This window comes from Lissotriton helveticus, chromosome 11 (genome assembly GCF_964261635.1).
Source record: "Lissotriton helveticus chromosome 11, aLisHel1.1, whole genome shotgun sequence".
Classification (NCBI taxonomy): Eukaryota; Metazoa; Chordata; class Amphibia; order Caudata; family Salamandridae; genus Lissotriton; species Lissotriton helveticus.
This window is the reverse complement of record NC_136072.1, coordinates 883,440,132-883,512,220: the sequence shown is the minus strand read 5'-3', so window position 1 is coordinate 883,512,220 and position 72,089 is coordinate 883,440,132.

Sequence of the window (72,089 nt, the reverse complement as noted above, 5' to 3'; positions counted from 1 at the left end):
GGCACCGCCGTCCTCCGTATTATATTGGCTGCGCGATGGAAAGATCCCGCTGCACCCACGTTTCAGATGTGGCTTAGTCGATTTCTTGCCACATATAAACAGGAGTTAGCTATTTATAGGACAAGAGGTAGAAGATCTAGAGCTCTTGGTATTCAGATTTGGGCCCCAATTTCTGAGTGGTATTCCAATGCAAGACTCCCTTCCTGATATGAGTTGTACTGACATGATGTTATGAATATATATGCTGTTTTCCTTTTCTCCTTCTTTATTTTTTTCTTTTATTTTTTTCTGTATTTGTCATTGGTAAATATATATATATTTACTATCGAATTATTCGATGTATTATTATTATATTGTGTTGATATTTTTTTTTTGTAATGAAAGTTCTAAATTACTATTGATTATGCTCAATAAAAAAAATTAAAAAAAATGAAAATTCCCTGATTTATTTAATATTTTGTTCACATATGTGACGATTCAAAAGAATGAAGTTAGGGTGAATGATTCCTTATGGTTGGAAATCTGGCATTGTTTAGTTGTGTTGAGAAGCCTAGGTTCTCCCTCAAAAGTTTTGATGTTGGTGCAAGTGAGTTGGTTGCTCGAAATTTGGAAAAGTGAAGTAGAAGAGGGGAAGGAGATAGAGCTAGTGGCGGGGTGAAGATTCAGTTAGGAGGAACGACCTTGATTTGGAACTGCTGGGTTATTGTTAGTCAACAAATTTCCGATCATCATAAAGAGTTTATCAAACTGTTCTAGATTGCGATCTGATGCTTGAATAAGAATGTTCCTGTTGTTGACTAGGGAAATGGTCAAATCAGCTTAGAGGGTTGGAGATGGAATGATGGATAAGTAAAAACCGCAAGGTGTTTTCTTTAATGGTTTGAATCCAAATATGGACGTAAAGGCTCTTTTCCATTGGCATCTCCTGTTAGTGAAGAAAGTATGGCCGTTAACAGCTACACCTTTAAATGTACAAAGTAGGCATCTAAATCAAGCATGTTTAGGTTCCGTTTGAGAAGATTATTTTTTAAATTCTTAGTAGCGTTTTTAGATAGGTTAGGAGGGTACACAATCGTATAAGCGAAATTCCCCACCCGTGACAGCAGGTCCTCGTTGGGGCTCTTCAAGTTTGGAGCCATGGTATTGAGAGAAGCAATAGAGTAAGAGGAGGAGAATGTCAAGCTGGGAACGGTTAATGTAGAGAAGCTGCCTCAAAAGTGTGCAGAGAAAAATTGATATTCAATTATTCATAAGATGAAACTGGTTCTTGGGCAATCTCACGTCATGTGTCAAGGGTGAGTTTTTTTCTGACAAAGAGTAGTCAAGGTTGGCAAGGGCCTTGGCAGAGACCAAAAGGCATCTGTAAGAATGTGGAAGGTTCAAGGAAGAATACAGGTCAATGTTTGGTAGATCAGAGGTACTGTTACAAGATAGCTGCTCCAAAGACAAAGCTGTTGATTATTCCTACCTTCTTTCATGCCTAGTCAACATGCCTAGGGTCCTCCATTATTTTGTTACTGAGTAATGAAGATTTTCTTATACCTATTTCAAGCGACTTGTATGAGCCACCACCTTGTACCCAGGGATACCAGGTTGGGGCTGTACAAAGCTAATCCCAAAATGGAGAGCCTGATTCCTACCTGGACACAATAATTACCCAACAGTAAAAAGCAGTCAGCAATAATCAGATGGTTTAAGGAGCATGGTCATGATCCAACTCTCAGTGCTGGAATCATTTTTACCCTCTCATAAATACGGGCTCCTACAGCAAATAGCTGGCACTTCACTCATAAAATGGAAAGGGGAAGCAAGTTTGATAGGATCCCCTTAACAACATTTACACGTAATAAGCACAGCGGGAGGAGACACCAGAAGTTTTTTCTTGTCCTAGCACTCCCCAGTCGTCGCAATTGCCATACTGGAACCTCCCGGCAGTCCCCGCCAAATGCGCACACATATGCCGGCAATCAGGACTTCCCATGTGGCGGGCTCAAAGTAACAGAACAGAGCTGTCTTTATGCAGATGTCGGAGCCAGTCAGTGCACAGTTCATGTGATCGGATGTCAGCTCCAAGATGGTGGGGCTCCTACCCCCTGACCCCAGCAGTTCAACGCCTCCTTCCAGAGAATAGCCTTGGCCTGGCTTGACCCGCAAGAAGCAGAACAGCCTTTCGGAGAGATGGGGGCCCAAGCTCCCAGGCTGTATCCTCTACAGATGGGCAGGAGTCTCATGGTTGATCGGGCACCCGCATCGTAATCCACCTTGTAAAAAGCTTTCCCGGTCATGACTCCACCGATAACAAACAGAGGATCTGGTCAATCGAACACTGCCAGAGTCACCACGGAGCTCACCGTCAGTCACCGTACTATGGTTAGGAGTCAGCTGGCTTCCCCAGAGCAGGTCATTCCCCACGCATCCCACCAGGTTGTAGTTCATGACAACAGAGAGGGCCACTATCATGTGGCCCTTGTTCCTTTTGAGTAGGGGAGTTTCAAGTCTTCTAAAGTTGTAGTGAGCCCTGCCATGCCTGAAACTGTTGTTAGGCAATGACCTGGAGTACACTACCTGGAAAAAAGTGGAGCTCAAGGCTCATATCAAGATGTTAGCGTTACCTGAGCGAATCTGTGCTACAACAAGGTCGATGGCTGCACAAAAAGGGAATCAAAAAGGGCTGGTGCCTGGAACAATGACCTAGCCAGCTGTAAGAAGGTGAAAGGCAGAGTGTGTTCTAAACCCTGGAGTCCAATAAGGAGGACATTGCTTCCCTTAGTAACCTGCCTGGGCTTGCTGGATGGCATGTGTAAGGAGGACCCAGCAAGGAGAAGGTCTGCAGGGATCAAAGGGAGCGCCCACTTCTTTGGGCATGAGGCAACAGGCTGAGGCCAAAGCAGCATATATGCATCTGGTAGTCACCACATTTACTGGGAGGACAGCCTCCTGTGCAGTGAACCTAAGGCTCCTGGGCATGGAACATCAAGGGCCCTGGTAGCCCACCAGTGTTAGAGGGCCTTCCTACTGGCAGGAGACCTAGGCTGAGACAAGACCCACTTCTTTTGGCCTAGGATCCAGAATTCCTCATATGCATTCTGCAAGACTAGTGTGTCCTGCCATACCAGCACGAAGACAGGACAGAGGCTTAAAGACCCCGTCAATCCCTTGTCTGTTGTGAGCACCCCCTTTGAGAGGGTGGGCATCAACATTGTAGGGCCCATGGATCCCCACTCAGCATTAGGCAACAGGTTAATTCTGGTTCTGGTGGATCATGCCACTACACACCCTTCTGAGGACTACGACTGCACCTGCAGTGGCAAAGGGCCTGATGGAGATTTTTACCCAAGTAATTTTCCCCAAGGATGATGTGTCTGTCAGGGGCACAAACTTCATGCTTGCTTATATGCAGTCAATGTGGAAGGAGTGTGGGGTAACAGACAGGTTCCCCATCCCTTGCCATACATCATGGACTTGTTGAGATGTTCAAAATGACCCTGAAAGGCATGATCAGAGGCCTGTTGTCAGCTAGAGTTTAAGAGTTACTTCACAATTGTGATGAGGAGGCATTGTCCTACGTAGATGATAGTTATCTGACAGACAATGAATTATTGGAATGCTTGAGCAGGGTGAACAGCATAATTTTGAGTTTCGCCAATGTGGGCTACAAATTTAACTTAAAAAATGGAAAATTGCCCCCCTCAATGTCCTATTTTTGAGATATGATGCATCAAGTGAAGGGAAAAGCCTGGCAGCTATTTTTGTGGGAAAATGTGCGCTGCACTAACCTTCAAAGACTCAGAAAAGATTTCAATCTATTTTAGGATTTTTAAATTTAGGCAGAACATACATTTTGGATTACCCAGAAAGGGTTGAACCTGTCTACAACCTAATCAGTCCATCACTGAACACAGGAACACACAGAAATTCTCTGTTCCGTACAAGCTGACATGATAGCTTCCAAACACTTACACACATTTCTTATACCACTAATTTGGGGCTAGATGTAGGTAATTCTATTTTACCGACTCATAAATACCGAATTTTACCGTTTCGGTATTTATGAATCGGTAAAATAGAAGGAGGGAGATGTAGGTAAATTCTGCATTTGAATTACCGATTCTGTATTGCCCATTGATTCCTATGGGCCTTGAAGCCCATAGGAATCAATGGGCAATACCGAATCGGTATTTACCGATTCGGTAAATACCGAATCCTGCAAGGGTGCAGGGAGTGTAACTTTGACACCCTCTAGCAACGCGAATACAGGCACGTGTAACATGTGGCACACATACATGCCCTAAGGGCATGTCTGTGTGTCACATTGCACAGTGGGCATGCACAGATGTGCATGCACACCTGGATTCGGTATTTTACCACACAATAGGATTGTGTGGTAAAATACCGACTCTAAAGGGCCTGTGGCACTCTCTGGAGTGTCACCTACATTTGGATTGACCTAATCGGTAAAAATACCGATTCGGTATTTTACAGAATCGGTAAATTTACCGAATCGGTAAATATACCGATTCTGTAAAATAATGGCCCCTACATCTGAAAACCCAAATACCGGTCGGTACGGCCGAATTCGGCCGTTACCGACCGGTATTTGGGCTACTACATCTGGCCCTTGGTGATCTGTGTAGTCGTGGATCAATCAGGGTACAGTTACCTCACCTTTAATGAAGACGAAACAGTACCCACAGCATACAAATCACATTTCTACACAAACTGAAATGCAACTTTGCATCTACAGAAAACAGACGGACAGCAGTACAAACTGCTGTAGAGAGAGAAGGACATGGCTTTTGTAGTTCGGACTGGACTGTTCCCATGGGGCACAGGTTCAGCGCTGATTTGCATATCGCCATTGTCTAACCCAGGGTGGTGTGGAGTGGAAAAACGATGGATTTGGGCCCAGATCTTTGGACTGGGGTGAATGTGTGACATTGATCCACATTCTGTCCATCACTGTTGTGTTTGCAATTACCGCTCTAAGTGTACTGGGGATGCTCAGACGTGAGTCCCAGGCACTCCACACCACTGGAATCAAGCTAGCCGGGCTGATGAGAGGTGTTACCTCGAAACCGGGCCGGTCCTCGGATGCTTGTTTCCGTTCTGGGAAGGACATGGCTTTTGTAGTTCGGACTGGACTGTTCCCATGGGGCACAGGGTCAGCGCTGATTTGCATATCGCCATTGTCTAACCCAGGGTGGTGTGGAGTGGAAAAACGATGGATTTGGGCCCAGATCTTTGGACTGGGGTGAATGTGTGACATTGATCCACATTCTGTCCATCACTGTTGTGTTTGCAATTACCGCTCTAAGTGTACTGGGGATGCTCAGACGTGAGTCCCAGGCACTCCACACCACTGGAATCAAGCTAGCCGGGCTGATGAGAGGTGTTACCTCGAAACCGGGCCGGTCCTCGGATGCTTGTTTCCGTTCTGGGAAGGACATGGCTTTTGTAGTTCAGACTGGACTGTTCCCATGGGGCACAGGGTCAGCGCTGATTTGCATATCGCCATTGTCTAACCCAGGGTGGTGTGGAGTGGAAAAACGATGGATTTGGGCCCAGATCTTTGGACTGGGGTGAATGTGTGACATTGATCCACATTCTGTCCATCACTGTTGTGTTTGCAATTACCGCTCTAAGTGTACTGGGGATGCTCAGACGTGAGTCCCAGGCACTCCACACCACTGGAATCAAGCTAGCCGGGCTGATGAGAGGTGTTACCTCGAAACCGGGCCGGTCCTCGGATGCTTGTTTCCGTTCTGGGAAGGACATGGCTTTTGTAGTTCGGACTGGACTGTTCCCATGGGGCACAGGGTCAGCGCTGATTTGCATATCGCCATTGTCTAACCCAGGGTGGTGTGGAGTGGAAAAACGATGGATTTGGGTCCAGATCTTTGGACTGGGGTGAATGTGTGACATTGATCCACATTCTGTCCATCACTGTTGTGTTTGCAATTACCGCTCTAAGTGTACTGGGGATGCTCAGACGTGAGTCCCAGGCACTCCACACCACTGGAATCAAGCTAGCCGGGCTGATGAGAGGTGTTACCTCGAAACCGGGCCGGTCCTCGGATGCTGGTTTCCGTTCTGGGAAGGACATGGCTTTTGTAGTTCGGACTGGACTGTTCCCATGGGGCACAGGGTCAGCGCTAATTTGCATATCGCCATTGTCTAACCCAGGGTGGTGTGGAGTGGAAAAACGATGGATTTGGGCCCAGATCTTTGGACTGGGGTGAATTTGTGACATTGATCCACATTCTGTCCATCACTGTTGTGTTTGCAATTACCGCTCTAAGTGTACTGGGGATGCTCAGACGTGAGTCCCAGGCACTCCACACCACTGGAATCAAGCTAGCCGGGCTGATGAGAGGTGTTACCTCGAAACCGGGCCGGTCCTCGGATGCTTGTTTCCGTTCTGGGAAGGACATGGCTTTTGTAGTTCGGACTGACTGTTCCCATGGGGCACAGGGTCAGCGCTGATTTGCATATCGCCATTGTCTAACCCAGGGTGGTGTGGAGTGGAAAAACGATGGATTTGGGCCCAGATCTTTGGACTGGGGTGAATGTGTGACATTGATCCACATTCTGTCCATCACTGTTGTGTTTGCAATTACCGCCCTAAGTGTACTGGGGATGCTCAGACGTGAGTCTCAGGCACTCCACACCACTGGAATCAAGCTAGCCGGGCTGATGAGAGGTGTTACCTCGAAACCGGGCCGGTCCTCGGATGCTTGTTTCCGTTCTGGGAAGGACATGGCTTTTGTAGTTCGGACTGGACTGTTCCCATGGGGCACAGGGTCAGCGCTGATTTGCATATCGCCATTGTCTAACCCAGGGTGGTGTGGAGTGGAAAAACGATGGATTTGGGCCCAGATCTTTGGACTGGGGTGAATGTGTGACATTGATCCACATTCTGTCCATCACTGTTGTGTTTGCAATTACCGCTCTAAGTGTACTGGGGATGCTCAGACGTGAGTCCCAGGCACTCCACACCACTGGAATCAAGCTAGCCGGGCTGATGAGAGGTGTTACCTCGAAACCGGGCCGGTCCTCGGATGCTTGTTTCCGTTCTGGGAAGGACATGGCTTTTGTAGTTCGGACTGGACTGTTCCCATGGGGCACAGGGTCAGCGCTGATTTGCATATCGCCATTGTCTAACCCAGGGTGGTGTGGAGTGGAAAAACGATGGATTTGGGCCCAGATCTTTGGACTGGGGTGAATGTGTGACATTGATCCACATTCTGTCCATCACTGTTGTGTTTGCAATTACCGTAGAGAGAGAACGAGCACTAGCACTAGGGAAACGAATAATTGTTGTGACTCCAGTACCAACATTAGAGGCTGTTACCAAAGAAATCGTTCCAAATGCAAAAGCACTGCATACAATGGGCTAATTCTCTGACTGCAACAGATGTAGACTACAAATTCGATTCAACATTAAAAACTCAAGTATTAATGCAGTACGAACAAGATTATCCTCTCCCGCATGAAATAATTCCCCTAGATCATTATGAAAATATCATTTACCCTGATGGATCTGCCTAGCCGTCCATAGGAATTAAACGATAATAAAGCGCAGCATGTGCATTTGTGAAGGGACATATGTGGGATGGCAAGTTCCTGTCACGTGGCCCATAGGGACATTTTTGTCTTCACTAACTTAGCATGAGTACGCTGCAGCTTGACTTCTGCTTTTGCCCACGTTTCTAAACGTCTTTATTTTTTAAATAATTGCAATGACTGCTTTCACATGAGAACTCATTTCTGTGTTCATTCTCTGCATGTTCCTGGGATTTTAATTGAACATTATGTGCAAGGTCGAGCAACAATGAACCTTGTTATTTTGTTCTGGCCAGGCCTTGGCCCATGGAAAAAACATAACAATGCAGCTGTTGTTTGGACAACATACTTTGGTCTTATTGGAATACACACATAGGTAGCACATACTTGGAGAGGGACTTTTCCAGGGAGAAGAGAGAGACAACACCTATGATGTAGATCTACCATCTATAGGCTATGGTATGGGGTCTGCTGACAAAGCGAAGAGATCTTCTATTATATAATAATACTTCTGCTTAGCAAGGGGAGGGACGTTAGGCTAGTATTTTCTCCATTGTTTTTCTATGATGAGATCTCCCTTTATGATATATGGATTAGCTGCTATGCTGACTGTATCTGTACCATGCATTTTCCTGCTTGTTGTGGCACGTATACTTTATGTTAGGGCACGTTAGTTAAATTAAATATTTTAAACTGTTTCGTGTCTCTGTCAGATCTTATTGTAGACAAGTGCAAGAGTGCAGACGAAAGGGTGGATCTTGTTTCCGCGATTCCTGAGAGATTTGGGAGTGTTGTGTTCTGGGGTTTCTAATCATTTGCTGCTCTGTAACTGAGTAGGAGAGAAAGTGAGACACTATAGAAATTCAGTCCTGTGCTTGTGGGTACTAAGGTGGAAGGAAGGCCCAGTCCCTATACATCAAGGTCTTATAATCCTGTGCATAGTTCTGTGTTTGTGCAGAATCCCTGCAACATGGCACCACCAATGTTTGGTCTGGTTCTTGTTCACGAGACCCCTGAGTAGTGCTTATGCTTGTCCATAATACTTTCTCACTGGTTTCCAAAGACGTCTGTGGTATGAAGGCTTAGCCTCCTATATTTATGTATTATAGGTTTTTCAAGTTTGAAGTTTAAAAGGTTTTGCTTCTCTTTATTACCCCAGTATTATGCTACAGTTCCTTTTGTTTATCTTGTGCTATTGTTATTATGGCAGTTGCTATTCCAGGACCTAACCGCACGACGGTTACGGCATTCTTGACTCAACGTGGAGTCCCCGTAGCAGGGGCTAATAATATTTTTGTTGTCGAGGCGGACACAGGTTACTGCTTCAAGGTCTTTTACTCTTGGGTTACATTCCTGGCAGGGGATGGAAATTATCATTTGTTTCATGGATATATAGCAGCCGTATTGTCGCTGGTTTATCGCGCTTATGCATTACTTGAAGTTCCATTTACAGCCTTGGAGCATACAATCTGGTTTAACGGCGCCCTTCCTCACCCTGTTTCTGTGGTGCGTTTAGGCCCTTTATCAGTCGATGAGGCCACTTGGCCCATTTTGGCGGGTTTTACATTGCATCCTAATTATATGAATGTTACACTTGCAGAGCTATGTCAGTTACACACAACGCTGATTCACAGACACAAAAGTTTCAGACAATTCATGTCATGTGCGATTCAAGTGGCTGGTGGTCATCTTTTTGTTAGTCCCGTCATGATTAATTCAGTGATGGCCAAATATCCTCAAAAACCCTGATGACTTGACATTTTGACTTGCACAAAAATGTTAACAACTTTAAGCTGTTTTTCCATATGCTACTCCTGTAGAAAAACACAGGATCCTTACAATGAGTTTTCCGAGTGGTTTGATTAACGCTTTCGGTGACTGTTCTACCGGGCATTCGGAAAAAGGTACAAGATAAACACGGGCCAGAAAGCCCTGGATTTGGGGATGAAATAAGTGGGAATGTTCCCAATTGTCTCTGATATGATTCTGGCCAACAGCAAAGGTGAGGCAGTTTGATTACAAGTACGTCAAGGCCTAGCGTTACTGGACCCTGTCGAAGCTGGCCAAGATAAGAGGAAATGGGAAATCCAAATGTACGTGGTGGTGTGGAGTTAGAGAGACAGACAATGTCCATATGTTCGCCAGCTGCCCTGCTCTGGTAGGATTCTTGTTGGATGTGGGTAAGACGATCTCTGACATCTTGGGACTGGAAGTGGAAGTGGAAGTGGAGGTAAGACCTACCTTGATTATGTTTGCTATGCTGCAGAGAGGATCTGGGGGCCCTCGAAATTACAAATGACAAAGCTTGTAAATATTGTATCTGGTCCTCTGGCAAGGAGGAAGATATATGCAAAGTGTGGTATCAACCCTTACCCCCAACCTAGCGGAATTTGGGAACTCAGTGTGATATTTCAGGGGCCTGGATAATAGGATTAATCAAAGTAATAGCAAGGCAGAATGCAGGACATTTTGGAACCTGTTGGAAATTGAAGGAAGATCATGATGTCCGAAGATTATACCTCTTGATCAGCCTCTGACACATGGTGCAGGGTGACACCTTGGGTCATGTATTGAGAGGAAATGAACCCTGAAATAAGCATGAGGAGCAGACAGCATTGTGAGGGTGCTTATCTGAGTTGATATGAGGACCAAGAAAGAAAAAAAGGAAAAAATAAATAAATTCCTAGTCAAGCTAAATTTAGTTCAGCATTTTCAATGTGCACTGCACATACATGACTGTAGATCCACGTATACCTTCAAAATAACTGCAAATTAAATAATTAGTTAAAGGCTACATATGCAATATGCTTCAAATAAATTCAATAAGACTTGCGACATAAGTATAAATGTAAATGAGAGCTACATGTTTTCATGATTAATCTTACCATTAATTTACACACGTTTATGAGTCTCTAGTTTTCTACAGCGAATATACTTCAGCAGTACACTTTGAATTTTTCACTTCATGTTAATAAAGTTAGACACACAGAGTATATGGTTAAGTATTTGAAAAAATAACGTTTCTGTGACATGTAAGGGTGGAGCAAAATTACACAACTCCATCTGTTTTGCAGAGGAAAATCGCCATACAATTCACATCCCCCACACCTGCCCCTCCTACCCCCCATGACACGTAGGAGCTGCGGACAGTAGAAACATGCCATCCGCTGGAGCCGTCGAATGACACAGCTAGCCCTGCCGTAAATTGGCAATTGCCTCCCACTCTGTGTTGGCTCTCCCACCACTGGGATTTATATTCCTTAATGTAACCACTGATGGCTGTGAGTGAACATTTGATTTTTATTTTACATCTCAGAAAACCCACTTCAGATCAAGACCTTGACCTCAAATGTCATTTCAGGGGAATGGAAACTGGTGGCGTAATAATTTATGTTCATTTTTAGCATGAGATTGAAATGGCCTCTAATAAATCATGCGCATATCATCTTAGTGGTTACATTTGAAGAGAATTGTGTTCTTTTTCATGCTGCATTTAAAAAGATCTGTATAGAACCTAAACATGCTCAGAGCACTTTTCTTGTAACCGTATGCAAATCTGCATTCACACAAAATGTCAAATAGTAGGTGTGGTAGCTAAGGTCTATCACACATTCCCCCATCATCTGGAAAAATAAAGCTCCCTGAAACAGTATTGTAAAATTTACAACTTAATTCTCGGTATTAATGGGGAATGAAGCTAGCAAGAGAATACCTTCAATAATTTCATTTTTGTTTTATTTTGGATCAGTTGTGCTAGAACAGTTTATGTTTTGGGTTCCTGTTTATTGGTTTTACTGGACCAAACGTATAGTGGCTAGAAAAATCCTGGTGGATATGTGGCAAGCAGCTCAAACATTATCTGCTTGAGAATGGGTTCAGGGAGGGGTGCATCTCTCAAGGCTATTTTCAGAATGATGGTATCAAGGAGTGCATTTCTCAAATATTTGTATTTAATTTGGGAGGGTATGACTATATATAGTCTTGCACCCAGCCAAATCACCTGGAAAGGCCAATGCTAACCTGGGTGAACTGTGAGGGAAGACAGGGTTCCTAAGGACTTGTTAGACAATATAATTACTGTGAGCTGATGGAAAAGTCTCAATTGTCAATTTCATTGCAATCTCTGCTACTGTGCTTTAAGTATTTCTGAAAACAAATGTGAAAGTATCGCAAAAAGGGGCTGGTAAATATGATGTGTTACTGTAAAATATACAGTGGCAACCTCATGGAAGTGGCAAAAATAGTGTGCAGCAACGTAGTGATCCCTGTGCAATAGCGAATGGGTGTAAAACTAGATCAAAGCCAAATATTTAATGGTAAAAGTCACAGTTGTATGCATAATTTCTTTAGAAAACCTTATTGAACTAATAATCGTTAACTGCAGTGTTTATGGCATTTCTATCCCAATGCAGCCATAAGTAGGCTCTTTCTTAGGGCACTACAGGTTTGAAATATTGTTCATTGTTCATTATACCTTTTGGTTATTTCGAGGAAGGATGAAAAATCACCCTTCTACAGGACTGATAATTATTGGTGTAAACTGCCAAATCTATTCCAAATATATATGAGACATCTGCCTTTTTCATCGTCCGTTGTCTCATGTACATTGGTAGTAGCGTTGATGTGTGCACAGTGGACAATTTTATACCATGCTTTAAACTGATTCCTGATTATCATTTGACTGATTCAGAGGGTGGCATAATGCAGTCATGCAGTAACATATATTAAATTATTATTTATGTCAAGCCCATTCTTAAGATTGATATTAAGAGGTTCCACCTTTCAGTAAGGATGTGGACCTATGGCATAGTCAAGTTTGATATTGCAAAGTCCAAGGGCCTGATTACGAGTTTTGTGGTCCATAGGACCACCAAACCTGTGTTGGCAGTCTGCCCACTGTCGCACCGCGGGTCCACCCACAGTATTACAACTGCAGAGGTCAGACTGACACAGGACCACTGCCCCCACTAGGGATCCAGGATCCTACGGCAATATGCAGGTTGTGCCGCAGCCGCACAGCAGAGCATATTTAGAGTTACCGCCTCACCACCATTTTCATGGTAGTGAGCCCACCATAAAAAGGGTGGTGGTGTGACAACTTAGAGGGTGTAATAGGGACCCCGGCCACCTCAGGACACAGGAGATGCATGTGTGGGGACACATATAGTGCTCCCCTCGAGTTGCACCCCCTTCCCTGCACTGTGTGCAATTTATGCTAAACCGTGCAGGAAGGTGCAGGCTGTGTTCTGAGAGTGGCAGTCTGCATGGTAGATTCTTCTATGAGCCTACCAGACCATCGCTGCCAGACTGCCGCAGGACCTCACGCCAGACCAGGAATAAGCTCCTGATCTGATGGGTCAGGGTGGATAGTCAGGTAGCAGGAAAATGAAGTATGCAACTGCCAAGTGGTGAGTATTTTGTTTTCCCTCTGCCATTGAGGGCTACTGTAGGGTTAAATGACAGTGAGGAAATAAAATGGTGTGAGTCTTGAAGTATTATTCATTTTGATTGGAATAACCAGCTCCAGGGAATGGAATTAGTGATTTAAAACGTTGTATTTGGCAAAGTCTGGAAACATTGCCGATTTTCTTGAAGGGTCAAGTTTCCCAACTTCACCAGACTTTACAGGCACATGGTTTCACTTCACTCTCACCTGCTGAGAATTGGGCTGTTAACTAGTTTGGCTTGTTTTAAAGAAAAGGACTATGTGCAACTGCAAGGGCTTTGTTATGATTGTTTACATATAATTATGTTAAATAATCACCAAAATGAACGATGGCTACATGCCTCATTTGTAATTCTCGTGATGGCAGTATATGCATGATCCAAATAATGGTAGCAAGACAATGTCCTTTTGTATATTTTAGACATTTCCTTCTGCAGTCTATTGGACCGCTGCAACAAGGTCACTTGGTTCATTTCACCATATGCCATTGCTTTGCGGGAAGAAATACAAATAAATCTTCTTGTTTTTAACAGAAATTTAGCAGTTTGTATCTTTCGAGTCATTAGACAGGTTATGTTAACATACTGGAAATACTAAAAAGGAAACCCCCAATCGATCTGGCATTGGCTGCCACCCTTAGGACCCGTACCCTCCAGTTCTGCCCCCGCAACCCTCAACCTGATACCAACATGCAGTACCCCACATCTTTTATTTTAATAACCAAGAGATTTTGGTGGGGTAAAAAAGGCCATGTTTAATTCTCCACATTTGAATAAACATGACAAGCATACACAATGCATATTGATATTCATAAATTCATTTTTCAACAACACCTGTACTTTTCCTGTTCCCCCCAGCCCTAAGGGAGGAGCACCATCTGGTTCGCATCTCGTGCCGGGGTATCCTACGCCAGGTGCCGTGCACCTGCCCCTTGGAGTGGTAGGCCCGTCGTTCCTTGTCCGTCCTTACCAGGGCCCACCTCTCTACCACCCGGCTGCCCTGGGACGCCCGGGAGGCTCGAAATCTGTCGCCCTAGCCTCCCCAGCCGGTGGTGACTTCCTCCCCGCGGAGAGCTCCCCATATCCCCCCTCAGAGCTGGCCTATGGAGTCCGCCAGGCGGCCTCCCCTGAATCACTGTTTATTGCTCGCAGGTCTGTACTCCGCAACAACAATCCCCTAGACCACTAATTTCAGGGACGGGTGGGTGGGAGTTAAATTGAAGCCTCGGCCTGGAGTCCAAGGGTCAGCAGCGGGGTCCACACAGTCCAGCAGGGGCGACGGGAAAAGAGACCCCGGGTAGGGGATCTTGACCTTACATAGGCCCGAGGTCTCCGCCCCTCGCCCAAACCGGATGTGCGTCACCCGGGACCCGGAAGTGATCAACCCTGGAGAGAGGGGGAGGCGGCCGTCTGCCATTGGCCGCCCGGCCGCCCCCCTGCTACCACTGTGGGCGGGGGCCGGAGGGGCCGTGCCCTAAGGGCGCGCCTCGTGAAGCGCGTCGCTTGGCATAGGACCCGTACCCTCCAGTTCTGCCCCCGCCACCCTCAACCTGATACCAACATGCAGTACCCCACATCTTTTATTTTAATAACCAAGAGATTTTGGTGGGGTAAAAAAGGCCATGTTTAATTCTCCACATTTGAATAAACATGACAAGCATACACAATGCATATTGATATTCATAAATTCATTTTTCAACAACACCTGTACTTTTCCTGTTCCCCCCAGCCCTAAGGGAGGAGCACCATCTGGTTCGCATCTCGCGCCGGGGTATCCTACGCCAGGTGCCGTGCACCTGCCCCTTGGAGTGGTAGGCCCGCCGTTCCTTGTCCGTCCTTACCAGGGCCCACCTCTCTACCACCCGGCTGCCCTGGGACGCCCGGGAGGCTCGAAATCTGTCGCCCTAGCCTCCCCAGCCGGTGGTGACTTCCTCCCCGCAGAGAGCTCCCCATATCCCCCCTCAGAGCTGGCCTATGGAGTCCGCCAGGCGGCCTCCCCTGAATCACTGTTTATTGCTCGCAGGTCTGTACTCCGCCACAAGGGTGGCCAAGGCCCTCAGGTCTGACACCCTCCCCACCTGCGTTCGCAATAAATGCCCAAAGTTTGCTTATGAAAGTGTCCGTTCCTAAGTCCGACAAGTGTACCCCATCCTGGTGGTACATTGCTTCTCCTGAGATCAACCGGTGCTGAATGTAGCGCAAGCGGCCCTTGGCTGAGCACAACCTCGCCAGTTCACCATTCAGCTTTCTCACTGAAACGTTCAAAGATCTGACCCGGACTCCTGGTCCCCATGTCCTGCGTGAGAGCATGCCCGACCAAACAATTGTGGCTGCCGGGAACACGTGTCCCAGCCAGGCGAATTCAGCCAGGAGGGCCTCCTTGACAGCCAAGCGTCCCCTGTCCACCATGTCATTGCCCCCTACATGTATCACAATCCAAGTTGGGGACTTGTTCCCCCTCTGTGCTCTGAGTTCCTCCACCGTCCGCCTTAAGTGCCGGATCCGCATCCCCCCGATGCCATGCCACACGAATTCGACCTTGCCCAAGCTTGCTGGCTTCACCACCCGTCGTTGCTGCACACGTACCGCCGCCCGGCGCACGAACGAGTGCCCCAAGACCCAGACCACCGACTCGGGCATACTAATCAGAAGGAGAAAGAGGACACCGTTAGACATCAACAAACAAGGAATGGCCAAGGCTGGTCATAACAAGTCCGGCCTCACGTATCTTTTGTAGCATCCCGATGCCCAGCGCCCAACACCCTTGACAGCGCTGGGAGAAAGGCCCGCCCCTGCCGCTAAGGTAGCGGCGCCTATCCTGAAGGAATGAGAAGAAAACCCGGCAGACCCCAGACCCAGTACCCCCAGGGCAAGCCTGAAAACCGCTTTAAATTGGAACTGTGACAGGCAGTGGCCATTCTCGTGTATGAACAGGGCCGTGCCCCCACCCTCGGGACGGAGAGGCAGGTAGGCCAGCATCCGGGCTACCGGGCATGCTGCCACCCCAGGGGCGGGCCGGAGATGCACGGGGGCACCCTTCCCCCCTTGGTCCGTTTTGGAACGCCTGAGCAGTACAACTAACCCCCCCGGGGAAAGAGCCAGGTCCCGGAACTGCAAGCCCCCCCCATGGTCATATCTAGAGGACCCTACCAATTCGCTCAGGCGGAAGGCCCCATAGAAGGCTAAGCAGAAGGCTGCTCCTAGCAAGACCTCCTCGAACGGAGAATCGCACACCGATGGTAAGACCCTTAATATTTCGGACAAGGTAGGGAGGTCCAGTGGCCTACGACAGTCCCGCCTTGGTCCCTCCAGCCTGGCCCACCCTGTCAGCGCCTTTCTGATGAGGAAGGAAGACCCAGGGTCCCGCACCCCTGCTACCTTGGCAAAGAAGGCGATGGCCGACAAATTTGCCCTTGCGTAGGCCACCGCCCTCCCCTGATCCCTTAGCCTTTGAAGGAAACCATGTACCGCCTCTGTAGAAAAAACGTTTGGAAAGCCTGACTGTTTGGCGAAACACAAGTACACATTAAATTGCTGTTGATACGACTGTTTTGTGCGTTCACTCAGGGAGGCACCTACCAGCCCCGCTAAAGCGGGGCTCCAATTGTCCACAGTGACGTAGGGAATATCGTCATTCGCTCCTCTGCCTGTGGGTGGAACCTCCGGAAATCCTGCAACTTGGAACGAGACAAAGCATCAGCTGCATGGTTATCAATACCTGGAATATGTTCCGCCTTGAAGGTTAAGTTTAGTTTTAAGCACGCCAGGACCAACAATTTTAACAGGCGCAGCACATGGGGGCAGGTAGCTCCCTGCCTATTGATGACTTCCACTACCGCCATGTTGTCTGACCAGAAGGTCACCGCCCTATCCCTGAAGTGTTCAGCCCAGATAGTCACCGCCACCCAAATGGGGAAGAGCTCCAGGAAGGCAATGTTCCTTGTCAGGCCACTTTTGTGCCAGGCCGGAGGCCAGACCGCCCCGCACCAAGCGGCGCCCAAGATGGCGCCAAAGCCGATGCTACCTGCCGAGTCTGTAAAAAGGCCAAGCTCCGCACAGGTCACTGGAGGGGCGGGCCACACCACCCGCCCATTGAAATCCGCCAGGAAACCACGCCAAACCCTCAGGTCCTCCTTCACACTAGCCCGTAACCGCACCCTGTGGTGCTTTTGGGTAAGGCCCACCATGGCTCGGGCAATAGACCTGGAGAAAGGACGTCCCATTGGGATGATACGAAGTGCAAAATTCAACTGCCCTACCAGGACTTGGAGCTGATGTAGGGACACCTTTGGGCCTGCTAAGGCCGCCTCAATTGCCCGGGAGAATGCCACCACCTTGTCCCGGGGTAACCTGCACTCCCCAGCTACAGTATCAATTTCAATCCCCAAGAAGGACATACAAGTCTCAGAGCCCACCGTCTTGCTGGGCGCCAAGGGGACCCCGAATTCCTGGAACATATTCACCAATTCGTCAAGCGCCTGCGCGCACTTACCAGACCCCGCCGGGCCCATCACCATGAAATCATCCAAGTAGTGCACCACATCAGTGCACCCAGACCTGTACGAAAAAACCCACTGCAGCATGGAGCTGAAGGTCTCAAAATATTTACAAGATACTGCGCATCCCATAGGCATGCATTTGTCATAATAAAACTGGTGTTGGACCTGAAAGCCTAGCAAATGGTAATCGTCCGGGTGCACCGGCAGCAGGCGGAAGGCCGATTCTATGTCCGTTTTAGCCAACAAGGCCCCTCGCCCTAGCTCCCTGACCTTCTGAATAGCGGAATCAAATGAGGAGTATGTCACTGTACACAGTGCCGGGTCAATAAAGTCATTCACTGAAGAGCCCCTCGGCGCAGACAAGTTGTGGATCATCCTGAACTGCCCAGGCTCCTTTTTTGTCACTACTCCCAGAGGTGAACACACATAGTGTAGTGTAGCTCCTATTTTCCCAATAGACTCTGCGCATTGGAATAATACCTACAGCAGTAAAGGCCTAGGCCAGACGTTAACTAGGTCTACTACTGTCGATACTAGACTTAATTTTTGGGTTTGCCAGCGTAGCTCAGAGTTCGCTAGAAACTTTCTCGAATGTTCAGGAAAGAATTAACTCCCCTGATTAGACAAGAAGGGATTTAGTTTCTGACAACCGTAGAACATGACAACTTTGCTCTCCCCTAATCAAGAGTCAATCTCGAGAGTCGTGTGAGCACAAGGCAATTATTTTACTCAGTCAGTACGTGCATTCTTAGTCTCATCAGATTGTAGAGAAAAGGAAGAGACGGGCGTGTTCAATAAAAGATGTTATTTATTGATCAGTCTCTTTTCTCATACATGAGAAATGGATCGATATTATTGCAATACTTATAGTTAAGTAAAGTGCATACATTAAAAGCAATAGTATAAAATAATACTGTAAAAACATTGATATGGTTTCTGAGCCATATGATGTTCTAAATACGCCTACCCCGTGTACCTGACCTAAGTCTAATGCGTGGGCGGGAATAGAAAGTTACAATTTAAGTTAAGTTGGTTTTTGCCAAGTGAATAACTAAAGAATTCTCTGTGAGGGGTTATTCAGTTCTGTACCTGGAAGTTAGGATGAATGAGGAATGGTATCTCTTTCTCTGCTCTCGATATTCCAGGCTGCCTGCGAGGGCTGCCCAGAAACGCCGGTGCTGGGTCTCTCGGCCTGAGATAGCAGCGCGTCTCTCAGCGCGTCAGGAAGGCGGGGCTGCTGCCAGCGGGGTCTGCTTCTGCTCTCGGCTTCGGCAAGTGTGGCTGCTCCGTCTTGTCACCACGCGTGTGTTTGCATAGGGCAAGATCGGCAATATTTATACCTTAAAGGTGCCGAGATTGACGTAAGGATGGACATAGATACGTCAATAAAGATGTCATACGACTTGCTCGTTAGCACATTCTTTTACTGAAGTTCTCTGTGAAATCAAAACAATGGCCGCACGGATTTTCCAGGTTGTCATAGGTTTGATTTGTTATGAGAACGTCGTATGCCTTATCAGGGGCTGGAGGAATGTCGCTTGTCTAATTAGATCTCAAGCGTTATGACCTAATCAGATAACACGTTCCTGTGCCGTAGTGTGACTGCGTCAGATAACGGTATCTGCATCATGGGGGCTGTTCTTGCCTCATGGGCTGACTGTTAGTTAACTTGATAGTTAGTTTAACCAGAATAGGGTCAGGAATAGGGGGATCGATTCAGAACCTATAGGAATACATGACACCCACTCCACGCTAACTATGGACGTATTTACTAATCTATGCATAGTATAACATAGTACAACATACTATAGAGTATAGTGTATACCTTACCACCCCAAAATACATAAATGCATTTTGAAATTTTCAAATATACTGAAAAATTGCAGTCATATATATTGTATGCACTTAAGCTATGAATGAAATGCTAAAGTAAACACGCATTTGAATGCATTATTGCTTATTTGGTATATGAGAAATACACATGAAATGGCTCTTAATATAGCTATACAGAAAGGAAGTGCGAGACCATTTCATCACATAATAAAATATTCGTGAACATCCCAGCGGGCAACTAAAGTTTATAAAGTATCTAAAAATAGAAATCTTAGTTCTCTAGGAATAGTTTCTTACTTTAAGCAGAAGATAAGTGTCCCGAAAAATTTGTGAAAAATAATTTGGGGCTGCTAAAAAATTGTTGTCCGTGAACTGGTGGGAAGAATTGTTCATGTGACTTTATTTTTAAAGTTGAAGGCCGAATTCAGGGAACGCTGTGTGCGAGCTTGCTCAAAAGTCTCTATTTCTGTTCTGGGGAGAACATCATATCATTCAGGCTTTCGAAAAAACTGTCAACAGCTTCATGGGAAAGTTCCTCTAAGTCGGAAATAGGGGTAACCATGCATTCGTGCGCATGATTGTCTGCATTGACATTCTGATTCGCATTGCTGACAGAAGGTCGTACCTGTTCGATGCTGCTTTCATCTTGAACTTCACTACTCTTCAATCGCAGTGGTGAAGATTCCAGGAATGCCGTCATCAGGATTGGCAGCCTTTGAGGGCAGCACAAAGCGTGAACCTTGGTAGGAACCAACAGTGTATCTGCATCCACTGGCGCATCCGATTGTAGCGTCAGACAGGTGTCTAACACGCATTCTTCTCCGCATAGCAGACACCTTAGTACAGGTAAAACACACCTTTGCCACATTGGTCGAAATGATAGAAACCAAGTCATGTTCAGGTCTCTAAGCCGGGAGAGTCCCAGGATTTTTGATATCCGGTCCCGGTATCCAATGGCTAGGATCGTATCTTCCATTGTCGCGAGAGTTTGATCTGTGACATGGGTTGCCATAACGAAAAATAAGGACTAAGAATAGGATTCCTGCAATTAGTCCCAGGATCAGGGGAAGTCCACCAAAAATCGAATGGACGAAATCTGGAAAAATACCCAGTATGGCTTTGAATGGTGTTAATGCCATCGAAAATACTGTCTTAAATACCCCTGAGATCCCATTGGTATCAGAAATATTTAAGATTTCGCTCAGGATTTCCGCGAAATGTACGGGGGAATTAGTTGATAATAATGTATGTATCTCTGCAGTCGTCCTTGCGACTTGTAGATCATACGTTTCTTTTGATGACGTGAGCCTTGTAGGCGTCTGAAGAAGCACTGTTTTCATTCTGCTTAAAGTATCTATTCGAATAGAAGTAATTTTCAAACTGGGCCATGCCCTTGCCTTCCTGTCTGGAAAGGAGCTGGGGAATAAAGAACGTCCACAGCACTTGACCTTCGCCGTCGTAGTGACTAGATAAGGAGTCCCGGGCATAAGACTACAACATCTGCGGTCTACAATAAGAATGTAACTCCCATTATAGAGTCTTTGAAAGAATGGTTCTATTTCAGTTGCAGGTGCGCCTTGCTGGTGACATGAAAGGTTGTACGAATTCCCTTCACAGGCTCCGTGCAAACTAATACCGTTACACAGAAGCGTGCCGCTTAGTGACATAGCACAATTGTTGCCACTAAGAAACACTTTCTGTCCTTTATTACTGACACATGCATGTGAATAGGGCAGGTTCCAAGTTGTTTTAAGGTACCCCTTTCCCAATTTCTCGTACATGCCAGCCTGTATATATTTTTGGCAGTATTGAAACCTGAAGGTTGAGATTGGAATATTTATGATTCCGTGTATTATCCATTCACTGACAGGTCGTTCTGACATTGTCATTGGTAATCTTTCTAGTTTTTCAATGCTCAAGATTGTATAATCAGCACCCTTTTGCGCCATACCGATTTGTCTATCAGTAAGGTTAAAGATTTGGAATAGTGACGTTGTGTTGATTAAACGCCAAGGCACATAGCCTGAACGCAGATTTTGTAACGTCCAGCCAAGCTGTACAATAGAACGCAATTGTGACTGGCCATGTTGTAATAACAGTAAGTCTTGCGATAATATATCGATTGCTGAAGACACAATGCTGTCCAATGACAAAATTCTAGAGGACAGAGTCATTAACCCATTGTCCACTACAGATAGTGATTTTTCCAAATTAATACGGTCAATTTCCCGTATTCTTTCTGCTGTCTCAATTTGAGTAACCTTCCAGGCCTCATTGTATGCTGCATATACAGAGGCTGCTATGAAACGCTTTTGACGCTGTTTGCGTGGTCCCATTATGAAATCACGCAAGTCAGCACCATCAGTAAGTAAAGTTAGGTGTTGCTTAATTTCAGGCAGTGTGGAAGTTTGTAGCCATTGAAGGCATAATTTGCCCACACTGTAGGTTGTTATTATCCCTGGGTGATGTCTTTGGGGATATCTAGGGTCTGGCCTGGTCATTTTGAAACCCTGTGTTTTATTCAGGAATCTATCTTGACAGTTATTTGTATCTGTGGGCCAGATCAACCATTGTTTCCAATCAGGATGTGTTCTGTTTTGGTTTAGTATATGGTTTACGTCTATCTCTTCATCTGTATCAGAGCTATTGCTAAACATTGTTGGCTTTGGAATAGACGGTTTAATTAAATCTTTGATTTTGGCTAAGCCAAGACAGGTGGTTTGTTGAACAGTGTCATTTAAAAATATCATTTGTTCTGGGATCATGCAGGCTCTAAACAAAGCTTCTATACCCTGTACTTGCCATTCTTTTGTACCCCAAACACTTTTCAAATCAACATTTTTGTCCCAATAATCAAATCCAAATGTATTCATTTTTTCAAAGAATGAATCTGAATATATCAATTTTGTGTTGGTTATCATGGTTTTCATCCCTGTCTTGTTTGACAATTTAAAATAAAATGTTTCAGCATTACTTATGTTAAAACCTGAAAAATATGAATATTTGTCATATACGGTTCTAGAGCTTCCTTTTGGAGGTGTAGCACAATGTTCCCATTGATTATAACTTAAAACATTTCTAGGTTGTGCAGATTTATGTAAAAAATGGTTACCATAATGGTTATAGCAATACATACTATCATAATTTGTAGAACCTTGCAAATAATCATGTTTTGTAAATTTAGCAGACATTACTAAGTCAGACATCATGTTGTTAATACTTTCGAAGTCCCAATCATCAGCAAATGAGTTTTGTTTTGCAAAGTCACTCAAGGAGATCTTGATTTGGTGTGGATATTTCAGGATCTCGACCGGACCATAAATTTCATAGTCAGTGTTGTCCCAGGCTACCCCACCAGGTATAGGATTGGCTGTGAAGTTGGCTGAAGAAAGTTCTCTTTTCTCGACGTGTGAAGATGTGTGTGGTTTGAGGACCAAGTTGATGTTCTGACTTGCTGTGTCCATTTTAGCATATTTTCCCTCAATGAAGCGTCCCAAAGTAAATACCATGATGAGCCAAAGTATGAGGATAAATGCACCAAAACCCACCCAAAATTCAATCCATGGAGAAACCAGATATGTTTCTTTCAGATGTTTCAAAAGTTCCTTACTTTGTCTTTAAAGGATTTTGATGATGGCTGTGTCTTTGATTCACTGAAGCCGTCAGAGGAATCATCGAAGTTGATGAAGTAACCGGATGCAGTTCTGTCAATTGTTCCAATTGGTTCAGGATTTCTGTTTTTTGCATTTTCACTTGGTACTTCAGTATAGATTGGTGTGTCTCTGCTAAATGTCTTTATTTGGGTTTTAAGAGGTCTGAGTTCTATTGCATTGTTGCATAGTCCTTCTTGTTCTTCTTTAGGCGTTTCGAATGTGATGAGCCTTTTTGTTAGGACCTCTGTGCTGGTAGCAAACCTTGGTGTTCTGCTACTTATTGGGAGTCCACTTGGCCTACTGTTTGTTATCGGCCACATGTTGTGGTTTTACCAGGTCGATGGATACAACTCGGTTCTCCTTTTTACCAGCAAGTGGCGGTAGTACAACTGATCTTGTCCCGTTGACAGACAAGACAGGAACTGCTTTTCTGTAGGAAGGCCCAAATTCCTTCTTTACCGCGATCTTTTCCCTGACTAGATCCCCGACTTTTGGAATCCAGACAGGTCTTGCTGGGACAGGTGGTGATTCTTCAGTGGTCGTTGGCTGTTGTTTCAACTGTATGTTGCTCAGGTCTTTTCTTGTTTTGTTTAAGTCCTGCAAAATAGCCAAACGGTCTTTGACATCAAAGCTTTTTTCTTTAACCACTGAAGTCTGACTATCAAGGTCAGAGATCAACATCCTAGTTCCAAATAATAATTCGTACGGACTGAATCCCTTCAGAGAATTTCTTGGCAAGTTATTTAGACTACGTTGGACACTTATTAGATGTTTGACCCACCCAGTTCCCGAACCTAATACCTTTGCCGTTATAGATTGCTTTATGTCACGGTTTTTTCTTTCAACAATTCCGTTCCCCTCAGGGTGAAATGGACAAGAGTACCGCAATTGCACGCCCATGCTGACCATGGCCTCCTTATAAGCCCGAGAGCTAAAAGCAGGACCATTGTCCGAATGCAGCATGCCAATTGCGTATGTGCCGATAAAGACTCGCAAATCTTTTATAACAGTTCTGGCGTCAGCCGTTCGCTGGGGCCACATCCATATGAATCTCGTGCATGAGTCCACTGCGACCAAGATATATTTATAGTTACCATCCCTTTGTAAGGGACCGCAGTGGTCTAGGTAAACACAGGCTAATGGTTTATCCGAGATTAGAAGGGGCGTCTGCGCTGGACGTCTCACCGTTGATACTTTCATTTTTTGACATATTTCACATGCTAGAACATAGTTCCTCGTTTGTCTTCTCATTTGTGGCCACCAGTATCTCTGTTTTAATAATGATACTGTGGCTGAGACGCCAGCATGGATAGAAGCAAGCCCTTCGTGTGCCGCTATTATTAGTCCTAACCTATGTTCCATGTTTGGAATTGCCCTATCCCCCACTCCAGGGATTTGAGCAAAAGGAACATTGTTTGCATCAGTTATGTATGAGTATTTTACTGGAAAGCCTTTAGGGAGTGGTTCTATCGAATCCTTTTCTGAAGCGCTGACAGCTTGTAATATTTCGCTGTCTATTTTTGTTTTTGACCTGGTGACGGCAGCTACGGAAGCCGTTTGCACAGCTGCCTTCGCGGCCTCATCAGCCAATGAATTCCCTGCAACGTGAACGCCATCACGTTGATGACTCAGTGTATGTATCACGTGAGTCTTTGGTAGTTCTTTTTGTAAAAGAGCTACTTGTTCCCAGAGCATTTTATGCTTGATTGTGCCACCTTTCGCATCCTTGAAACCGTTCTGAAGCCAGATCTGCAAGTATTCATTATAAGATTGAACGCAATAATACGAATCGCACACTATGAGTGTGGGGAATTCTCGATCGGTATTTTCAAGCGCCATCTTGAATGCTAGTAGTTCAGCTCGCTGAGCTGTACAATCTCCTAGGGATTGTGTTTTAGTGAGGGTTGGTTTAAATTTCCCTTCGTGCCAACGACCTTTAACAATCGCGCATGCAGCACTGTAAGCTTGTTTACCCCCTACTGCGGGTTGTGCTGATCCGTCTGTATATATTATACAGCCGTAGTGATCTAGAGGCAGAATTTCGGTTGGCGGAGGACATTCAAATTCATATTGGAGAAATTCTTGTGTTTTTAAATAAGGATCAAATTCGTACACCACGTCTGTTGCAGCAAGAGAGTTAGCCCATTGTATCCATCTTGGATGGAGTGCTTTAGCATTTGGAATGCTTGCCTTTGTTACCGCCTCTAAGGCTGGTATTGGTGTCACGATTATTATTCGTTTACCTTGTGCCAGGGCTCGTTCTTTTGCTATAGCTGTCTGTGTTGCTGTAAGAATTTTTTCCGTTGGGCTAAATTTCATTTCAGCCTTAGTGTACAAGTGTGATTTGAATGCAATTGGTACCTTTTCTCCTTCATTAGAAGTCAGGTATGTGAATCCGCATCTCCCTGGGATGACTCGAATCACAAGATTGCGTGTGTTATCACGTGTTTCTAATTTTGTTTTAATTAGCATGTCTGTTTGTAAGGATCTCAAAATTTCTGTGTGTGTTTGAGTCCAACTGGATCTTTTAAAGTCTGGTTTAATTAGATCATAAAGGGGTTTGACCCTTTCTGCGTAATTTGCAATGTATGTTCTTCCGAAATTTAGGAAACCTAGAATCGACTGTAGGTTTTTTAGTGTTTTAGGAGCTTGGATTACGGCACATTTCTCTAGGAAATTGTCAGCCAGGCTTTTGCCTTCACTTGATAACTCATATCCTAAGAATAGGACCGTCAGATGGGCAATTCTGGACTTTTTAAAGTTGAATTTGTAACCCTCTGCAGCGAACCCAAGTATTATGGTGTTCACTCTTTTCAAGTGAGTATCCAAGTCATCATCTGTTAAGTAAATGTCATCGACATAAGATAATGCTTCATCATCATATAGTTGTAGTAATTCTGTTACTCTCGCTGAGAATACCCCCGGGCTGTTCTTGTACCCCTGGGCTAACCGACAGAATTGCTTTTGAGTGCCATTTACTGAGAATGCAGTTAAAGATCTGCTCTCTGGTGCTATGTTTTGACAAAAGAATCCATTGGAGATGTCCAAGGTTGTTTTGTATTTTTTGCGCACTATGTTATTCATTAGTGCAGCACTGTGTGAGTTTTGCACTGCAAAGGTTTTGCAACATGTGTTAAGGTGTCGGTAATCCAAAACTAGACGATATGAATTGTCTGGTTTGGAGACCGGAAACAAAGGATTGTTCATTTGTGAGGTGCAAGTTTCAATCACCCCCTGGTATTCTAGCTGATCTAGTATTTCATTTACCTGTTTTTTAGCTTCTTGCTTAATTGGGTACTGCCTTTGTGCAGTAGGTTGTGATTTTAACTGGATTTTGTGAGGAGGGGAGTCCTCATCCCATCCTACATGATTTTTATATAAAGCAGGTGCTAAGGCCACTGCCCACTTTCTAGCAAGTGTGTATTTTTTATGAATCGGGATTTGATTCGAGAAGGCAGGCATAATTACTTCTTCGCCATGAGGGCACTCCCTGACAAACTCTGGTGGCCAGTCTTTTTCAGCTAGAAGGATGTCATAACCCTTTGAGAGGTTATCCCAAAATAGTCCCCTTATTTTCCTAGTCTTATCTCCCTCTATACGTAATGTTATCTCGTATATCTTGTGGGGCTTGCTAACTCTGGTGTCTGCAGTTTCCACTTGAAGGTATTCATTCGTGTCCACTGTCTCCAGATGATTCATAAGGACTTTGCGAGCTATGCTCACCTCTGCTGCGCTGTCTAGCATTGTCTGAGCCCACTCTCCGTTTTTCAGTTGTGTCCTCAGTATTCTCGGCATTTTTAACTACCTTGATACTGGCTACCTTCTTTTTTGGAAATTGTAATTTCTTTTTTAGCTGAGCAGGTTCCTTGTCTTTGGACTTGGCGTGCTCTTCTGATCGTCCTCTTCTTTCCGATTTCTGCGAGGAAGTCTGAAAAGATTGAGAGGGACGTGTATCAATGTCTTGATATCTATCAGGTTTTTTAATATTATCCCTATTTCTAAGGTTATATCTATTCCCAGAGGGGTCACTCTGCGGTGACCTCTGTCTTTGGTTTGGAGATTTCTCTCTTCGCCTGGGAGACCTCCCTCGGGACTGGAATTTCTTTTCTTTAGGATTGGATTGTTTGTTTCCATCCCAGTTCTTTTTTGGTGAATTATTATTAAAAAATATTTTTTCTGGACTTGTAGTCAGTTGCGGTTTTACTGGTATTCCACCTAGACTATCTCTGCCTAGTTCTTCATAGGATTTTTCTATGATTCTGGCAATTTCAGCTGGTTGGTCTGCTATATCTGTCTCTTTTAACCTCTGGCGGATCGCCACGTTTGCTGCCTCACCTTTTATGTTGGCTAATAATATAGCCGAGACCTGCTTGAAGTCTTTTAGTAATTTCATACCAAGAGTTAAAGCAGGTTCTGGACCGTATTCATCTTGAATTTGTTTTAGCACATCTGGTATTACCGAAATGGATGGAACACCGTGCGTTTTTGTGTAGATGGAAGCAAAGACTGTACCCCAAGTGTCACAGTCCTCAATGTGTGGTGCGATTCCCATTGGGAGACATATAGTCAGAATCCTGTGTTTTTCTAATGGGGTGGTGTCAGGAAACACCGCCTCTATTTGGGTAATTTTCTGTGCCAACCAGAATGGTATCTGTTCCCGTTTAGCTGGAACTTTACCTAGGCAGGATTGGATGTTCTGTGGTGTAATTTTATTTGTGTTCCCCTGGTGAGGGGTCAGCTGTGGAAGTTTAATCGCTGGCTGAATTGTTGAAGTCCGCATTACATACTGAACTAATTGTCTATGAATTTTTAGTAGTTGTTTTAGCTGTATTAACAGCTCTGCTGCAGGCATTCTTTCGATGTCTGGGTGTGGTGTGTATCCGGCTAAGACCGGCCACGTTGCTCCTGGTCTTCCTAAAGGACCGAGTCTTGTAGTGTGATTGTTATGTTTTAGGGCGCCATCAAATAAGAGCAAATGCTCTTGGAATTTGAGTGGTACTTCCACCTCCTCGAAAGGAGTGTACGTTTCAGGAGGTTCCTCTACTTTGTAATAGTGGAAGTACTTTGTTACAGCATTTGCTGCTGGAAAATGTATCCATGAATAGTATACCTCTGTCTGCCGATATTCGTGTGCCTCGATTACGAATATGACTGTGCCACCTCTAGGTGTCAGTCCATTTTCTATAAGTTTTAAGGTTATAGATCTCCTTTTAATGACCGGAATGAGTGTTATATTCGGGTCTGCTGCTTGCATGGTAGCATCAGCATCTGCGAGTTCAGTTGCTAATCTAACTGCCTCTCTTTCATCATCACTCTCTGCCATTTTACAGACAGGATGGTATTATGTTTGTTTGCAGATCAGGTTTCTTTATGGAAACAGAGATTAGATGTACAATATTTTGGGAATGTTTTTATCCTTCAACGTTGACTATACCAAGAACCATACATAGGAGTTCCCTCCTGCGAGGTTTTGGAGGATATTACCTTTCACCCACTCCAGACGTCTTTGGAGTATAATGGGAAAAGGGGTCTGAGTGAGAAAGCACGACTGAGTTACTCTAAATGTCTTACGTTAGTTTTATCGCCCTTTCCAAACGCGTTGGGCGCCATGTAGTGTAGCTCCTATTTTCCCAATAGGCTCTGCGCATTGGAATAATACCTACAGCAGTAAAGGCCTAGGCCAGACGTTAACTAGGTCTACTACTGTCGATACTAGACTTAATTTTTGGGTTTGCCAGCGTAGCTCAGAGTTCGCTAGAAACTTTCTCGAATGTTCAGGAAAGAATTAACTCCCCTGATTAGACAAGAAGGGATTTAGTTTCTGACAACCATAGAACATGACAACTTTGCTCTCCCCTAATCAAGAGTCAATCTCGAGAGTCGTGTGAGCACAAGGCAATTATTTTACTCAGTCAGTACGTGCATTCTTAGTCTCATCAGATTGTAGAGAAAAGGAAGAGACGGGCGTGTTCAATAAAAGATGTTATTTATTGATCAGTCTCTTTTCTCATACATGAGAAATGGATCGATATTATTGCAATACTTATAGTTAAGTAAAGTGCATACATTAAAAGCAATAGTATAAAATAATACTGTAAAAACATTGATATGGTTTCTGAGCCATATGATGTTTAAAATGATTAAAATATATTTACATACACATATACATTTGACTAAACGTACTCAACTGGTGTTTGTAAATACACCTACCCAGTGTACCTGACCTAAGTCTAATGCGTGGGCGGGAATAGAAAGTTACAGTTTAAGTTAAGTTTGTTTTTGCCAAGTGAATAACTAAAGAATTCTCTGTGAGGGGTTATTCAGTTCTGTACCTGGAAGTTAGGATGAATGAGGAATGGTATCTCTTTCTCTGCTCTCGATATTCCAGGCTGCCTGCGAGGGCTGCCCAGAAACGCCGGTGCTGGGTCTCTCGGCTTGAGATAGCAGCGCGTCTCTCAGCGCGTCAGGAAGGCGGGGCTGCTGCCAGCGGGGTCTGCTTCTGCTCTCGGCTTCGGCAAGTGTGGCTGCTCCGTCTTGTCACCACGCGTGTGTTTGCATAGGGCAAGATCGGCAATATTTATACCTTAAAGGTGCCGAGATTGACGTAAGGATGGACATAGATACGTCAATAAAGATGTCATACGACTTGCTCGTTAGCACATTCTTTTACTGAAGTTCTCTGTGAAATCAAAACAATGGCCGCACGGATTTTCCAGGTTGTCATAGGTTTGATTTGTTATGAGAACGTCGTATGCCTTATCAGGGGCTGGAGGAATGTCGCTTGTCTAATTAGATCTCAAGCGTTATGACCTAATCAGATAACACGTTCCTGTGCCGTAGTGTGACTGCGTCAGATAACGGTATCTGCATCATGGGGGCTGTTCTTGCCTCATGGGCTGACTGTTAGTTAACTTGATAGTTAGTTTAACCAGAATAGGGTCAGGAATAGGGGGATCGATTCAGAACCTATAGGAATACATGACAATAGTTATCAAGGGGGGGGGAGGGGAAAGGTCCAGCTACCCGGCCCAGCGCACACTCTTTTTCTACCTTAGTAATTACTACTGACGGGAGAGTCCTGGCCGACAACAGATTGTTGCACCGACTAACGGGAGGGACATTCACCGCAGGGATCCGGAACCCAACTGAAAAACCCTGAAACAAAACCAAGGCCGCCCCCCTATCAGGGTACCGGTCGAGCCAATAAGTCAAACGTACAATGTCTACGGGGGTAGGCAGGTCAGGCCTGCGGTGGTTTAACATCTCTTGCCGCTGCCCCGCCACCCCGCTCTCTCGCTTTTTTGTTGCACTTGAACTCGGGATGGGAGGGATGGCCGCAGAAGAAACAAGCATGTTTAAACTTGCATTGTCCGCGAGGGTAGGTGCACGCTTTACTATTAAAGGTCCAACACACTCCTCTCTTCTCCCCCGGGCCCCCCTGGGATGTCCGAAAGGGCTGCCTGGCAGGCTGCTCCCTGCAGCTGGTACTTTCCAACCAGGCATTCACCTCTACCTGGTCCCATCCGATACCTGGGTTTTGTTCCTTGGCCCAGCGGAAATCCCTGTCATAGTTCAACCATACCAAGTTACCTTGAGTAGCATGTGCTTTTACAATTTTATTCATATAAAACACCAGTGGGATAGCCAAATCCTGTCTCTTTTCCAACAGTACTGAAACAAAAACATGGAACCCAAAAAGCCAGTTGGTCAGAGTCTCTTCTACCCGGGGCCTCCTCTCCTTAAAGGACACCTCCTTGCCTTCTCTCTCCCTGAGGTCTATATCACTCCTGTTGGGCCTGATCAGGGAGAAGATGTCAATGTAAGCGCCCTTCCAAATTTTTTCCCGCATTTCTGGGGACACATGAGTGGCCAGCATTCCTGATTGGGACAGCACGTTCCCTTGTATTCCTCCCATGGATCCCCCAACTTCGCTGCCCCCCCCAACCCCGTTACCTAGCTTACCTCCTAAGGGTCCAGCCGTCTGCATGGCTGCCTGGGATAAGGATCCACTCGCTCCACTTGGAGTCGCTTTGCGCAATTCTGCTACCTGTGCGAGCTGCTTCTGAATGGTCTGCAGCGCCCCCTGATCTACTGCCTGCTGTGGGGCCCATGGCGCTGTCGCCCCTGCACTTGCTGGATCTCCCCCTTTACTTGAGGACGACAATTGCCCCACCAGGGTAGCCACTGATGCTAGCAGACTCTCTACGGGGTCTTGCCCTCCTGCCCCTGCGGCCACTGGCTGCGGCGGAGGCGGGACCGGCGTGCCCCCACCCGGGGCTAGTGTCTGTAGTGTCTCCCTGATTTCGGACAACAGCGCCCCCACCGGGTCTGGAGGGGCAATGGACTGTGGTACCCCTGTTATTGGGGTGGGGGCCACAACTACCTCGGAAACCATAGGGGTGGGGCAGAGGACGGGACCTACTGATCCCACGTCCTGCTCCTCCACTACGTGCGTCTGACCACGCTTCCTGCCCTTCTCTGCCCTGCTATTCTTAGGTATTCCTCCCTTCTTCCGCAGCGGGGGGAATGCCGCTCTAGGCGCTACCCCTTCACTACGTGGCCTCACCACTACGGGCTCAGGCTGCTCGTCTTCGCTCCCCGTCTCGCTGTCTGGGGTGTCCTTGCTCAGTTTGCGCAACAGTAGTTTCATTATCTGGGCCAGCTCCGGGTCAGTGCCCTTCCTCTTATGCCCTCCTTTCTTGGGGGCCATCTCGCTTAACTAATCTGGCCGCGTGGTCTGCGCTGCAGGCGTTCCCTGACTCTCCTCACCCCTACCGGCTATGCCGCTGAGCGACCTACACGCCTGGAGCCTCAACGCCTGCGCACCCCGCGCCTTAGCGCCACCGTCCACACTGCCTGGCAGGAGCCCGCACCCCGAGTGGAACCCCACGTGCAGCCGCAACCCGGAGAGCGGAGCTGTAAACCAAGTTAGCGCCCCACCACACACCCCCCGCCCGTGAACCACGGCTGCCCGCGAGGTCCCCTGAGGCACCCGACTCCTTACCTGGCCACGTGCACGGCACCCTTCTCTCCTCGCTCCGCGCCCGACACCGGATCCAGACAACCGCTGCACTCCCTCGATAGCCGGAGTCCTCCAACCGAACCCCTCTCACGGTGCCGCTCTCCCTCGACAGTCCAACGGGAGACGCGGGAAGAGTTAAATTGAAGCCTCGGCCTGGAGTCCAAGGGTCAGCAGCGGGGTCCACACAGTCCAGCAGGGGCGACGGGAAAAGAGACCCCGGTCAGGGGATCTTGACCTTACATAGGCCCGAGGTCTCCGCCCCTCGCCCAAACCGGATGTGCGTCACCCGGGACCCGGAAGTGATCAACCCTGGAGAGAGGGGGAGGCGGCCGTCTGCCATTGGCCGCCCGGCCGCCCCCCTGCTACCACTGTGGGCGGGGGCCGGAGGGGCCGTGCCCTAAGGGCGCGCCTCGTGAAGCGCGTCGCTTGGCATTTGGCTTTATCAATGTTTATTTTGGCATGGTTTTTGCAAAATGTTATTGTTGGGAAAGCTACTGGGCCCATATCAATTTTTCAATTAAAGGTCTAGAAGACAACCATTTTGTATGTGAATGTGCTCCTTGTGAAAGGGCCAACTGACAGTACTTCAGTCATGCTTCCATTGAACTTCAAAGAGTTGGAATTAAGCCAGCTAATGAAACATTAATATACACTCTTGAAAGACGTCAATAGAAGTCCTGTGACTTCTTACTAATGATAAGTTGAGCGTCATCGGCATAGATGACCAAGCTGACGTTGTGTGACTGCATAAGTGATATCAAGGGGCTTAAATATATATCAACGAGAATTAGGCTAACTGATGATCCTGGTGGGACGCCATATCGAGCAGTTCTTTACTCTGAGCAAAAAGATGGGAGTGTCACGACTTGCTATTTATCGAATTGTGATTTATGGTATCAAATGTGGTAGACAGATTTAATAAGATCAGTACCACAGATTGACCATTTTTTACTCTCATTCTAAGTTTATCCATAGTGGTGAGCAAAGCTGTTTCAGTTCCGTGTCCTGGTTGGAAACCAAATTGCTCATCTTCCTAAATTTGGTTGACTTCCAGGACAAAATGTTCCAGAATCTTTATGGGTTATGGTAGGAAATTGGTCTGTAGTTACTTATTATTGTAGGGTCCAGCATCAACCTTTTTAATAAAGTTGACACAATTGCCCTTTATCAAGCTGCAAATTTGCAAAGATTGACAACAGAGTTGCCAGAGCCGTGGGAAGAGTTTTCTTGCCAGTCCTTCCAAACCCTGAGGTAAAGGATCCAGGGGTGAGCCGAAGGAGAAACATTGCATTGTGATAGTTTGGAATTCATCCGCTAAGTGCTCTAAATTATCTAGTATCACTTATTTGCTCCTTAGCACTAAGTCTCGGTGAGACCTGATTCAAAGGTAAAATATACATGCCTTTGATGATTTTCATGATTTTCTCCTAAAAAAAAACAGCAATATTGTCACATAAAGTCTGTGGCGCGGGTATAGGATGATTCTCACATTCTGGATTGGACAAATCTTGCATTATGCTGAATACTTTCCTTATGCTGTTTGGTGCAGCCAAGATAGCGCCTGAAAAATGTTCAGCTTTAGCTTTAAACAATTCGATCTGAAACTTTGCCAGTCCTGTTTTAAAGTATTTTTTGTCCTATGCATTATAGGACCTGTGCCAATTTCTCTCAGCTTTTGTACAGATAATTTTGTGTGCCTTAAGTGCAGTGTTAAACCAAGTGGCCCAAGGTCTCTGTGAGGATGTCAGAACTTTGAGAGGAATAACTCGGTCTAGGGTAGTTCTGATATTATTTTCCTGGTCCAAATAGCTTTCTTCCACTGATCTGTTCAAGTCAATAGAAGGGGCAAAATCAAAACGATGATTACCTGCAGACTGTTTACCGGATTTGTTCCATGCCCTGCCAAGGTGTCTAACCTCCAAATTGGTCTTTTGTGGAACTGATTCTCTACCTCATAGCGAGAAAGTCACTAAGAAATGATCATATGTCCAGCAGAGCGTGAGGATTTTCCCAGTGGTAGCAAGGTCTTGAGTGGAAAAAATAAGGTCCAGGACATGCCATCTTGGTGAATTAGACAATGAACAATCTGTTGCAGTCCTAGGTTTTTGCATGACTCCAGAAGATCTATCAACCCAAGTCCACGGTCTCCCTCAGACCAGATGTTGAAGTCCCCCAAAATTATAAATCTTGAGTGAGCCAGGGCCATGTTACTAAAGATGTCAATAAGGGATTTCGGATAGACAATAGCTGATGATATATGACCTTTACTATCCTTAAGGGAGAAACCAGGGAGCTCCGGACCTACAATCTCATCTGAACTGAGAGGTGCAAATTCCCACTTATCCGTATATATTAGGCCTTCTCCCCCTGTCCCCCTCTTCTGGGACCAGATATTGTGGAAAATCTTGAAGCCTGATTGGCAGATTAAGCCCATATCGACATCAGAGTCAATTGTAGTCCAGGTTTCAGTCAAGAATAGATCATCCCAGTCCCCAGGCTGAAGTAACAAATATACTTTAGCTGAGTGCTTTACCAGATATCTCATGCTGAGAATTCCAGATTTGAAAATGCTATGATCAGAATCAGTGCTACCTGAAGCGCATGCAATCCCTCTCACAGTAGAATTAGTAGGTTGGGTGTGGATTGTCATGTTACCTAGTTGGAGAGCTGCTCTCTACTATACCGTAAGCTGTCTCTTTCTTCAACCTCTGTGTTGTGACTTGCAGCATGGTGGAGCTGTGTGTGGCCGGCTTGCGGATGGGCGCAGGTGGGTTTGCCTTTGGCGCACCCGCTGCTCACCGCCACCTTGCATCAGTCTTTTATATTCTACTTCTAGTGGAAATGACTAAACCGACAGCCAAAAAGGCGAGCGGTGGTGATCTGCTCTTACAGGCAGAAGTACACCACATTATCTAGAATTGTATCTAGCGTTCACCCTTAAAATGTGCCCAGTCAATCAGAAAGCAGAAAAAATAATCCTCATCCTGGACAGAAAGCTCTCAATGGAAAAACAGGTCAATGCAGTTTCATCCGCCTGTTTCCACACACTCCATGTGCTCTACATAATCTTAAGGTGGCTTCTATTCAACACCAGAAGGACCGTCACAACGGCACTTGTCACCAGCAGGCTGGATCACAGAAACTAACTTTACATAGGAATCACCGCACACCTGCTGAAGAGCCCGTAGACAATAGAGAACGCAGTGGCAAGGGTCATCCTCGACCTGCCCAGAAGGACCCACATCACACCCCACCTCAGTTAACAACACTGGCTCCAGATACAGATGAGATGGCAATTCAAGATGCTCACCCCCGCCTACAAAGCCCTGGATGACAATGGACCAGCATACCTCAACAAACGACTGACATTCCACCAACCAACCAGACACGTCCATTCTGCCTCCTGCTTCCTTGCACACACCCCCCCGGATCTGACAAACCAACAGAAGAGGATGCTGCTTCTCACACTGGGCAGGACTCCCCCATCGCTCCAGCAATTCAGGCGAGAACTAAAGAGCTGGATAGTTAAATGAGAACCCATCATGCACCAGCTACAAGTGCCTTGAGACCCTCACGGGTTATTTACAAATCCACACATTTTGATTGATTTATAAGTCCCTCAGTCAATGTTATGTTGTCCTTTTTTGGTTAAAGCTGTGACTGCTTAAATGTTTTGGATTTTCAACTTGCTCTACTTTTCTTGTTTGCCTATGCCTCTTGATTGGGCATCTCCGCTTTATGAAATATTTTTCTTGATTTTGCTTTTATGTATACTGATCACTCATTCTCTCTTGGCGAGAGAATGTGAATTACTGTAGGATAAAAATTGAGGATGATTAAATGGTAGTTTTTCAAAGGCCCAACTTTTACAACAAGCCTTTAAAGTCCACTACACCGAATTGCTCTCACAGCTCAGCTACCTCTCAGATCAATGGTTGTCTCTGTACAGGTCTTTGTAAATATTGCAAAATACTAAGGGCCTGATTACAACTTGGCTGTTTGTTAGCCGGCTGCTACGCCAGCGCCCTACTCTCAGACCGCCAGAATCGACCGCTGGCCGCCCGCCAGATTAGGGTTGTTTGGTACTCTGGCAGGCAGTTGCTGCAGTGGTCCCACAATGATGCCTTTCAAAAGGCACCACAATGGAAGTGCCACAGCCCTTACCTGCACAGTATGAACTGTGCAGTCCATACTGTTGAGGTACTGGGGATTGCATGCATACAGGGGGGCACACATGTGCCCATGCATGCATCCCCTTGCACAGGGGCAACAGGAGGCCCTGTAGGGCCCCCTTTATTTCCTCACAGCCACATTTTCATGGAAGGCTCACTGCCATGGAAATGCTGGTGGTGGATACATTTGTAATATGCTTGGCAGTGGCACAGCAGCACCGCCAAGCATATTGCTTCCCCTGACTGCCATTCAACCACCAGGGATCATGGATCCCTGGTGGCTGCAGTGGTCCCATGGCAGTCCAACTGCGGAACTCATAAATTAGCAGTCAGACCATAGGTGCGATGGTCCCTGACCGCCACTGCACCTCCAGTGTGAGTAGTGCTCCCATGGACGGCCATACTCATAATAAGGACCTAAATATTTTAAAAAACATAACACAATATAAAGTAAATCACTTAAGATCAAACAATTAAAAAAATTAGATAATTTACAGAATGAATAATCCAACTATCCAATAAAATAAAATAAAATAAAATTTTACAAAAAAAAACCTTCCATCATTAAATAAAGTACTAAATAAATAACGTACAACATTAAGAATCAAAATAGGCATTTAATACATAAATAATTCATATTAATTAAAATATGAATTAAATAATTTATCAATTAAAAAACATACATAGGGGCTGATTACGATGCCAGGCTTAAGCGGTCCTGTCAGAGGCGGCCAGACCGTCGAAGGTCTTTTCCAAAGTAATCAGACCATCAAAGGTCTGTTCGGAATCGGTTGGTCCAACCACTAGATTACGATGCATGCATCGTTTACTCCGACCGACCACTGAAAGGTCACTGACTTCAACAACCATCTCGGTGGTTTGAGACAAACTGCATCCATGGAGCTGTACACGGATTTCTGCCCACCATCCAGATTACAATGTGGGTTTCCGACAGCCCGACCATGGCGGTACGACTGGCTGCCTCAAGTAGTCGGAAACAAAGCATTTAGGGGGCATACTCACCCACATCTGCTTCTCTCCAGCAATCTCAACCATGGATCCTTTCCTCCAGGCCGCTCTTACACCTCTGAAGCTGAAACCCCGTTGACAGAGATCCTGTGGGTGACAGAATCAAGGTAAGTCATTCTGTGGTATGTTTCCCGTTGACAGGACTGTGCACATTCTGCCATACTCCAACAATGGGGTACGGGGTGCACAAGGCATATCACCACATATGTTATTCATGTGTGTTTTCGTGTAGCTCCTAATAATGCATAGTGCTGCGTGTTTAGACAACATAAATTAAGGGATTAGTATCCAGACTAATTCCAGACACCCCAAAAGGATATGTTAGCCTTTAGACCAGCTAGCTCACAGTGCCACCATAAGCTCCATAACCTTACCAAGGAGTGAATAGTTTCTGGCAACTATTACAACCCTTGATCCTTCAGGGATCGTGGAAACAGTACAGTGCTTTTTGCTCAGTCACTCATGCTCACCACGTCTCAGAGAGATACACAGAATATACGGAGGGGAGGTTTTAAAGAAACATTTATTGTACCAGTGTCATTCTAGTATAAAATGTGTTTGCTGTGACAATCATTAGAGGAAACAGATATATAAGATTACAAGCACCGACAAAGTAAATAAAAGGTAGAATTCTACCATGTTACTAAAACAGTGAATATATGCAGGCACATACACATTACTGTAATCAAGAGTACTCCTGCGATGCAAACCCTACCTAAGTGTACCTAAGTGTGCCTAGCATGTATGTGGGTGTAAAGCCAAGAAGTCCATAGAGAAGAGCCAACCCCATTATCTGATGGGAGAGAATGAAGGATCCTGGCTTGGTCTCACAAGGGATGTCAGACCACTGCATGTTGGAGTTTCTCCATATAGGGACCAGAGCATCTGATGTCAGCGTGAAGCTTCTCCTCCTCCTATCTAGTGTTGGTATGGGTCTTTTATAGCATAAAGATAGCCTCTGGGTTCCTTGCAAAACCGATGTGTTGTGAGTATGATTATGCAAATCAGCCCATAACAATACCTGTGATTATGCAAAGTAGTTCTTTCACCCTAGGATGCAGATGGCTATGAACATTTATGCAGAATAAGTTACATAGGTTGTTTGCAGGAACTTTTCTAAGAATCCTCATGCGTAATAAGTGTAGCTAGTTTCCGAGAAACTGATCGACATTTATTCAGCAGATAACTAAGTAAAAGGTCAGTGCCAGAACCATTATGTAGAGCAAGGTAGGACAAATGTAGGTAAAAGGTTGTATAGTTACCTAGGCCTGCATTGGGGTGCACTGGGGTTTTTAACAGTGTACATATCACAAGTTTTCTGTGAGTTTTGTACACATTTACAGCAACATATTCAGGGATGTGTGCTCTGCTGTAGCTGCGACCGTCGCAGTAGCAGTGGTTGCATTGTAAAATGGGGAGGGGGGAGCTTCGCAGCCTGTGCACTCGGAAAGGACTTGTGAAGATGGCAGTCAGATGGCTTGTCCGACCGCATGGTAATGAGACCCATAATAATCTAATTATCAATTAAACATAAAGTTAAAATTAAAGTTACACACTATTCTCTTACAAACCCAACAAACCACCAATATTTAAAACAGCCCTTAAAAAATATTACAAAAATATTGCTCATAGTGTGACCTGCTTGGCCCTAATCACAATAATGATTTCCAGATCACCTCAAGGAAAAATTATGAATGGCTCGAAAATACACAAACATGCCTATACATTTCAATCCGACAGTAGTTGAGGAAGACCAGCTGGGATCAAGATATAGTGGTTTTCCATTCTACTACAATGGTTCTTACGTTCTCTTTAAGGTTTGTACATCTGTGCATTAGGGTATTTCACTCCCTGTTAATTTTACTCTTTTTGAGTGTTGGGGCCTACCCAGTAATGTAGGGAATACATATATATATAAAATCTTTCAAAAATAAGTGAAGAGATCAAGGATCTCAGAATTGATTAATCTGTGTGGGTCACTGGCTCTCTCGGATGGCTGAGGGACCCAAATGGATACTCCAAAGCCTGCAACATAACTTACAATGGTACATATTTGTGTGTATGAAAGATGCACAAGCTAAGTCCCACTTCACAGCTAAGAACAAAGACACAGATAATATTGGTCAAAGCGTGAGGATAATGTTGTGCAGACACACTGAAAATCCCCATTGTTTCTGAACTACTGTCTGTATGAGCATAGATGCAATCCATGGACAGATGGGAAAGGGTTCGAGAAACACTGAGCATGAGTTCATTCCTGCATTGCAATCTGCATGGGTCGGGAGAAGTACTGAAGGTGTCACTGGTAAAGGATTTGGGGTTTGTACCCACTATAATGAAATGGGAAACCACTTTTGAGTGTGGACTATGGACTATGGTGTGGTGAAATCTAGCAGTAGTCCAACCAAGACTCAGGCTTACTGATTTTGGTGATGGATGTTGCTGTGTTGACCCCTTCACTAGCCTGACCAGGATACCAATATAGAGACCCTAAATGCCTCCACAAACCAAACGGTACAGTTGCTGTAAAAGCTAGCACAAGAGAAAAGATACCCGAATGTACAGCACACAGCCACACATACAAAAGTAGGGAAAAGGTAAGGATATCGAAATGTAAGAGAATCACCAATGATCTCTCGAAACATGGTAATCTCAGCAAGAAAAGAGTAGATGTATCCTAAAAGATTCAATAGAGACTTTGCATCTAAAACTCTTTATTTATTTTAACAAGTATTTTTATTGGGTTTAATAACAAATGACAAGGGACATTTAGATTAAGCATGTTGTACAATAAAATAGCAAAAATTGCGTCAATGCAGGCCTCGTGTTGCGCCTAGGAAGTGATGAAAGGCAAACTGGAAATTGAGGAGGGTCAGAGACTAGGGCAGAGGTAAAGACGAGATTTGAAGGATGTTAAGGTATAGGAGGGCCAATGGGGGCTGTAGCATTGGAGCAGAGATGGGGGTGAGTGTGATGCCATGAGCTCCTCAGGAAGGAGGGAAAAGGGCACTGTTGGGATCAGGACTGGGAAGTAGCAGATGCAGCGAGGGGGAAGCCATAAAGCATGACTCATGGAGTTAGGGTATCATCCCTAGTTAGAGTGAGGAAATGTTCGAGAAGAGAAATCCCATTCCGGGGAGATGGGGCACCTAAGAAGGTGTCGAACCTCCTCGAGGTACAGCGCCTTGCCATCGGCACAACCCCATCATTGCATGGTCTCATGCCACAGTGCCTATCCTGGATGTTGAGAGGAGTGCCAGTTAAGGGTAAGGATTTTCTTAGCCAGGAGCAAGACATGCAAAACATGCTCTAATGACTATCTGCTTCCCATGCTTAGGGTGCAACCTGTCCAGGTGGCGATGTCTGAAAGTTCAGTTACTTCACGAAGTGGAGTGTGAATGGTGCACCAGTTCTGTGTGAGAGTGGAACAGGACCAGAACATGTGCTGAAGATCAGCTGAGAACTCCTGACCACGTGGGCAGCCAAGATGAGCCATGTGAAAGAAACGGTTGAACTGATGCGGCATAAGGTATGCCCTGTGGAGCGTTGCATATTGCATGTTTTTAAACTGGACATCGCGGTAGGCTTATTTGTGTGGAAATTCGAGGGTTTTAGCCCATTCAGAATCATGGAGTGCCCGTCCAATATCCATATCCAATTTGTCTCGAAGCTGAGTAAGCAAGACTCCTTTGTGGGCCTGTATAGCTCCGTGGAGCCATGTAATAAAGTGGTGGCCCTCTCACAAGGTGAAAATTGTCTGAACGACTGTATATGAGGGAAGCTCAGTATCATATATGGCCATTGAAGGATTTATCGTATCCGATGGTACAGCAGAAATTGACCTCCGAGGAGGGCGATGTCTTTGACTAGACAGTCAATGGGGAGAAGCTGGCCATCAAGGAAGACGTCACCAACTGTTGTGAGATAACAGTTATGGCAAAACAGATGCTGCAGGCTGTGTGAGAGCTGCAAAAAAGGTGGAAAACCTTGCAAGGGGAAGACAGGAGTGTACGGGATTATGCGCCAGGTGAGGACCAGCATCCTCCAAATACATGTATGTGCAACATACAGCAGGCGTGGCAAGCACCAGCCAAGAGGGTCTGTCCTGGGCAGCAAAAAGCTCTGGATGCCAGGAAATGGGTGAGGGAGCCTGTGTCAGATTGGAGCTAATGCAGGTTATGTTGTGCCAGCCACCGAGAGATGCACAGGAGCTGGGCAGCTAGATAGTATGTCTTGAATGAAGGTGCACCCAGTCCATTTCCCTCAACTGGCAATTGTAATTTCGGTAGGGCTATCCAGTGGCGCCTATCATTCAAAGTAGCCTCGCGGGAAAATATCTAAATTGTGAGAGAATCTGAGGGGGGACTATTGGAAGATTAGTGAAGTGGTAGAGGAATCAAGGCTAGAATTATCATTTTGGATAAGGTAAGCTTGCCTTTGGGTCCAACAGGAGTAACTTCCAGAGTTGGGCCTGGGGTTAGAGGGCTGTGTAGATCCTTTAAAGATTACCATCGAAATGGTCCTCGGGAGAGTGATATAAGTGGACCCTTAGGTATCAAACTGCAGTACACCTCCACTCCAGTTGATGCCCTCCCATCAGAGCCTTGATGGGGCAGTAAAGCACACAAGGGAAATAGACATGATTTTGCCCAGTTAACCTGCAATCCAGAAACTCATGCGAAGGAGCTCCCCATGATCTAGATGGAGGAGAGGTCCATGTGGACATCAAAAATGTAAAGCAGTAAATTATCTGCGGAGTTGAGAGGACAGAGTTTCTACTGCGATTGTGAATAGTAGTGGGGAGAGCGGACAGCCCACTCTGGTGCCCCTCTCCACAGTAAAGGCTGGGCAGACCAGCCGGCCCAGTTGAACCCTAGAGCAGGGAGTGGTGTAAAGTAATCTGATGTATGACTTAATGCGTTCACACATATCGAGTGTGGGCAGGACTTGGAAGAGGTAATCCCATTCCAGGGTATCGAATGCCAGGCAGCCAGCATTGGGAAAGTGACTGGAAGCTTGGTCCATAGGATGGAGAAAGCAATGTATGTTAAGGGAGGTGTCCCGTCCAGGGACTACAACATTTTGATCGGGTGGACAAGATAGGGTAGAAATTGGGCATAACGGTCGGTGAGAATCTTTCCCAGGATTTTATCACATGTGCAAAGAATAGCAATGGGGCGGTAGGGCAAGAGAAGGGCTGAGTCACTGTCGGGGTTCGGGAGTGATATCAGGACAGATTCGCACTGGGAAAAATGGCAGTCTCCTTGTGCGTGAAGCCTCCTCATAGGGCACCACCAGGCGAGGGTATACTCAACTTGAATATACCCTCTATTCTATTGAGTAGAATGGAAAACTATTATATCTTGACCCCAGCTGGTCTTCCTCAACATCTGACGGATTGAAATGTACAGGCAGGTATATGTATTTTCTTTTTTTTTTCCAGTTCAAAAAGAGTTTATTAATCAATAAGAGGTGTCAATACAATATACATAAATGATACAGGAGAGAAGTAAAACAATCTAGGGAAACATTGCATACATAATAAAAGGTACAAAGGTTATTAAGATATGATGAGGCTATACAATAGAAGGAAAAAAGAAAAAGAAAACAATAGTGAAATCTGTGAGGTAGGGAATACTGAGGAACAATAAGGCCAATCAAGGGGGTTTGGAGACTTCTTGCTGAATGGGTGACAAATGGAATGATTTTTTAGCACAAGCATCAAGGTACAGTGTTATGGGGAGCCATAAATTGGTGCGCTTCGTTGCCATATGAATAGGAAAAACAAAGGCAGTATCTAATCTATGGTTATGACAAACATTATACCACCATGCTTTAAACGATATATTAGTAAAATTCTTCTACCGTTTGGCATAATAAAATTCTTATTAATAACAAACCTTTCTTTTGGAAATCTTGGAGGCAAAAGGGTTTAATTTGGGTCTCTCAACTTTTCTCTCACTCCACTTTTTTACCTTTTTCAACATTACGCCATTCTTTTGGTCTTCCCGCTTCCTTTGCTCGTAAATATCTTATACTTAAGGAAGTGGTCATGTCTGCTTACTCCCAGATCCAACACTCTCGCAATCACTCTTCGTCTCCTAACCCCACCTCACAACTTCACTCCTTTTTGGTTGTATATGTATTTTCTAGCCATTCATAATTTTTCCTTAAGGAGATATAGAAGTCTTTATTGTGATTAGGGCCTGACACCTGATACCTGGCTAGCGCTGGATGTCCTGTCTGACCTCCTCAGTGATTGAGGCTTATTGAGTTCCCCACAGCTGTTTGGGGTGAGCTTCGAGAGGGAGCACCCTTCAAGAAAGGAGGCAATTTCCACCTCCAAGGTGCGTGGGGTCACAGCACTGTAGAGTAGTAGCTAAAGAAAATGCTCCCAGGATAGTCTGCTGAGTGCTGAGGGTAGCCCCTGCAGGCAAAGCAATGTGCCTCTACCCCTCTTTAATATAGCTAGCCATATCGTCTCCACATAGGTATCTACTTCAACTTATAGAGAATTTTGCTAGCATAGTAATACTCTTTTGATCTTGTTGGTTAACATCTACAGCCCAACAATAGCATGACTTTAAAGTGAGACTGGTTTAATTTATGGTGATTTGTGCTCTGATCGAAATTGATTCAAATCAGTCACATAATGAATTCATTCAATGTGGTGTACTCAATGTAGTGAAAGGCAACCACAAATTTTCAAGAGGTCTTTCAAAGATCGTTTATGATTGTCAAATCCATATTTGAATCACAATCTGGCATAACATTATATAGATCTTCAGGCAGCCATGCAACATTCAATTTCACATGCAGCTGGCACAGCAAGGCAGAACAAGACCGTGCTGGTAAACACTGAGAGCTACTTTTATCTGGATAAATAGAGGTGTAATATTTGTGGAGACTCATTGCTAAGAGCCTTGCAGGACTCCTAAAATGATTCCCATCTCCATTTCTACTGCGTAGAAAGGACACGGCCTCAAAATAATGAAGTGAAGCCATGCCGTGCATCAGAACTATTTGATTACTCTCCTTTACTTACCCGTTGTGTTAGTTAGTGGTGATACTGAGCCAAAAGGTAAGATACAAACACCATTTAACCTGCTGCCCATCCAGAGGTGGTCTGGGGAAGTCCAGTAGGGATGATTTTAGAGCACACAATTATATTTTGTTGTTTACCTCATCGTAGGTTCAGGCGTGCACACACATTAGTTGGTGTGGATATATGTTTAAAATAGATTCCACCATGCGTACATGTCATATGTGTAAACATCTTCTACAAACGGAGTCTCACCCCTTTCCATGTTTATTGCTGTTTTCGTTTCACTGTAGTTTTCATTTCTATTCTGATTATCAACTGCTGTAACAGCAACTCGACGGGACATACCCATTCATAAGGACCAGCTCAAACAAATGTATTTTCGTGTTTCAAACACTGCAAAGGGCAGCAGGTCACTGTCTGCTATGCTTAATCAGAACTCAACTTGTGATGCACTCCCCCTCCCTTCCACTGTAAATCAGACACAAAAAACAGTCTGCTGAAACACATACTCCATTGTGAGACAGACAGTAAAACAGGACTGCTCTCAGACAAAAACTGATACAATTATGGGTTTCTGGCATTAGCTCATTGAAGAAACCTGGAGCAAAGGGACATGTTTGAGGGATGCCGTTCACCTGAATATAAAAGCTAGTGTAGATGCTACCGGATGATAATCTCAAGTGAAAACAGAACACAATGGCATAACCGTAAAAGGGCTATTTTGGGGAGAAAATGCCTCTTGCAACACATTGGCACTCAATTTTCAATTCAAGTCAATTCAAAACGTTATTCAGGAGTATTCTGGCAGCCATAAACGTTATTCACAAAAAGAAAAAGATACACATATTATACATCATAACAAATAAAATTACAATTTGGCCAGTACATATAATGCCTCATTTAAGATAAAATGTCTCGTACGGGAAACATCCTTTACAACGCAACTGTTACAACGCACTACCATTACGACGCAACCATTACAACGCAAGTCATTACAATGAATTGCGCTGGGGGGCGCTCTAGGATAGGGAATAGTTTTAATTTACTATCCCACACCTTCCCTACTATCCACGGGGACTGGAGTTGGAATAGTAAATTAAACTATTCACTATCCAGCGCCCCCCAACGCAAGTGGTTGTAACGACTAGCGTTGTAAAACTTGAGTCGTAAAGGCATGCGTTGTAATAGCATGCGTTGTAACGTCATACATCCGTCTCGTACAGTACCAAACGGCAGCTGCCATTCAAATCTATCTGCCACAGGACATTTTCTGCTCAAACCAGTCCTCTGAAGCAAACAGATGTGCAAATGTTTACACTTCCATTACTTCTAAAAAGTAACATTTGCATAACATGACATTGCACAAATTATGCAAATTACCTTTGTTTATTCGGAAGGTTTGCACTAGCCTAGATGCCAGAAATATGATGTTTTACCAGGGAAAATTATTTCTCTCTAGCTACAATTTGAATCTGCCATTTCAGTGGGGTTATGTTCCATTTGGGAGGTGCGTATATACGTGTATGTAAGTGTATAAATATCTAATATACATATTACCCTAAAATGTTCTTGGAAACATTGTTATAGTAAACATTCAAAACATACCAAATACTGAAATGTGCTGTTATGATGAGATACACAACCTCATATCTTTCCCAATGCACTCCTCATTACTGCACACATGATGGCAGAAAGGGCATAGTAAATAAAATCATTGATATCTTTACTAGTAACAACACTTATCACAATCACGTTGTCACTGTTAATGACATCATTGATGCTGCTCAGTTTCCCTGCACCCCAGAGACCACTGGTCTTAGCCTTTGGCCCTGCCCTCCAGGATCTGGGCGAGTTCTGCACTCAGGATTTCTTTTCACAGGGTCAGTTTAACATGGCCTTTGCCTATTTTCAGTGATCTTTAAGCATAACAGAAGCCCTTAAAACTACTACAATCCACACGTACAAAGCAAGGTCTTGGTCTGTACAAGAATCTTCTAGGTGTAGGGTGTGTTGTACATCTATTCTAGGCCTAAACTAGACACTGTCGGGGGCGTGGCTTGGCACGCGGCAAGATGGCAGCTCTGTGAGGCTGCTCTGCTGGTCACCGCATGATATCCTTCAATATCCTGTACCACCAGAGTTTAAATCTGCGCTGCTGAAGTGGCGAGCGTTGTGGACACTGCGGGGAGCTGATCGCGGTGTCCTCTGTGACTGGGAGTGACTGCGAGTTGACGAGCCTGACACTGGCCGGTGCATTGGCGTGGGTCGAGGCGAGACGAGGGGGGACGATTGCCTGCTATTTGACACCGCTTACACCTCGGCCTGGTGACGGAGCCCACGGCGGGGCCTTGAATTGGTGGACGGCGCCCGCTCCTGCGACGAGAGGACCCACTGATCTGCCCGCACGATCGACGGTGCTGGGGTGAGTGGACCGCAGCTGGAAGGTGTGGAACGCCTGTGGCTGCCGCTCGCTTTGGGCTGAAACGACACCTTCTGTTTCTCTCCCGGAGCCCCGGCCACCTAATACACATCGTCGGGGAGCGAGGCTTGGACGTTGCTGGGGCTGGCTCCTTCTCCCCGGGAGTTGCAACAGAGGAACGCTGAGGCGGACTAACGAGCGCCTCTCGAGTTTCACGCTCCCCCGGCTGGGCTGCGGGACGGTGGGCGTCCCCTCACGACAGTACCTGGATCCTGGGGACATATTAGGTCGCGCCTGGGCCACGAGCAGGCCGCGCCTTTTTTCGAACTTCTGATACTCTGGCAGTTGTTGGGGTGTTGCAGACGTCAGCTCCGCTGAGGCAAGCCAAGACCCCCTTGTTCTCCCTGGACTGTGTGGCTGGAATCCTGTAGAGGGAGAGACGGTTTGGATGCTAGAGCGCAGTGAGAGCAGTGACACCATTTTGCGGCCTTTGGTCCTTCGCTGTGCCCCTGGGTGTCGTCTAAAGGAGGCCCTCTGAGGTGTTGGTGTGACCAAGCGATTAATACGCGAGCGCCACTGTTACACAGGTGCTGGCCGCTGTCTGGGGAGCCGCTGAGGAGCCGCGCAATTACGGGCGGACACAAGCGCCATTTTTTATCAGACTGTGGAGGCAAAGACACGCTGGTAGGGGCAGTCGGCTGGTATGTGTCTGCTTCAGGGTCCTACAAAGCGGCTGAGGGGCAGCGTTGGGCTAGTGGCTTGACTGGAGGCTGGATATGGGCAAGCCTGACAGGGCCCAGCCGAAATTGACATTTGAACTCAGAAAAAATAGTAAACCACCGCAGTCGGAGACGTCGGCCCAGGATATGGAGAATGTGGCACAGAGCGGCCTCAATCTGGAGAAGGCGTTGGCAGCTATTAACAATAGTCTTCAAGCTATAGATGGCAAGATCGAAGCGCTGAATGGCCGCTTGGACCAGTTTTCGGCCAAGCTTGACAAACAGGCGGCACGCATTGGTGAAGTGGAACAAAGAATCTCTGACGCCGAAGACGGCCTCCAACAGGTTGCGGAGAAGACGACAGACCTTTCCAAGCTGCTCGCGATCATCCAAGCAAAAAATGAGGACATGGAAGCGCGCTCGAGACGCAACAACATCCGCGTCATTGGGCTGCCAGAGTCGACAAACATAGGACGGCTGGAGGACTACATAGAGACCACGTTGCGAGAGGTGTGCGGTACGGAGGAGCTGTCCCCTATGTTTGCGGTGGAGAGGGCTCATCATTCGCTGGTGGCGCGGCCTCCTCCGGGGACCCCGCCGAGGCCCATCGTTGTCCGCCTGCTCAATTACCGCGACAGGGACACTGTTATGCGTATCACTAGAGAAAGTGGCGAGGTGGTCTACCAGAATACGCCCTTGTCCTTCTACCCAGTCTTTACGGCTCAAGTGCAGGCAGCGAGGAAAGAATTTCAGTCCGTCAAGAAGTTACTCCGGCAAGAAAATATCCCATATGCCATGTTGTATCCCGCTAGGCTGCGGATCGGAGCATATGCGGGAGGAAAAATCTTCACGACCCCGAAACAGGCCATGACATACGCTAAGTCCCTTCAGGCTAAGCGCAAATCTGCTGGGTCCACATCAGACGTTGAAGACTGAGTATACAGCTGTCTGGGTTCTGATGGTCTATATCCTGCCTGCAATGAGGTGGTACCGTCTTTTTTCCTCCTGCTGATACACTGCCTGTGCTCCTGCGAGAGAAGAGTATTTGTTTGTAGGGGGTCACTGCAGTTGTGGCTACAGCAACTATCATGATCTTAGTGCTGCATTTTTCAAGATATGCGGGATTTGAGAGGCCTGATGGGGGGGGCACGTGCTCCATGGGTGCCATGAGCCGTTATTCGTTAATGTGACCTGGGTCGTGAGGAACTGTCCCTGACAGCTAAGGGGTTGTTATTTTGATACACATGCGGTGGCCCACTTCCGCCTAGTGCCGGAGGTGTACGTTGCCGCCGCGATCCCCCCAATGGGAGTGCCCCACACACTACTATGGTTTTTGTTATGTATGTTGGGAGGTGGGGGGTGGGTAATGTCTGTCTTTGGCGGGTTGGGGTTGCCAAAGTGGGTGGTGGGGGATGGGCCTGAGTCCTTTGAGTCTTTACTAGAAGTACAATGGTTTATTGCAGTTACAGTATTGAACGTTTTCTCATGGTGGCAGGATGCTGGCTCAGAACCATGTATGAGGGGGTTACCTAATGGGTGAGAAATACGGCTGCCTCACTTGGAATGTACGCGGCCTGAACACGCCTAAGAAGACCAGGCAGGTGCTGGCATATTTATACAGGCAGGATATCCACATTGCTCTGTTACAAGAAACTCATCTGACTAAACACACGGAGGGGGCTATCGCACGGCGTTGGGCCACATTCAGACTGGCCTCCTCGTATTCTAGTTATGCCCGGGGAGTCTTAATTCTTGTGAAAAAGGGTACCCCGTTTCAGCCTTTGGACACCCAGATAGATGGTGAGGGCAGGTGGGCTGTTGTGCGAGGGAAGCTTGGAAGAGTGTTGGTGACTATCGCAAATATTTACGGCCCTGTGGTTGATGAGCCAGCATCCTTCTTAACCTTATTTCAGACTCTGCGTATGTGGCCGGACTCAGCTTTGATACTGGGGGGCGATTTGAACACCTGCTTGGACCCCACTGTGGATAAATCCCCCCCTGTCCAGTCATCGTATGATTAGGGTGGCGCAATGTGTGCGAGACTTTATGGAGGAGTGGGGTTTATCTGATGTTTGGCGTGTGTGAAACGGGTGGATCGGGGAAGGCACACACATCACGCCAGCTTACAACACTTGGTCCAGACTGGACTACTGGTTGATTGGCGGAGAGGCACATGACTGGGTCACTGAGGTTAGCGCCCTCCCGAGGACACTCTCGGACCACAATCCGGTTAGGCTGACTCTACAGTTGCCATACAATGTCCATCGACCATTTACATGGCGTTCTAAAGCGGACTCCCTTATGGATCCGGTCTATGCAGATACCATCAGAAGAGCCATATCGCAATACTTTGATCTGAATGTGGGCTCTGGTGACAGCGCGGCCACCCTTTGGGAGGCGTTCAAGGTCACGATAAGAGGAGTGTGCATAGGTACAACAGCTGGCATACTTAGGGATATACAGGAGCAATTGAGACGCACTGAAAGCAAATTGCGGGAACTAGAGACTTTGTATAACACTCTACCTTCCCATGAGACACTTGCTCTTATTCGAGAACACATTGAAGAATATAATACATTAGCGGCCTCGGAGGTGAAGTATATGCCCAAACGTTTCGTGGCGAGAGCGTATGGGGAGGGGGGGCGGCCTGGCCGAGCCTTGGCTCACCTTCTGCGCAAGCGAGCGGATGCTCCGCTGCTGGACTGCATTGTAGATGATTCAGGAGAAGAGTATTTCACCCCAGGTGATATCTTGGCGCAAATTTAGGGAGTTCTACGAGACATTGTATACGTCTTGGGCGACCTGGTGGAATCAGAGCTGACGGATTACCTTTCGTATACAGCGTGCGCTTGGCTATCTGATGGGCATAGGAAGTTTCTCAGTTTATCCATAGATGAACGAGACGTCAGAGACGCTATACTTTCGCTTCCTAACATGAAAGCTCCAGGGCCTGATGGGCTGACCGCTGAATTTTATAAACATTATGTAGATTTACTGGTGTCCCATCTGCTTGCGGTGTACGCAGAGGCGCATGAGGTTGGCTCTCTTCCGCCATCGCTTCGGCAGGCGCTCATTATTACCCTGTTGAAAAAAGACAAGGATCCATCCTGGTGCGAATCGTACCGCCCCTTATCTTTAATTAACATCGATACTCGCCTCAATACTTGCTTCTAAACTACATCCTCTAATGCCCCTATTGATCTGGCCAGACCAGTCTGGCTTCATACCGGATCGGTCCACATCGTGGAATCTTAAAACGATATTTGCCATGTTCCATGTCTTGGATCCAGAGTTACCTGCAGTGGCTGTGCTCTTAGACGCGGCCAACGCGTTCGATTCTATTGAGTGGCAGTATATGCTCTCCATTTTGTATAGAATGGGCTTCCCTCCTGTGTTTGTCCGCTGGGTTCAAATTTTATATACAGGTACCTCGGCGCGGGTGAGAGTGGGTGGCCTAACATCTGACCCATTCAATATCCAGCGGGGAACCCGGCAGGGCTGTCCGTTGTCCCCTTTTCTATTTGCCATAGTGCTGGAGCCCCTGATTTGTCGCATCCGTCAAAATCACAAAGCGTCGGCCTTGGCTTTCAATAATAGGCCAGTGGGCATCTCTGCGTACGCAGATGACATGGTGTTATATATATCAGGGAACCTCAAGTATATCTCGCTCAGGTCCTCCGAGAATATGTTCGCTATGGACTGTTCTCTGGCCTCGCCATCAACTGGGGCAAATTGGTAATTATTCCTCTCACCGCTGCCACTACGGCTCCACCACTGGAATACCCGCTACAGTGGTCGGAAGATCCGGTGAAATATCTGGGTGTATGGATCCAGCGTGATCCAGAGACGGTTATTTGTAAAAACTTATGGCAGGGCGTACACAGATATGATTAGGCACATTGATAAATGGGAGAGGTTACCTTTGTCGTTAGCAGACCACATAGCCGTCATAAAGATGGTGCTATTGCCTAAATTTCTGTACCTGTTCAGCACTGTCCCGGCTCGCCTAAATAAGCATTTCTTTAAAATGGTACAGTCACAGCTGCTCCACCTGGTATGGGGAGCGAAACCGCCCAGAATCGGCTGGTCCACACTCACGCTACCTTTTGACAAGGGAGGGTTTTGCGCTCCGGACTTCTTCGTGTACTATCTCTGCGGTTTGGCCCAATATGCATATTTTTGGTATAAGCCACACGGCTTCATTCCGCATGTGCCGGTTGAGGAGGGAGATGCTGGAGAGACCCCTCTTCATGGTATTGTTACACATGTCCATAGAGGGACACCCAAATCGGAATTCAACACCATTGACGCCATCATCTCGGCCTGGCACAGCATAGGGCGCAGGACTCGGACGCTTCGGCTGTACACTCCCAGCATGCCGATCGAGGGACACAGCGCTCCTTCAGTGGCGCGAGAATGCGGAGCGATTCGTACCCTTAAAGAGGCAGGAATATCCACGTTGGGCGATCTCTACAGAGAAAGGATATACATTACTAGCGAAGACTTGAGCTTTATTTCCAATCCCACACCGTTATTTACCTATACTTGCTATCGGTTGCGCAGAGCAATTAGAGATCATTAAACTACATTCCCGGACGAACCAACAATATCAAAATCACTGCAGTTGGTGGTGACAGCAACATCTAGGAAACGTCTCCTCACTAAACTATATCGGATGGTGCAGGAAGAATCCGTGCTCCCTTAAGACAAGAGCCTAGCGAGGTGGAATAGAGTCTTAGATACACAGCTCACGGAGGAGATGTGGGGACAGATTTGTGGTCTGACGGGGAAACTCTCAGCTAATGGCAATTTACGTATCATACACTTGAAATTTCTACATCAGACGTACCACACCCCTCTGAGACTACACAAATTCGGGCTTAGAGAAACTGACTGTTGCAGACGCTGTGGGCAGGGAGGAGCGGACTTTGTCCATTTAGCCTGGCACTGCCAGGGTGTACACTCATACTGGGCAGATATCCTGAGTATGCTCTATGAGATGACTGGAAATAGGCTTGACTGCACCCCCTTGCTTTGTTTACTGAGATATGTGCCTGATGTGCGAGGGGTGATGGGTCGATTTGTGCGGGTGGCCCTACTGCTGGGTAGGAGGAGGGTGCTGTTTACATGGGATGGGAGGCGAGTCCCGCTGGCTGCAAAATGGTTAACTGATATGACATATTGCAATGAACAATTGTCTCTGTATGAAGAGGAACTTCCACGAAGCTCACGGCCAAGAGACATATGGGCCCCGCTATGAGAATACTTACTGGCCCGAAGTGAACAGCCTGAGGACGTCACCCATACTCAGGCGGATTGAAGGGTGCACTGTGTTTACTATTGTCCGCTGCCTATTGGTTATTTGTTCCTATTTTTGTGAAGTGTAATAGCCTGGCCGTACGCTTTCGCCACTGAGAAGGATTGAACTGTAATACTGTGTGAATTCAAGGAGGACCTAGGCTCGGGAGGGTGGGTGGGAGGGGTGGGGTCGTAGGGTTTTTGGGGTTTATTACTGCTCATGGATGTTTATGTCTACTGTCCTATGATGAAACGTACTTGACATGCCTTTTTGTGATCAGCATTAAAAAATTAATAAAAAATAAAAAAACTAGACACTGTCCTCACAACTTCTTTTCCCAAAGCCCACAAGTCTCAACCCTTGACAATCTCTGAACATACAGCCTGACTTTGTTGAGTCCTGTGAGAAAGTGAATTATTAGTTGGGGTGGATGGTAGTTTGCCACAAGTAATAATGGCACCATTGTAGTTTGGTCCAGTAAACATTTCAGATGTTTAAACCTGGGCTCACCCCCTTGCAGCCATGACACAGAGCAGAAAGCCTAATTTTAAGAAAATTTGTAAAGCGTTTAGTAGCATCAAAATTGTTATAAAGTCAAAACCACAACACATTTAAAGTCCAATTCAATTTATAAAAATTGTGAATAGTTTAATGAATATGATTACACCAAAACAACCAATGCCCAATTAGGGGAACCAGAGAAATGAATTTTTAAAATGTTAAACGAAAATAGTGCCAAAAAGCGTTAAATGACAACTGCGGTAATATGATTACACTTGATTGGGACATAGGCACAATTTAAGATCGACAACAAGGGAGCAAGGCTCAGATTCCAAATCAAGGTTTGTCTTGGTCTAAAAGTTTACCTTCTGACACAGAGGCATATGTATTAAGCCCTTTTCCCGTTCGCAAATGGGCCGATTCTCAGAATCTGCCTGTTTGCGAACGGGAAAAGGCCTTTTGGGAAGTATCATCCCAAAAAGGTGTTCGCAAATCAGAGAATCACAAAATTTGCGATTCTCTATTTTGCAATTGCATTTAAGGAATTGCACATTGCGATTCCTTAAATGCAATGTATGAAGCACAGAAAAAGCGCAAATTGGCCTTAAGAAATTGCTAATTACCATAAACTTTAAGTTGGTGGTAATTTGCGATTTCTTTGAAAAATTCACTTTTTTGCATTTCTCAAAGTGCCATGTGGCGCATATACATGCCCTTAGGGCATGTATGTGCACCACATCTGTACACATTCATATTTCAGGGGTGCAACAGGGTGTCCTTTTGACACCCTGGCACCCTTAAAATTGCATTCTCAATTTGCGATTCTCTAATTGCGAATCGCAAATTGAGAATGTGTTCCAATTCATTCCTATGGGCCTCCTAGCCCATAGGAATGAATGGGAAGGTATTCCTTAATTGCGAATCGCAATTTGCAATTCGCAATTCATGAATATTAAGGAATCACAATCATTATTGCGATTCCTACATACATAGAATTTTGCGATTTCTTAATAGCAATTCGCTAAACATCGCTATTAAGGAATCGCAAAAGGGTTTGTTCATACATATGCCCCACAGTCTCTGAAATGGAAGTCTGAAATCATTACTGGGTAGGCTGTGGTTGAAAAGATCCTCTAGAAGCCACCTGGCAATTGGACGAGGTCCTGGTGAGGCTGTGACTTTTGGCAGGAAAGGTCTCAGTGGCAGAAATTCAAAATTCTGTGCTAATGGAGGTCCCTTGCCTGCTCAATACTTTTGACACTTTCACCCGGTGATGATTTCTGCCTTCAGGCTCAGCCACTTTTTGGGAGATCGAATTCCTCTATATGGGTAAGGCTGAAAGCAGTGCCCGATCAGGGCTCCCGTAAGGCAGATACACTTGAAAAGACATCCTGCTGAAACGGATTTGCTCAGTGATGGCTGCTATTTAACGGTGGTGGGGAAGCGGGTCATGGGGAGGGTATGAAAAGAAAATTAAACAATCACTTAGCTGTGTGCCGTGAATGATGCCTCTCGGTCCTCTTCGCACCCGATCCAGGTCTCCAGCACAGGAATCAGGAACAGGAAGCACCCAGGCTCACATAAGCCAATCACAATGCTGCAAAGCAGCGTTGTGATTGGTCTGAGTGCCATGGTTCGGCGCTCAGACAGTGATTGGGAGCCTTGGCATGTTCTCCACCCAGGCTGTATTGTAGCCTGGGTGGAGAACATTCAAAGTACTCATGACGGTTTGACCGGCCCAAGGCGGCCGGCCAAACAATTATGCACATTTAAGAGAGTGCTAACTACTCGTCTTCCAACTCCTCTGTGAGAGCCCAGTCCCACCCTGACCCGCCCCTACCCAGCTGAGCAACAATGGGAAAATGATCATCACAATAAGTTATTATAATTCTTTTCCTGCTCTGTGGGGCGACGCTCCTCTGCCGTAGGGGAGGAGCCGCCCCTGTATTTGCTGCTGCAGGAAAGTTCAGAGCAGAGGCAATCTGAATCTTTGGCCCAGCGGAAATGCGCCTAAGTTGGATTAACTTGGCAGGTTTGACTTGGTCCTCTTGAAGCATTTGGAACCAAAAAGTTCTAAGTACCACATTTTTCTAGATGTTAGGAGGAGTACACTTTGACATAGACTATGAGCTAAGGACCTCAGAAGTAGAACTTGGGGGTAAAGACTCACTCCAGCAGAAGCCACCAGGAGGGGCCAGGCAGGTCCAGTTGAAACTGGCTAGCTGCGTTCTTCAGGCAAAAGGGCTTCTGACAGTGTATTGTGTCCCTGTAACGTAACAGGAGGTCAGTCAACTGACTCTTGCAGTCCACTTCTTTGTCCTGGGTATAAGTGGCATCAGGTCCAGCCTTTCAGGGATCCTCACAGGCCTCAACAGTTGGTGCAGTCCCTCTTCTGGCTTCCACAGGTATGCCTAGCACTACTCTGTAGCCAGGAGTGACTCCTGGCCCCTCCCTAACTATTAGACAAAAAGCATCTACAGGTAACAATGCCCAGGTTTGCTGCAGTTCCTGTGTGTCTTACAGCAAACAATCCCACAGTGCCCCTCTTTACTGCAGTCAACATTATGTAACCTTCCTTCCACTGTGCAGATCTCCAGGGCAGAGGGGTGGCCAGGACAATTTGCAACGTACCTTCTGTGATCACTGAAAACCATTCATGAGGGCTGCCCCTCTCTCACTGGAACTGGTGCCTGGCTGATTATTGGGATAAAAGTCATCATTTCAAGGAATCGAAGTAAACCTAGGGAAATATGGAAGATGCATCCACTCACAATCACTAGTGCAAACTCATGTAAGTACCCGGGGGTGGTATTCTGAGCTTCAGGCCATCATAAGTAGCATACATAATCTCTCACCCTTAAAGAAGCAGGCAGTACATTGGCCCTACAAAAAGAATCAACTTATCTTACAAGCCCCTTTATAGTACAACTCTTCAGAGTTCTGAATGCCAAATATTTACTGTTGCTGACATTTGAGCTTGATTTGAAGTCTTCCTTGGTTAATCTGGTCAATGGCTCTGCGGGGCACAGTTGAAGCTGTATACATGGATCTTCAGCTTACCACTCATGTTTGAAGCCCAACTTAATCGTGAGTTCTGTCTCACAAATCAATTATTGGCTCAAAATGTTACTTTATTAAAATTCAAGTTTAAGCTAATTTAGGTGGAAAAGGGCACCTTCAAACATCATCTAGTTCTTGAAATCATATGTTCTAAGACTAATCCTTGGGTACATCCCATTCACACTATCCTTTGTGACTTACAGATGACCCTGCCATAAAATCTTAATATCACTTCCCAAAGTTTTAAATTGATCCTCAAAAGATTGGTAAAAACAGAATCCAGATTTTTTTAATCAAAAGATTGAGCAAGAAAAGTAGCACCATTTTTTTTATAATTGTCACCTATGTGAAACTTTGCACCCAAGAGCTACCTAATGCAGTTGCTATCTTGGTAAACTGAACTTAAATTCTTAAGACTATGCTTTGGCCTTTTGATATACACACAATTGTCCAAAACTAGAAATACTATAAAGCAGAAGTAGCCTGCCACTTTTATCTGTATTGTATGGAATCTCAGGTGCATGTTCTTTGTGGACGATCATGTTTTCTTTATGAGAGAAAGAAATTCCTTTGGTATCCTTTTTGTAATCTGAATATAAGGACCTGTTCTGAGTCCATTCTGCATTAGAGTCTGATGGCAGGTTAATAGGTAGATTTACAAAAATTATTAACAAAGATCTCGATGCTGTGGCCAAGCAGTAATCTCCCTGCCTTCAGATTAACACTACATCACATTAGGAGCCATCTGTGCTAGTGGGACTTTCGTCTCACCTGAGGTACTTCCTACATCCTTTGATGGTAGAGATTTTTTTACCTTCTTTTCCGATACACTGCTCCATTTGCACAGACTATATCTACATTTTATATTGTTCACTTTTACTGGAATAATATGTATGTTACTGATTACTTATTATGGCTCCAGTTTTTACTCAATTGATTGTTTTAATTTCGAATCTACACCTCTTTGATTATGTACATATGCCCCACTCACACCATCTGGTCTTACAGTTCCTTGTCCAGGGCCAGACTGGGGATCCAAAATAGTCCTGGCAAATGTTGTCAGATCAGCCCCTGTATGGTGCATAATGAGCACAGCGAGTGAACCTGACCACTACAAGGGAAGTTTGGCGGGGGTTCCCCTCAAGAAATTTTGGGCAACAATTGCAAAAATGGTGCATTCTACAACACATTTTTCATTACATAGCCAATTGCATTCACTTTTAAAGGATAGTGAATGATGGCTTCATAGTGTGGACCAGGATGCCAGTTATACCCACAGACATTCTTACAGAGTACATAAAAATGAAGATATCAAGCATGAAAAATGAATTTAAAGATAACATAAGTGCACACATTCACTGTTAAGCACAGCCAAGAAGCTGAGAGCACAAAGAAAGACCTTTTCAAGGGATGCTAGCATCCTCCACCCAAGTAAGCGGCACAACGGGGCTTGCTTTAGAGCTGTTGGCACCCAGTGCGACAAGATTTTTGGGCACCCCCCAATGACTTCCTCCTACACAGATTCCCTATCTATCACTCTCCAAAAGTAACCTTCATATTTCCATAGGCCCTCTCTCACATGATTTCCATTCGTTTTAGAGCACCTCCCATACAAGTGAAGGGTGTAGAAGCAATTTACATCACACACACACACAGACAATGAATCATACGTGTGTAAATCAGTGTATAGAAAATTTTACAAAAGACAAAGGTGGCTACACTTGAATGATTCATCATCATCAAGAAAAAGCTTTATTTGGTTAAAGACAGAATCATAAAAGTACACAAAGTGAATCCAAACATTGGACAAATGTGGCATACAGTAAAAAAAGATGTTGCCCGTATAATTAACCAGTTTTATACATCAACAGTTTAAAGAAACATCCTGGAAAATTTATAAAATGTTAGGGACTCCATGTCTTATCCTCACAGAAAGACAGTATCCAATATAATTGCTCAAATTTAACATTTTCAATAATAAACCTAAAACATTTTCATTAAAAAACATACAGGCTAACCTTTATACAGACCACTTATACACAACCCAATTTATAAATCCACTGGTGCTCCTCTAACTTTAATTGTCCCTGCAAGGAAACTAGCATCAGAATGTCAAATCTTAACGTCTGGTATGAAAAGCAAATAAAAAAGCACCGATCTGATCTGTTTACAATGTAACAGCTTCAAATGTATCAATTAAAAACCTTGCTTAAAGGTTATACGTGGGGCAGTGCATAATAAAGTGCAACATGTCCTGTTGAGAGGCATTGTCACAACATGGGCTCATATTCTCGTATTTAGTCCATCCCTTCTGTATTTTCACTAAAAAAAGGAACAAATCCAACCTGAACATGGTCAAGAGTTAACTTCGGTTGTTAGACAACACAAAGCAAAGATAAGGTTTGATTGTCTTTGTGGTTGATTTCATCATTGAAAATCTAACTGTCAATTTTAGCAAGGCCCCAGATTCACTCTCAGACTGTTTCCACTGAACAAAAGCAATCTTTGACCCGGCCACATCAGTTTTGATGATTTTACTGGGTAGATTTAATAACTTTGGTTGACCAAGGGCCCTAAAGTTCGACTCTAAGGGCCCAATTCACAGAATGAACTTAAGACTCAATTCTAAATTTACTACTATTTCGGTTTTCACAGAATGCACTTACTACTTTTGGCATTCACAGAATGAACTTACTACTTTTGGTATTCACAGAAGTTAGGATTTTGTCTTAAGTCTCTCTTAAGTCTGTCTTAAGTTTGTCTTAAGATAGACTTAAGACAAAATCCTAACTTCTGTGAATACCAAAAGTAGTAAATTCATTCTGTGAATGCCTAAAGTAGTAAGTGCATTCTGTGAATACCAAAATAGTAGTAAGTTTAGGATTGAGTCTTAAGTTCATTCTGTGAATCGGGCCCTAAGAATTTCAGCCAGACTATTGATAATGCATGGGCAAGCTCGTGACAATCCTCAAAAACGAGAGGATTCAGCATAGATTGTGGGCTGGTCCAAACTTTGAGCCACAGCAACAAAAGGTGTAGGATTCAAATGGCATGCATACTTGTAGGCATTTTTTAAGAGTGTTTGGTCTGGAAATGCACAAACTCAAGATTCAAAACGTAACACAGTGGTTAGGGTTGGCTTTACTAATAATATTTTATTTCTACCCAAACAAACCTTTTTTAACAACAATAGGATAATGAAAGATTGGGGGAAAAACATACATTTGTAACCTGCATCATGCAGTTTACAGGCAGCTCTTTGATGGTAGTTCATAGCTCACTGTGCTAAATTACAATTGTAACTTTTGAGCTGCAAGTATCAAAGGGATCTCTATGACAAAATCATTAATCCACTGAGCTATCCCCATAAAATGCAGTTCTATGATCTGTATGGTACACGTTCTTTACATCAGGCATGCTAACCTATGCACTACTATAGATGAGCCAAAACTGCCATTAATAAAAACATTGATCTTTCTCCGGCAGAAACATCAATCACTAGAGCTATCTTGACTTTTTTTATTGTTGTTTGAAAACGGCCTAATATAAAAGGAACTCTATAGTGGGTGCTTTTAAACAGATAACAATTTGCAAAACTTAGCGCCACCCAGCTTAACAACAAACTGGCCCCCAGTAAAAAACTGGGCCCAGGAACAAAACCGGAACACAAATCTTTCAGCCTCCTGGGGAAACACTCAATGCCAGGTACAGCCAGTCTGGCATTGGCTTTGCCCTCCCCTCTCCCTGCACCACATGCTGGCAACTCGAAGATGCCCCTACTTGCGGGGGTCATTAGTTCTAGGTTTCAGTGATCACAGTGTAATTACCTCATTGAGAAAGGTTTAAAGTCATTGTTTTTCCCCCTCTCCCTGACCACTGACCTGTTCCTCCTCTTCTTTACACTGCATTCTGTAAAGGGCCCTTGAGAGACTGATGTGGGTCAGAGTGCTTCGTGGCTATGTGAGGGGAGTGTAGCTGTATATCATTTTCAGTATACAGTACTCTACAACTACATTCAAAGCAAGGAAGAACACCAGGTGGCTACCAATATCATGTGACCACAAATACAGCAAACCTCTTACAAAAGATTTAAAGCCCTTTAAATATGTTAATATGTAGCCCTAGCCTCTCTTTTTCTCATGGGCTCTTGTTGAACTCTTCGGAGTTTAGGGAGGTGTTCATCTATATGTTTTGCTGTGGATTGCTTTTTCTTCTACCTGCTGCTTTAAGTCTTTGTTCACGGCTTCTTAGTCATTCATGTCCTTTACAGCCGTCTTCTGGGTGGCTGTCAACTCTTCCTGGTGTATGAGTGTGCTGTGTTCACTAGAGGACTGGACCCCTACAATTTGGCTTTTCCAGAGGTTTGGTTCTTGTGTTCTGTCTGGGGTTCCATCTTGTGGTATGCTTAGGTCCTTCTTGCTTCTGCCCTTGTGCTCTTGAGTTTCATCGAGCTACCGTCTCTCTTGAAGAAATGGACTTGCATTGCTGGCTGGTATGACATTGTAAGATGTGCTGGGTGCTAGGACCAGCACAGAAGGTTTGAAAGTGGGATGAAAATGGGGAGGCGGAACAGGAGGAGTTAAGGGCAGGAGTTAGTTAAAAGCAGGAAAGTAAGGAGATAAGGTGTATGCAAATAAATACCCTCACCTCACATGCTTGTCAGTGTCGTCTTTCCATCCACGGCGACACTACATCTGGTGATGAGGTGGTCGTGGAATGTGGCTACTTTTCTGGTGGTCTGCTGAGCACTCCGCTACCTCAGAGCTGCTGTGCCGGGTCGCGCACCGGGAGCTCACTCCAGTCGCGTGGTGTCCTTTGCTGTGCGTGCTGTCCACTATGCTGCCTCGGAGCTTTGCGCTGGGCCGAGAACTGGGAAACCACCCCAGTCTAGTGTGCCACTCCTGTGCTGTTCCCTGCATCGTCGCGATCTGGGTGCCAACCCCGGTCACGTGCCTGCCTCATCGCCACGATCTGGGAGCCCACCCCGGTCGCGCCCCTGTGCCTGCTTCATTGCCGCGATCCGGGAACCCACCCCGGTCGCGTGCCTGTGTCTGCTTCAGAGTAACTGTACATCGCATTGGCCGGGGAAATCGCAACATCACTGGACTCCCTGCTGTTGAGTCTACACCATATCTTACCTGCTGAGAGTGCCATTACTATTGTATCTGCGTCAGTTGATAGGCTCTGTGATACTTCCTGTGTGCAAACCCAATGATAAGAATCTGTCGCTCCCTTGTGTCATGCACCTCAGTCCATCATGTCTGGGTCCCCAACATCACAACAGCCTCAGACATCCGCCCACGCCAATGCCGTGAAGGAGTCCCCTACGTCTACGGCACAACTTGGAGGACACCGGTTTGGTATGTTGAGAGTTCCTTTTCTACGCCCGCCGGAACCCCTAGCTCTTATCTCAGGGGGAGGTATGGGCCTTCGTTGGCAGGAATGGCTGAAAGACTTTGAAGACTTCATGAAAGGCTCCTGTGTGACTTAGGAAGATCAGCAACTGATTGCATTGCGCAATCTCATCGGGAAACATGTTGGTCAGATTATAAAGGAACTTCCAGCTGATGCGACTTCGTCTGATGCAAATGTGCATGACGCACTTAACAGGAAATTTCTTCACAAACGAAATATAGATTACGAAAGATACACATTCAATCTAGCATCCCGAGAAAAAGAAGAGCCCATGAGTACATTTATCACAAGACTTAGACGCTTGGCTCGCTACTGTGACTTTGACTCGTTAACAACAGAAGACGCACTTCGACTGCGAATCATAGAAGGATGCCAATCTGAGTCGTTACGCAGATGTCTATTAAAGAAAAGTTACTCTCTGGATCAGGCAGAAGAGCACGCCAAGCGAATGGAAGCTGGAAGAAGCGAAAAACGTGAGCAGGCATTCCGGCTTGAATCTCACAACACAAACAGGTCTTCCCCTCAAAGCAACTATCATCCAGATCCAAAGTTCAGTCTCACATTATGCAGGCCATCGTCGTTGCAGTACCAGTAGGACTGACAAACGACAGGAGCGCCAACTCAAATGCTATCGCTGTGGATATGACTTCCCTCAAACCGAGACTTGCCCTGCATAGGCCAAAAATGCAGGAAGTGCAGAAGGGACAACCACTTTGAGAACGTCTGCGGAGCACCTCGCAAAGACACCCAGAGAGACAAGTACAGACAATCCAGTCAACCCAACACTCGCCATCATGCTAAAACAGTGCTGGACCGCAGAGATTCCTCCACTGGTACTTCACAGTCCAGCCGTCATTCTCATGGGACATACCAATCCCATCGCTCACAATCTCGTAAGTCAAGGTCGCTGTCGCCAATACAGTGATGAATATGTCTGCATGGTCGCAGATCCTGACAGGCTGAAGAAATATTCGTGCCTACCTATTCAAATGGACACACACTTGGCCAAGTTTGTTTTGAACAGCGGGGCATCTCTCAACTACATTTCCATTGCAGAATAAAAAAGAAATGAACCCGCAACCAATCTTGCTCAAAGCTAATGTACGGATCTACACCTCTTCCTTGTCTAGGGCAATTTCAGACCAATCTCACATACAAGAACAGGACTATTCCAGCCCATATTCCATCATTGATGGCCCTAAGGCACATTGTCTTCTCAGTTTGCCACGGCCGAACGACTTCGACTAGTGGAAATATTGTACAAAGTTGATGACAAACCCGACATAGTTCACAAGTTTCCAAAATTATTCATGGGACTTGGAAAGATGGCTCACTGTCAAGTTCAATTGCATATAAATGAACGAGTAACCCCCACAGCACAACATCACAGGAAAATTCCATTTCATCTTCAACAATCTATAGAGGAGGAACTGCAGGATCTTTTCCGGGCTGAAATTATCGAGAGAACATCAGGACCCACCCCTTGGATCTCTCCAGTGGTTATAGTACCAAAAAGAGGCTCGCCTGACAAAGTGTGTCTCTGTGTGGATATGAGAGCACCCAACACCGCCTTTGAAAGGTTGAGACACCCAGGATGGCACATCAGTGATATGATTGCGTCACTCAATGGTGCGCAAATATTCTCCAAACTAGACCTCAACAAGTGCTATCACCAGCTGGAACTCCACAAAAAATCGAGATATATTACCATATTCTTGACTCATCAACTATTTAGATACAAAAGACTCCATTTTGGGGTTTCATCTGCAGCCAAGATTTTTCAAGAGGCCATCAGGAAGGTAATTCATCATATTCCTAACACCCTAAACTACAGTGATGACATTCTTGTCTATGGAGCAACAGTACAAGAACACGACACAGCGCTGGACCGAGTGTGCCATGCTCTGTTGGATACCAAACTCACATTAAATAAGGACAAATGTGAATGTCACAAATCCACTTTAAAATTCTTTGGACACATCTTCTCAGTTGTTGGCATGCGAACTGATCCTGAAAAGATCGCAGCCTTGAATGATACCCCCAGGCCACGAGATTCTGGGGATGTGCGGTTGTTTTTAGGCATGTCAAGCTACTGTGCACCCTACATTAAGGATTACGCCACGATCAGTTATCCTTTGAAAAAATTGACCAAACAGGGTCATCCATTTCACTGGACCACGAGATTTGATCAATCGTTTCAGGCGATTAAAGAGTCTGTTGACTCTGCCAACAACCTCACGTACTTCAATCCTCGATGGAAACCAAAATTACTGTGGCTGCGAGTCCTGTGGGACTTGGAGCTATAGTATCTCAATATGACAAGGACAATGATCAACGTTACATTGTAGCCTATGCCAGTCGGAGTCTCACGGATACAGAGAGAGCTTATTCGCAGCCTGAAAAGGAAAGTTTAGCGGTAGTCTGGGCCTGCGAACATTTTCACATTTTTATTTATGGAAAACACTTCACCCTGATCACAGACCATCAGGCCTTGATAACCATTTTTGGAAATCCCTGAGCCAAAATGCCACCCCGTATAGAGCGTTGGGGCATTCGACTTCAAGAGTGCACTTACACCATCATCCACAAGCCTGGAAAGGCTGCAAATCCAGCTGACTACATGTCCAGACATCCGAAGACGACGTCCAAATCCAGTCCATCGCTGGCGGAGGAATATATCCACCCAAACCACCAGCAGTCCCATTGGAGGCCATCCTTGAAGCCACCAATGAAGATGTCACTTTACAAAATGTAAAACATCGCATCCAGACAAGCAGTTGGAGCAATCTGGAGGGATCCGGACAGAGTGAAAAAATTGACAGCCATGAATTGTCCTCGTTTAGACATGTCAAGGAAGAACTGTCCATCACCTCGGATGGTCTGTTACTAAGAGACAAACGAATCATCATTCCAAAACAGCTGCGGCAAGGAGTCATTAACTTAGCACATAAAGGACACAGAGGTATTGTAGCCACGAAGAGAGCGCTGCAGGAGCGAGTCTGGTTCCCAACACTTGATCAGATGGTTGAACTTACTCTGAAAGATTGCCCACAATGTCAGCTAGTGAGTTGAGAAGATCCCCACGCACCTCTCCAAATGTCGGAATTGCCGGATGGTGTCTGGCAGCATGTTGCAGTAGACATCTATGGCCCATTGCAATCTGGCAAGTACATTTTAGTCATCATGGACGAATACTCACGTTTCCCAATTGCACACCTCATCGCGTCAACCAAAGCTGTCACCACTATACCAGTGCTGGATGAGGTTTTCACAGCATGGGGCATACCAAAGATAGTAAAAACAGATAATGGCCCACTATTTAATGGGCAAGACGTTGCGGCCTTTGGCAATCACCTAAATTTCAGACACCGGAAGATTACCCCCTTGTGGCCGCAAGTCAATGGGATGGTAGAAAGATTTATGGCTTCTCTCAAAAAAAACATCCAGCAAATAGAACTGTCAAAGTGTGATGTGCAAGTGTCTCTAAATGAGGTGTTACGAGCCTATCGCACCACACCACACACTACCACAGACAGATGCCCTGCAACTTTAATGTTGGGTCGCACAGTGCGCACAAGAATATCGGCTTCGGAAGATGGAGCTTGTGGAATACATCATGACTCGGATCATGAAAAATTAGCAACAAGAGACAGACAGAGGAAGGAGAAGGTGAAGGAATATGCAGACAGACGGAGAAGAGCTACACAGCCACCATCCAGGAGGGAGACTTTGTGCTCTAGTCGGCAAGACCAACAGTGAAAAGCAGACTGTCGATATTATGCATGCCCACTGCTGGTGACAAAACAAAAAGGAACCATGATCACAGCCACGTCAGATGACAAGAGAATTACAAGGAATGTGACACACTTTTAGAAATGTACGTCCAATGTCAGGGAAGCATTGACTGCACCCAGTAGTGCGTCTAAAGGAGCCCCACCTGAGTTGGCAAGTGATCAGAGGCCATCCACGTCTCCTGATGAAGAGGGGCAGCCAACTCCGGAAGCAGCTCTCCAGCCGCAGCGAATTCACAGAAGACCGGTTCGCCTGATTGAAGTACTGTAACTATGCTATTTTATATTGTTGGTCAATCTATTTGCACGAACTTCTCTGAGGTGTTTCTTCAAGTTGTTAAGAAAGGGGGATGTTAGATTTGTGGGTCTCTACTTGGCACAGGTAGGTACTTGTGACAAATAGGGACCCTCGCCTCTAGTCAGGATAAGCGGGTTACACTCCTAAAATAACCCCTGCTCACCCCCTTGGTAGCTTGGCACGAGCAGACAGGCTTTAATCCCAGAGGCGTTGTGTGTTAAGCATTTGTGACCACATACAGTGACCCAGTGACAACACTACAGATGGACACCACACAGGTTTATATAAAAAATAGGTAGACGTTATATAGAGTTACCGCAAGACCATAAACTATAAAAATACACAATACTGTTACTTTAAGATGGTAAATTTAAGCTTAGTTCAGTTCAGTTCTTAAGATGCGACACTTTGCGTCAATGTACCTTAGGTTGCATTGCGCTTCCACAACAAGCAATGTCGCAGTGATGGGAATGCGCCAAAGTTCAGGTGCAAAGAAATAAAGACGTGAAGATCTTCCAGATGTGGCACGTTTCTCGGGGATGCGAGAAGTTCTCGGTTCGATGCGTGGACTGCAGCAGCGACACCCTTATGATGCGACGGCAGCAGCTCCAGTGGGGACACTCTTCTCCCACGATGCGTGAAGCTTCCGCATGATGCGACAACTACAGCGGCGATATCCAAGATGCGACGGCAGCAGATCAGATGGCGGCGCACTTCTTGGGGATGCGAGGTGCTCTTCTTCGATACAGTGCAGTGCGACAGTTCCAGTGACGACACCCTCCTTCAGAGTTGCGACGGCAGGCACAGCGATGGCGCCACACTCCGACCTCGTTGTGAGATTCTTCTCCTGATGCGCTGCGGTGCAACAACTACAGCGGAGACACCCTTCTTCGGAGTTGCAACGGCAGCAGCAGCAATGGCGACACGCTTCCTCTTCGTTGGGGCACTCCTCTCTCTGTTGGGGTGCAGTGTGACAGTTCCAGCGGCCACACCCTCCTTCGGAGTTGTGACAGGAAGCACAGCGACGGCGACACGCTTCTTCTCGTTGAGTCGCGCTTCCAGCTCTTTGCGACACGCAGTTCCTCAGAAGGCCCAAAACAGCAGCAGGAACTTCCAAAGAACTCTGGGGAGCTGGGGGTTGAAGTCTGTTGTCCCTGAGACTTCAGCAGGAGGCAAGCTCTTTTCCAAGCCCTTGGAGATCCTTCAGTTGAAAGCAAGTACACAAAGTTCCTTTCTCCTACCTTTGGCAGTAAGGCAACCACTGCAGGCCAATCCCCCAAGCAGCACTTCAGCTTGGGAATAGTCTCTCCTCAGTTTCTTCAGGTTCCTCTCCTCAGTAACGATTTCTTCTTGTAGTCCAAATGTGATCTAATTTCATGGGATCAGGGTCCCAATATTTATACCCCAAAATCCTTTGTTCTCTGAGAGGAGAGGGGCCTTTGCCCAGTCCAAACTAGTTCTGAAGCACTCTGTTTACCAGACTTCTCCTTTCCTTTCACACTGTGGGGCAGGCACATCAGACGCCCCACAGGAGGTGGAGCCAGCATTGTGGAAGGCAAGTACAGACCAGGAGCACTTTGTTTACAGGACTCCTTCTCTTCTTTCAGGGTGCAGGGCAGAGACATCAGCCGCTCTCCAGGAGGTGGAGCCATCATTGTGGAAGGCAGGCACAGCCTATTCAAGGATCAGGTGCAACTCCTCCCTCCCATCTAGATGCAGATCTCTCTATTCACCACTGGGTGACTCAGCCTGTCTCTTGGAATCCCCCAGCCCTGTCACTCACAAAACCAGACAAAGGAATACACAACCTAGCAGAGGCAGGTTTGAATGATTAGACAAGCAAATACCTACTTTCAAAAAGTGGTATTGGCAAACACAGAATTTTAAAAACAACTTCACTAAAATATGTATTTTATCATTCTGAGTTCAGGCATACTAAACTCGAATTTCTACCATGTTCTCTAAAACAGTTAGGATTATAAACATGTAATAATCTCACAGCCCATTCTGGCCTATGGAGAACAGGTAGCCTTGCAATAGTGAAAAACGAAAATGACTGTAATTCACTATCAGGACATGCCACAAACATCAGGGCTTGTCCTACCTTATCCTTACAATGCACCCTACCCTTGGGCCTACCATAGGGGTGACTAATATGAAGAAAAGGGAAGGTTTAGGGACTGGCAAGTGGGTGCACTTAACAAACAACTAAAAACGTAGGGGTCTAATTAGGGATTCAACAGTAATCCTCTGCTCGTAGTAACCTTATCGTTGGTACAAGGGTACGATGACAATAACACTAACAAACCAGATCACAAGATGTGAAGAACCAGTAACGTAAGTCACCCCTGGTTTAGGATTCCCATCAACGGTCTTGTAATGATCAATATTATCATTTGGTAGTCCTTATCGGGTATTGTGTCTCTAGATCATTGAGACCGGCATACCCAGATAACCAGATACGGGGTAGCGACCCACAATCACTCGGTACTACCACATGATGTTGATGTGATGGGAAGTGCAGTGTAAACAAAAATGAGTGGTGGTCTAAAAAAGGATAGGGAACTCAACCAAGGATACTTTTACTAATTGTTGGCCCCTTCCCTAATAAAAACAAGAACAGTATAGTATCGTCATCGCAGTCCACACAAATAGCTGCGAGGAGACCAACATGTTTCAGCCACTAAAGGTTAACTCCTCAGGCTTTCGTCAGGGTCTCTGTTCTATAGTTATACTACTGCTTAAATGTGATTAAAATGTGAAAAAATATAGAAAAAACACACAAGTGAAAACCAGTAAAGGATATAATGTTCCTTCGACTGTATCAACTCCTCTCTTCGGCACCTGGTTGAATATGTACTGTGTAGAGAGGACAAACGTACAGGAAATTCACAATCAGCTACACTGGTCTGTAGAAAACATAATAAATTGTTTCACAAGAATAAATCAGCTTGCTTACTCACCCAGAGTGTCCGGGGAGTGGACCTCACCTCTTCCTGGACCTGGCTCAGGATATGTGAGACCCCGCTCTACAATAACAGAAACCGACTGCGTAAATTACAAAGACCAGAAGGTCAGACATTAATCTACTCTGGCGATGTATGTTTCTACGTAATCCAAGGTCTTCTGTATATGGAGCTAATTAACAACCATCAAGAGATTCACAAAACACCCTCTCTCCACTTCACTGTCAACTACAGGCTAAACAAAACAGTGGTGTTCAAAACTACTTAAATCCAGCATATAGCTGGCACAATGAAGAAAAACCTAGTATAAGGCTAGTAAACCAGGTAGACCTGTAATCCTACCTGTCCGTCGTTGTCTCAGGCCGTGACTGAGTCAGGGGGAGGCACAGTCACTACTAACCTCTGACTACTTCACTGTTCTGGTGAACAACACACAGCCAATCGATACCTGTGAGGGAGGGGCTGGCCCGGTCGCCACCTACACAGGGATCGCTGTCCAGATCTGCCAGGGTGACTCCTCTGACGCTTTCATTAGCAGTAGTGCCCACCGCTCATGTCAGGACTTGATACTCGCCCAGTCCTTGCCAGTACACTGTCAAACACTCATTCCCGGCCTCGCGCTCGTACTCTCGCGAGACTTGCCGGTATAAAACTACAGAATGACGTCACGTCACCCGTGGTTGTAGTTTTTTAATTAAGACTTCCGCATTGCCATCTTCGCCGGATTACTAGCAAAGAACAATGTCTAACCGATGACGCAAGCCTGCGCCCACCGGTAGTTATGCCGAGATAGAAACAACATCCCACAAAAAAGGATTACTCAACCAGTGCCCAAGAACGAATACAGACCCTAAGATGAGGTCGATTCATACCGGGACCGGACGGGGAATATTGGTCAATTAACGGACCCCAATAATGTTTTATAAAGTTAGTTAGCAATACCCAGCTTGCCGTGTGACAAGGCTCCCATTAATATCTGCCAGGAGGCGCAGGGGGTGTCTCCAAATCACCCTGCCCTAAGGGCATAACAGGGAATAGATATTACAGGTTTGCGAGCTGCAGACCAAAAACAAAGTTCAATTTAGCCAGCCATTAGGTGGTGGGCTTAAGATGGTAGATAGCCCCCAGGCAACTCATGTATTTACATCATAGGGAGAATACTGTTATGTACAAGGTCAAGTCATAATAGGCTCTGTAAACAACATTACTGCCAAGCCAGAATTAATAATGACGCAGCAGCACAATTTACTATTTATGTTGCTGCATAGCTGTGCATGAAAGGGAGACAGGAAGAGATCTATTAAAATATGACGGTGTTGCTATCATTCCCTCCACCATCGCGCTTCAGGCTGCCTTGGGCAATGCACGACCCTTGCAAGATAGTACAATTGTAAGTGTGTGGTCGCTAGAGTAGGCTTTGTAGTCAAAATGTACTCTTCGAGTGCAAAATAAAACGCTTAGCCAGTTTTAAAACTGTATAACGTAGTAAATGTGCTGTATATTACAGCATGCGTGACAATTTATAAAACGTATGAAATAAGACATTACGCTGGCATCAAAGAGGCATATATATTTAGTGCAACGTTTTGCCTACCTTTGCTAGTATTTTGGCGTTGTGCTAAAATCAATAGGGACACAGGGAGACTTCTGTTTTTTTATGCCAAAAGTTGCTTTATTTTGCCTGTCTCCTGCCTACAATTGCTTTTGCTTTATTATACGTCAATAGGGAAAAGGAAGTCTCGCGATTTTTTTCTTAATTCCCCAATTTCAAGTTATTTAATTTTTTTTATTCTTTTAATAAACATTAAGAAAAAGAAAAACAATCTTTAGAACATCATCAGTTACATCGTAACAGGCTCTCGTATATCACCCGCCCTATTTCTAGTTTTAAAATGTTGGTATTTATGGAACACCCATGAGATGCCCTTGACCCAAAGAAGCGCAAAGTACTACACATCTTTTGGTTACTATAGGACAAATCTCTAGTCAAGACTTTGCGTCAGTTTCTGTCACTTTTTGTGACGCGTCACTGGCATACAGCCTTGATTAATCCGGCCCTAGGTTAGCACTGAGTTTCTGCGTTGCTCTGCTAATCCTCCAGGGCTAGCTCCAACCCTGAGAAATTCATGATCAAAGAATTTGCTGCTCCGCATGCAAAAACTATTCCTTTTTAGCTATGCCTTATTTACTTTCGAGAGACAAAAAAACATGAAATATTTCTTCCTCCGAACTACTTTTAAAACACTTCAATAAAAGCATAACAGAGGAGAGTTGTTCTTGGAATGGTCTCCACTATGTGAACTTGTCAATAGAACAGTCATGAGTTTTACTGAATACTTTTTTTAAGCAAATGTCAATAACAAGAGTTTTTTTTCCAATGAAAACACTTGTAAATATTTTCCAAAAATTGTCATAGAAATATGAATCCAAAACTCGTCGTGGTCAAACCTAATCTTTCACAGTCCTTCACAGCAATCTGCAGATTCAATCGAATGGCCACAAAATGACCCTCGGGTCCAGGGAGCTTAAGAGACTTCCCCTGAATCCGCAGCGCGGTAGCCACAACAACCTCCCCAGGAAGCCCTCCGCAGGCTCCTGCTCCGCGGTGGTAAATCACCGATCCCAAATTATATTTCCAGATTTCTGCGCCCGACCTCTCACAACTGTAAGTCTTGTTTAATGGAGTTTGTGCTACTGAATATTTGTGCAGGGTAAACACTCGCTGTACAGCACTTGTCAGAAAATGGCCATGTGAACATGGCGGCAAATGCTGGTGTAACTGCGTTCTGCTAATTTCCGAGGCAGCCTTTGAAGGTCGTGAATCAACCTCTGGCTTTTCCATCTCACGGTTGCCTGATTGCGCGTTTTGTACAGTAAACTGTATGCCACATGTCGGCCTCTCGTGAAAACCGCAGGCCAGGTGCAGCTCGGCTGCCCTCCCCACAATCATTTCTTTCAGGATTCATGACATTTTCCAGCCAATTAATCTCAATGGGAAGCACTTGTGCTTTTTTGGTACAAAGTCGCTCATGGGGCACTTAATTGGGGCGGCCATCAGTCATTTTAATATGTAATCAATTGTAACCAGGCCTGTCAGCGGTATTATTTCAGCTCGCCTCTGGTTTCTGACCTCTTCGCCTACGAACAGTTGTTTGCCAAAGTATGAGACCGCAGCTTTGGGCTATGCAGAATCTATCTGAAGCAAGTGGAAGCAGGTGCTAGTGGTGGAAGGCCAAATCGCTTCTGGTAACCTCAATTTTATAGCAGCTTAGCTCTTGAAATTCTGAAGTCCTTCATGGTCCCCATCTATAGTCCTTCACATTTAACAACTTGTGCGCTAGATTTACAAAGGGCTGAATG